The sequence below is a fragment of the Rousettus aegyptiacus genome, unplaced genomic scaffold (assembly GCF_014176215.1).
Source record: "Rousettus aegyptiacus isolate mRouAeg1 unplaced genomic scaffold, mRouAeg1.p scaffold_m13_p_4, whole genome shotgun sequence".
In the NCBI taxonomy this organism is placed as follows: Eukaryota; Metazoa; Chordata; class Mammalia; order Chiroptera; family Pteropodidae; genus Rousettus; species Rousettus aegyptiacus.
The window spans coordinates 71,877,916-71,950,004 of NW_023416307.1; the positions used below are offsets into that span (position 1 = coordinate 71,877,916).

Below are 72,089 nucleotides of genomic sequence, written 5' to 3' on the forward strand. Positions count from 1 at the left end.
ATTTTACAAATATATGAAATTTAAAGAAGAAAATCAACAACAACAACAAAACAGAAACAAACTCACAGATAAGACATTTTGAGGATTACCAGATGGGAGGGGGGTTGGGGAACTGGTGAACAGTGGGGAAGGGATTAAGAAGTACAAATTGGTAGTCACAAAATAGCTATAGAGACATAAAGTGTAGCATAAGGAATACAGTTAATAATATTGTAATAACTGTGTACAGTGTCAGAGGGGTAGTAGATTATTAGGGTGACCACTTTGTGAGTTATATAGGTGTCTAATCAATATGTTGTACATCTGAAACTAATATAATATCATATACTAACTATGATGCAAAAATAAAAAATATTATTTAAAAAAGGATGACTGACTAAAAAATGTTCATTTATATTGTAACATGTAACAATACTTTATTCCTTTATATTGCTGAATAATATTCCATTGTATGACTATACTACATTTTGTTTATCCATTCATCAGTTGATCAATACTTGGGTTATTTATACTTTTTGGCTTTTGTGAATGAATAATACTACTATAAACATTGATGTAGAAGATTTTCTGTTTGGACATATTTTTAAATTTATTTTGATGCTATTATGGTAAGTAGAATTATTTTCTTAATTTTATTTTTTGATTGATAATTGCTAGTGCATAAAAATACAATTGATTTGTATATTGATCTTGTTTTCTGCAACAAACAGTGCTGATTTCTTTTATAAGTACTATTTATTCTTTAGTAGATTTCTTAGGATATCCTGTAAAAGATCATGTCATCTAAAAATGAGTTTTACTTTTTTCAATCTGGACGAATTTTATTTCTTTTATTTGCCTAATCCTAAAATTATAAGGTATATTTTTTAGTTTTCTATTCTCGTGATGTCTTTGTTTCTGTTATCAGAATAATACTGGTTGTCATATTCAGTTCAGGTTGCTATAACATAATGCCATAGACTGGAGTTTTAGTTCTTACATTTAGTTCTTACATTTCTGAGAAGCCCGAGATCAAGGTGCCAGCACGGTTGAGTGCTGGTGAGAGCTCTCTTTTGAGATGCAGACTGCCAGCTTCTAGTTCTAACCTCACATGATGAAGAGCGGAGAGGGGAAGCAAACTCTCTTGTGACTCTTAGAAGGATACTAATATCAGTCATGAGGACTCCATCCTCATGACCTCATCAAATCCCAATTACCTCTTAAATGCCCCATCTCCAAATAGCATCACCTTGGGGGTTAAATTTCAACCTATGAAATTTGGGGGGCAAAATTCAGTCTATAACATTGTCCCTATCGCATGAGTGGAAAAGTTTCCTCCTCTTCTATTTTTGTAAAAATTATTATTAATTTTTCTTTAACTGCATGGTAGAATTCACCAATAAAGTTATCTGAGCCTGGGCTTTTCTTTGTGGAAAGTTTTAAAGTTACCCATTCATTTTCTTATTATAGATTTATTCAGATTTTCTTTTCTTTTTTATGGAGTTAGTTTTGGCAATTTGTGGCTCCCTAGAAATTTGTCCATTTCCTCTAAATTGCCTAATTTATTGGTATAGTGTTGTTCGTATTATTCCTATGTAATTCTTTTCATTTCTGTGTGATCAATTGTGATGTCTCCTCCTCAACTCCTGATTTTATTTATTTAAGTCTCCTTTTTACTCTTGGTCAGTCTAGCTAAAGGAATGTCAATGTTTTTTTTCAAAGAACCAATTTTTGGTTTTGTTGGTTTTCTCTATTGCTTTTCTATACTCTGTTTTATCAATGCTCACTCTCCTCTTTATTACTTCTCTCCTTATGCTTGCTTTGGATTTAGCTTGTCTTTCTTTATCTAGTTTCTCTTTTTTTAAAATTAAGTTTATTGGGGTAACATTGGTTAATACAACTATATAATTTTCAGGTATACATTATAATTTGACATCTGTATATTCTATTGTGTGTTTACCACCCAAAGTCCAGTTTCCTTCAGTTACCATATATTTGATCTCTTTTACCCTCTTCTCCCTCCCCCTATCCACCTATATTTGACAAGTTTATCCCATCTACCACCTCCCTACTCTTCAACCCAATATCCTCTGGTAACCACTAGTCTATAGTCCATGTCCATGAGTCTCTGTTTGTTTGTCTTATTCTTTTGTTGCTTTTAAGTTTATATCCCACATATAAGTAATATCAAAAGTTTTCAACTTTTTCTGTCTGGCTTATTTTGCTTAGCATGATTATCTTGAGGTCTATCCATGTTATCACAAATGGCAATATTTCACCTCTTCTTATGGATGAGTAATCTTTCATTGTATATATGTACCACAGCTTCTTTATTCAATCATCATAGGACACTTCGGTTGCTTCCATGTACTGGCCACTGTGAATATTGCCACTATGAACATTGGTGTGCAAACATCTTTGTGGATATGGGTTTTCAAGTCTTTGGGGTAAATACCCAATAGAGGCATTTCTGGATCATATGGTAGATCAATTAGTTTTTTGAGGAATCTCTGTACTGTTTTCTATAGTGGCTGTACCAATTAGCAGTCCCATCAGCAGTGGTTGAGGATTCCTTTTTCTCCACATCCTCTCTAGCATTTGTTATTACTAGTTCTGTTGATTATAGCTATTCTAACAGAAGTGTGATGGTATCTCATTGTGGTTTTGATTTGCATTTCCCTAATAGCTAGTGATATTGAGCATCTTTTCATATATTTGTTAACCATTTGTATGTCTTCTAGGGAGAAGTGTCTGCTCAAATCCTCTGCCCATTCTTTGATTGGATCTTTTGGGGGTTTTTTGTTGTTGTTATTGAGTTGTATAAGTTCTTTATATACTTCAGACATTAGGCCCTTATAGGAGCTGATGCTTGCAAATATCTTTTCCTATTTGGATGGTTGTCTCTTTACCATGTTGACAATTCCTTTTGCTGAGCAGAAGCTTTTTAGTTTGATGTAGTCCCATTCATTTATTTTTGCTTTTACTTCCTTTGCCTTTGAGGTCAAATTCATAAAATCCTCTTTAAATTCAAGGTCCTTGAGTTTTGTTCCTACATTTTCTTCTATGCATTTTATTGATTCTGGTCTCATATTGAGGTCCTAAATCCATTTTGAGTTAATTTTGGCATGTGGTGATAGACAACAGTCTAGTTTCATTCTTTTGCCGGTGGCCTTCCAGTTTTCCCAGCACCATTTATGGAAGATGCTTTTCTTTCTCCGCTGTATATTTCTAGCTTTTTTGGTGAAAATTATTTGAGCATGTAAACATGGGTTTTCTTCTGAACTCTCAATTCTGTTCCACTGGTTTGTGTGTCTGTTTTGCTGCCAATACAATACTGTTTTGATTACTGTCACTTTATAGTCTAATTTGAAGTCGGGCAGAGTGATGTCTCCAGCCTTGTTCCTTTTTCTCAGAATGGCTTTGTCAATTGAGTCTTTTGTGCTTCCATACAAATCTGAAGATTTTTTTTGTTCTATTCTTTAAAAAAATGCAGATGGGATTTTGATGGGGATTGTATTAAATTTGTATAATGCTTTAGGTAATATGGTCATTTTAACTACATTGATTCTTCCAATCCAAAGACACGAAATATCTTTCAATTTGTTTGTATCTTCTTCAATTTCTTTTAATAGGTTCTTGTAGTTTTTATCATATAGATCTTTCACATGTTTTGTTAGATTTATTCCTAGGTATTTTATTCTTTTTGTTGCAATTAAAAAAGGAATTATTTTTTTCCACTTCTTTTTCTGACACTTCTTTATTAGAGTATAAGAACACTATAAATTTTAGAACATTGATTTTGTATCCAGAAACTACTGTATTTGGTTATTGTTTCTAGTAGTGTCCTTGTGGAGTCCTTAGGATTTTCTATACAGAGAATCATGTCATCCACAAACAGTGACAGTTTGACTTCTTCATTTCCTATATGGATGCCTTTAATATCATTCTTGAGCATGATTGCACTCGTTAAGACCGCCAGTATTACATTGAATAATAGTGGCAATAGTGGATAGCCTTGCCTCATTCCTGATTTTGGAAGGTTTTTAATTTTTCACAATTAAGTATAATGTTGGCTGAGGGTTTGTCATAGATGGCCTTTATCGTGTTAAGTTACTTTCCTTCTATACCGATTTTGTTAAGTGTTTTGATCATAAATGGATGCTGTATCTTGTCAAAGGCTTTTCCTGCTTTGATTGATATGATCATATGATTCTTGTTTTTTAGTTTGTTTGTGTGGTGTATCTCATTATTCGATTTGCATTTGTCGAACCATCCCAGTGCCCCTGGGATGAAGCCCACTTGATCGTGGTGTATAATCTTTTGAATATGTTGCTGCATTTGGTTTGCTAGTATCTTATTTAGGATTTTGGCATCTGTGTTCATGAGATATTGGTCTGTAGTTTTCTTTTCTTATGTTATCTTTACCAGGTTTTGGTATCAGAGTAATATTGACCTCATAAAATGAGTTGGGAAGTATTGCCTCCTCTTTGATTTTTTGAAAGAATTTGAGAAGAATAGGTATTAAACGTTCTTGAATGTTAGGTAGAATTCCCTGGTAAAGCCATCTGGTCCTGGACTTTCACTTTTTGGTAGGTTTTTGATGATTGTTTCCATTTCCATACTGCTGATTGGTCTATTTAGATTTTGCAGATCTTCTTGATTCAGTTTAGGAATTTTGTATTTTTCTAAGCACTGGCCCACTTCTTCTAGATTATTAAATTTTGTGATATATACTTTTTCATAGTATTCTTGTATGATTCTTTGTATTTCTGCAGTGTCAGTCATAATTTCCTCTCTTTCATCCTAAATTTTGTTTATATGTTTCCTTTCTCTTTTTTTTGTGAGTCTAGCCAGGGTTTTGCCAATTTTATTAACTTTCTCAAAGAACCAGTTGCTTGTTACATTTATTTTTTCTTTTTTGTTGTTGTTGTTATTTGTTTATTTTCAATTTCATTTATTTTTGCTCTAATTTTGATTATTTCTTTCCTTCTGCTGACTTTAGGCCTTATTTGTTCTTCCTTTTTTAGTTTTTTAAGATGAAGCATTAGGTCGTTTATTTGGGCTCATTCTTGTTTATGGAGATAGGCCTGTAATGATATGAACTTTCCTCTTATGACTGCTTTTGCCCGTGTCCCAAAAGTTTTGATACGCTGTATTATCATTATCATTTGTTTCTATGTATCTCTTGATCTGTCTTTTTATTTCTTCTCTGACCCAGTCATTCTTCAGTAGCATGTTTTTAATCTTTATATATTTGTTGTTCTTCCTGATTTCTTTTTGCAGCTGATATCTATTTCCCAAGCTTGCTATTTCATTTTTCAACTCTTGCAGTGTATTTTTTTTTATCTCGAGAAGATCTGTTCTTTTTGAAGGTTTCAATCTGTTTGCTCTGCTCATCTAGTTTTTTTTTTCAATTCCTGAAATTGTTACTATGACTTTTTTTAGAAATCACTGAGTTTTTTCAGAAGTACCGTCCTGAATTCTGTCGTTCAAGGTGCATATTGCTATGTCTATAAGCTTATTTTTTTCTCTTTCTTTCTGAGATGCCTTGTCACCTTGGTTGTTCATGGTGTTTAGTGGACTATTTCTCTGCCTGGGCATTAATGGAAGTGTATTCTACTGTTTTTCCAGAAAGAAGATTTATTATATAAAAGTCTCTCTTTAGCCTGTTGCAATAAAGGCACTTTTCTTTTGGTTTCTAGTAGGTGGTGTCTAAGCCTCTTAGATCCTTGCTTTATATAAAGTCTTAATAATGCTTTTTAAATTTTCTTGTGGATATTTAATCACTCTCGCTACCCTTGGTTTCAGTTCATGTCAAGGTCAGTGACCCCCTTGGCAGTGCTTGCTCAGATTCCCCTGAGGCTTCACGGTGATCATTTTTGGAGGGTATGGGGGTAGCTGGAGCCTGCAGCTCAGCCTCAGTTTTGCACCCACAGCTGGCAAAAATCAACTGTTGTTCCTATTTGGTCCCGTCTCATTTCTCTATCTTCTGCCCTGATAACTTGACCCTGCAGTTTTCCCAGGCAGGGTTTATGGAGAATTTGCCGCAGAAACTCTCTGCTCCTTTTCCACTCCCCTCCTCTTTCAGAGAGCTTCAGTGGCTGTGTGAGGCAGCTTCTTTATTACTCCCAGTCCACCGCCCAGTACCCGGGGTTCTGACCTGTAGTAGCTCTTATGCACAGATCTCATACTCAGACATGCTGGTTTGCAGTTTGGGTGTTTTTCATTGATTTTTAGATGTTCAGCTTATTGTTGTTTCAAGGGGAGGGATCTGGGGAGATCTCTCACTCTGCCATATTTCCAAAAATCTGTTTCCTGGTTGTTTTTGTTGTTCTTTTCTATTTTCCTCTTTCTCTCTTTTCTTGTGTATTGATGACTTTTTTTAGTGTTATGTTGGGTTCCTTTTTCTGTATTTTTTGTTTATCATAAGTTTTTGGTTTATGGTTACCATGAGCTTCATATATAACACTTTACATTTCTAGCACTCTATTTTAAATTGATGATTGCTTAAGTTTGAACACATTCTTAAAGCACTAAAAATTTTACCCAGCCTTTCATGTTTTATATTTTTACTCCATATTTTACATCTTTTGTGCATGTGTGCTTATAGATCCCTTAAGTAATTATTTAAGATACACATAATTTTACTACTTTTGTCTTTTAAGCTTCATATTAGCTTTATAATTGATTGATTTACTATTTTTACTGTTTACCTTTACCAGTGAGATTTTTTCTTTCCTATATTTTCTTATTTTTTGTTTTGGCCTTCTCTTTTCCATTTAAAAAGTCACTTTAACATTTCTTGTAATACTGATTAAGTGGTGATGAACTCCTTTAGCTTTTATTTGTTTGGGAAACTATCTCTTCCTCAATTCTGAATAATAACCTTGCCAGGTACAGTATTCTTGGTTGTAGGTTTTTCCTTTTCATCACTTGGAATATATTGTGTTATCACCTGGTCTGCAAAATTTCTACTGAAAAAACATCTGTTGGTTTTAAGGGGGTTCCTTTAAATGTAACTTGCTGTTTTTGTGTTCCTGCTTTTTAAATTCTCTCTTTATCTGTAATGTTCAGCATTTTAATTATGATGTTTCTTTGTGCAGATGTCTTTGATTTTGTCTTGTTTGGGATTCTCTGTGCTTCCTTGACTTGGATGTCTATTTTCTTTACCAGATTATGGAAGTTTTCCATCATTATTTCTTCAAATAAGTTTTTTGTCCTTCTGTTGCTGCTTCTTCTGAGATCCCTATTATGTGAATGTTAGTATATTTGGTGTTTTGCCAGAGAGCCTTTAAACTATCTTCATTTTTTTTATTTTTGCTGTTTTGATTTCCATTATCTCATCTTCCAGATTGCTGATTTGTTCTTCTGAATCTTCCAATTGATGTTGATTCCCTCTAGTGTATTTTTTATTTCAGTTATTGTATTCTTAAGTTTGTATTTTTTAAATATACTTCTATCTCTTTGCTGAAGATCTCACTGAATTCGTCTATTCTTCTGAGTTTGTTGTGAATCTTTATAACCATTGCTTTGAACTCTAGTATTTTTCTAGGTTTTTGTCCTATTATTTCATTTGAAACATTATTTGTCTCTTTATTTTTCTCTGTTTACTTTTATGAGTTAGGTAGATCAGCTATGTCTCCTGGTCTTGAAAGAGTTGGCTTATGTAGTGGCACAACCCACAGTGGTCGTCAGAACCAGGTGCTCTGGGAGTGTCCCCTGTGTGGATTACCTGCACCCTTTTGTGGTAGTTGGGCCACAATTGCTGTGAGCATACCAGTGAACTGGAATGACACCAAGGCTGACAGCTGCAAGAATTGGAAGACTGCTGCATATGACCTAATATGTAGGACTGGCCCCACTGAATGTGAACTACTTTGAAGGAACTCACCTGCCAGGTGTGTTCATTGTGGAGCCATTTGAGAGGGACTCCAGGGTGGGATGAAGCCAGCCATTAAGCGTGTTGGGAATGGAACTGTTTGGTAGGGGTTCCCATGCCATGTGTATAGGGACTGATGCCACTCTTGACACATCACAATGCAAGCCAAGACCTACTGCCACTTGATCCAGCATTGGGGCAACATGTGAGGGGCGTCAGCCAGGGTGGGTAGTTTATGTGGGGTTGGACCTCAGAGAAGTGCCAGTGCAGGGAAAACAGTATTAGCCAGATAATGAAGAGTGTCAAAAATGGCTCCTGTTTTTGTTGAGCTAGCCAAGAGGAAAAAGCACAACAACAACAACAACAACAACAAACAAACAAATAAATAATTATGCCTACTAGTGCTTCCATCTTTAGGGAAAGTTTCTACCGATCCCTGCCATTCCAGCCTTTGCTCTAAAGTTAGTCGATGTAGCTCCTTCATGTATTATCTAGGAACTTTTCCGGTTGCCGCCTCTGTGCTGGGGCTCAAAGTGAGCTTAGCACTGACATTTTGAGAGTGGAAACTTGTTTTCCTTATAGCCCTTTGACTCTCTTGGCTGTAAGCTCCACTGTTTCTCAAATACAGATGTTATGGGGGCTCCTCTTTCTGGTGTTGGTTTCCTTGGCTAAAAGCCTAGTGTGGGGCTTGGACCCCTCACTCCTAGAGGTTTTCATATGTTTTCAATAGCAACATATAAACCCAGACATATTTAATGGAGAAATATTTCTGAAAATTCATGAAATACATTTTTAATGATTTATAATTATAACCTTATTTTTCTCTCTGTCTCCAGTCTTACTTTGCCTTTAGTCTGTTTTTCATGCCATCACCAGAATTGAACTTTTAAAATGTAACTTCCTTGCTCATTATCTTCCATTGATACCCCATTTACTTATAATAAAGTTCAAATCATTAGCATGACATAAAGTTTTCCATTGTCCAATCTCTGCTTATAATTTCAGTCTTATCTGTGATGCTCTCATGCCCCATCACCTTATGTTTCATCTATATTTAAACATACAGGTTCAACTGGGACATTATTTCTATATATTATGCTCCCTCATTCTGCAACGTGTGCTTGTGGACTCCTATTAACTCTCTTATTTCTCTAGTTCTGCATCAGTGCCACCTCTCCTAGGAAGTTATCTTTGATTTTCCTCCACTATCACCATAAAAAAAAGAGTTGAGCAATATCTCTTTTGCACCAGCCCTATACTTTCTCCTTACTTTTTTTATAGCACTTTCATTCTCCATTACATTTAACATTTTACAAATCTTTTTTTTTTTTTACTCTGTGAATTCTTTTAAAAGAATAACCATGGTTAAATTTATCCATTAAATTTTAATAAGTTTTCTTGAATAAATCTGTGAATGATTGCATGAACTAATAAATTGACATGAGCAATAAAAATTAAAGCTCAAAAGGACAACTTATCACTTTTAGGATGGTTGAGCTTCTTAGAATTCTAATAGACAGAAATTTAAAAAAAGTAAAGAAGGCTTTCCACCTGAAGAAGAAAGGAGCAGTAGAATCAAAGTCACAGAAACAAATAAATTGGTTAGTTAGTGCAAGAATGAAGATTTGCTTGATTACTTTATGAATCTTCAAACTATGGTATCGAATGTAGACTCTGTCATGTAGCCAGAAAAGAAGTACTAGGAGATTTTAATCAGAGATGCGGAATGACAAAAGCAGTTTCTTGTACTTCCATTTCCCTCAGTAAAAAAGAAATTGTTATAGAACTTGAAATTCCACTGCAATCAGAAAACTGGACAAAATATATAAAATACATGACATAACTAAATTTCAGAAGCAGACAATAAATAGGAAATGCAGAACTGCTGTAACCCCTGGGAGTATATGAAGTGAGCCCTATAATGTTTGGTTAAGCACTAGCCTAGATGTTTATTGGTTCTGTTCCTCTGAAGAACTCTTACTAATATATATGATCAGTTCCTTTTTTCCCCAAAGAGTACCAGCGCAATTTAAAGGTGAGAAGAAATAGTCCTTCATCTATAGGACTAGAAAAACTGGGTATCTAAAAGAATGAACTTCAACTCTTATTTCACACACAAAAGTAAATTGGAATAATTCTTACAGCTAAATGTTAAAACTAAAATTTCTAGGGGAAAAACACAGGACAAAAATTTCTCTGACTTTACGGTAAGCACAGGATTTTAGATGAAAAAAAAATGCAGAGACCATAATAAAAAAATGGATACATGGGACTGCAACAAAATTGAAATGTCTACTTTTTGAAAGATAGTGTTAAGAATATTAAGTGGAATTAAATGTTATGGCATATTAATAATTGATGTGTGATTTGTTAAGCATTATTTTAATCTCATTTCCACATTGATGCTGAAATAAAAGATTTGTTGGTTCACATATAGAACTAAATTAAAATGAAATTACCTAGACATTAATTTTCTGGATGAAAAATTACTTTGGGAAGTAGTCCCTAAATTCCATAGTTCATGTAATGTCTGTGTATATGGACTGACCAGAGAAAAAAAATAAGTTTAGCTTTGGAAAAATTACATATATAGTTGAATGCGTCTATCCAACATCTACAAAAATTTCAAATAATAATGAATAATAGGGGGAAATGATGATAGGTTCTGGTGTTTCTTACAGTTTCACTGTCTATTTTTATCCATCAAATATTGTAGAAATAGTTTTATTCCAAAGTATAAGAACCACTCATATATGGTCAATTGTTTTATAAAAAAGAAACCAAGAATATATAATGAGGAAAGAACAGTTTCTTCAATAAATGATGTTGGGAAACTGGACAGTCATGTGCAAAAGAATGAAACTGGACCACTGTCTTACACTATACATGAAAATTAACTCAAAGTGGATTAAGGACTTGAAAGTAAGACCTTACCACAAAAATTCTAGAAGAAAACAGGGGTAAGCTCCTTGACATGATCTTGGCAATTGAGAGTACATCAAACTTTTCTGTACAGCAAAGAAAACCATCAGCAAAATTAAAAGAAAACCTATGGAATGGGAGAAAATATTTGAAAATCATATACTGATAAGGGATTGATGTCCAAAATATATAAAGAACTCATACAACTCAGCAAAAAAATGAACCAATTCAATTAAAAAATGGGCAGAGGACCTGAATAAGCATTTTTTTCCAAAGAAGAAGTACAGATGGCCAACAGGTACATGAAAAGGTGCTCGACATTGCTAATCATCAGGGAAATGCAAATCAAACCCACAGTGAGATATCACCTTACACCTGTTGAAATGGCTATTATCAGAAAGACATGAAATAAGAAGTTTTAGAATGTGGAGGAAAAGGAACCTTTGTACCCTGTTGGCAGGAATGTAAATTGGTGCAGCCATTATGGAAAATGGTATAGATATTCCTTGAAATTTCAGAAATAGAACTACCATATGATCCAGCAATTCTAAATCTGAGTATTTATCTGAAAAAAATGAAATTGGTATCTCTAAGAGATAGCTCCAGTCCCTTCAGTGTAGCACTATGTATAATAGCCAAGACTTGGAAACAACCTGAGTGTTCATCAACAGATGAATGGATAAATACAATTACATACACACACAATGGAGCATTATTCATCCGTTAAAAATGAAGAAAATCTTGCCATTTGTGACAACATGGATAGACCTTGAGGGATTATGCTAAGTGAAGTGAGTCAGGCAAAGAAAGACAAATACTGTATGATCTCATTTGTTTGTAAAATCTGAAAGGAAAAAAAAAGGAACTTTATAGGTACAGAGAACAAATTGATGATTCCCAGAAGTAGGGACTGGGGAACGGGCAAAATGAGTGAAGGTGGTTAAAAGCTACTAACTTCTAGTTATGAGATAAATAAGTCCTGGGATTCTAAAGTAAAGCATGGTGACTATAGTTAACAATATTGTACTCTATATTTGAAAATTGCTAAGAAAGTACATCTTAAAAGTTCTCGTCACAAAAAAAATTGTAACTGTGGTGATAGATGGTAACCAAACTTATTGTGGTAATCTTTTCTATAGGCTACACTACACACACACACACATAAACACACATATACATGTATATATCAAATTACTATGTTGTACATCTAAAACTAATACAAAGTTGTGTGCCAATTATATCTCAATAAAAAGAGAAGATAGGCCTCAAATCCATTTTTTAAGTGTAAGAAAATCTCCATTCCCTTATTCCTATATCCGTATGTCAGAAACCTTACAAAAGTGTCCCCACCTTACTAAGCTACTTATTCACATGAAGATATTCATCCAATTAAGCCAGCTAATCCTTTATACTCTTATCATAACCTTTTTTTTTTTATAATCAGGTATTTAATTTGTCCATTCTGGTTCTTAATTAAATCACTGCTTTCTGGGCAGTGAGGGATATGGTAAATTCATCTGATGTTAAGCTTCTTAGCACAAGTTACTGCATTATCTACAGTAAATTGTGCACTTAAATCCAGTAAAGTGTAGCCTGTGGGACAAAATTGAAACACACTGATTGATCTAACACCCTGTGGCCTTAGTCACAAGGTAAATGAAGCCCAAAGTACAGCATATAACGATTACAGTCAGGACTATCTCAGACATGTATTAGAGGCTTTACCAAATTAAAGAAAATTATTGACTTTCTCCTGAAATTAGAATAAAAACATAAATCCTTGCCTAACTCTATAGTAGCGTACCAGTCAATTTTAGTTTGCTGTACTTCTTTAACAGCCTTCAGTATACCTAGCACAGAGAAGGCTATCAGTAGAACTATTTTATTTAGTTCTCAGTAGTCATGGTTAACCTTCATGAATTATCTTTTTTCTTAGTTACCAGACAGGAACTTTATATAATTAGTCAATGGGGATTAACATTCCCATTTCTACTATCTCTTAAAGAAGAAATTTAATGTTGTCCTCAAAAGATATGAGAGTTTGCATAATTCTAAATGTTCGCATTTGTATGTCAGATTAAAAATGGGTGGAGGCAGACTAAACTAATAACTTATTAGAAATTAGCAACCAATGGCAAAACCCTCAATTCTCACAATATATCAAATCTGATAAAACATCCAGATGGAGGTAACATTTCTACAAGATGTCCTTATTTTACATTTTCCAATTTATAATTTAATATCATTGTGGTATCTATTACTACAGAATCACATTGTCTTCAAAGTTTTATCTTTGGCCATGTAACTTTGCTCTCTCTTTTGCCAATATCACTATGTATTGTGCCCCAGTTTCTGGTAATCCCAGAAAATTCTCTGTTCGCCACCCCAAAGTCATTTGCCTTCCACCAATAATACATATTTGAATTTCCCTGCTGAAATTTTGCAAGCAGGTTCCAACCCTCTTTAATTCTACTGTTGCCTTAACAAATGTTGTATCCTCTGCAACTTGCTCACTGACTTTATTTTCCCTATACCCTTTGACATATCCCAACCAAGAGTAAATAGAATAAGTTTCTCAGGATCATTTTAGCAAGGCAAGTATACTTGCCCATACTACCAGAAGTTTTCTACCTCCCAGCCATTAATAATTCTTTATAGAATCTTCACCAATTAATTTCTTTTTTCATCCTAATTTCATTAACCATCAAAATAATGTGGCTACATCATCTTTAGTCATTTCTTTTCTTTTATAAAGCACAGACCTTTCTTCCGTCATTAAGATCTGAGAATAGGAGCTTGTTTGCCATTACTGTCTGAATTGCATTTTTTTCTCCTACAAGGAAGATTATGTAAGGGTACCAACCACACACAATTTAAGGTACTTGCATTTAGAACATTTTTATTATTTCGGCAGATATCTTTCATTTACCATTAAGTGAAAGATTTGAGCTCCTTTTCAGGACAAGCTTTTATATTTTACCTTACCACGATATATCACAATTTGGAATGAGAAATATGTACTGAAGTTCATAGCAGTGAAGCCATGTAATTCCCTTCATTCGGACTCAATGGATTCTCTGCCACTAATATAGTACTCCCTAGATCATGTGGTCCGAATCTCCAGGCTAACAAAAATTCATCAGGTTTCAAGTATTTATTTATTGGTCAGATGTCCCAATTATTTAACAGCATGCTTTTGTTTCTGTGGTTACCTCACCTCATCTTCTCATCTTATGGACAGTGAGTATGTTGACTTTTGATTCACCAGGTCAAAATAATATCTGCCAAGGATCTCACAAAATATCTAATGGCTTATCTTCTATTTTACATATTTGCCTCATTTTCCCTACATTAATCTATTTTTGTGTGTGTGCTTTTGATAAAATTTACATTTTTGTTAATTGTATTAATAATAGACAGGCAATGTTGTCTGTAGCCATTTTTTTTTTCTGGATTGCCTTTTTTTATTAACCCATTTTACTAAATCCTAGAGGGTTGAAGATATACATGTAAATTCCATTGATAAGATTTGTACCCCATAATTTGCCTCAAAAAATGTTTTCTCTCTCAAATCAAGGGTTAGTTTAAGCTGTCCCAGAACCAAAGGTTCAAAAGATCCTTCATACCCATCCTTCTGCATGAAGGCCATTTAGTAAGACCACTCTAGATTTCAAATGCAGAATGACCATCAAATTCACAAGATGCAGTAGGCTCACCCAATGTTTATTTATCCAAGTTTATTACTCAATTTCATTTAGCTTTAAGCAAGAACACCAAACTGGTAAAGCAGCAGCAGCATGCATAGCAGCAGCATGACAGAGGCCTTGAATACCCAGATACAGCTTCCAAAATCTCAGTCACTGAATGCAAACTTAAATAAGTACAGGTCACTCAATGTAGAGAAGTGGCAGGGTCTAGTGTCTTTCAGCTTAAGCAACTTGCTTGTCACCTAGCACCTACAGGGATCTTTGCCTCACATTCATTTTTTGGTGTAGTACATTCCATAAAATATAAACTATACAATAAACAATCTTGATATCCTTGACATACAACACACTTAGGAACATTTCAAATCAGCAGTCAACTTATACAAACTCCAGCAAAAATCTAATTTATCCCAAGTTGCTGCATATGTTGAGTTGAAACTGCAAAACTATCTAAATGTCAATTACTTGGAAAGCCTTCAAACTGGAGGAAAAGGCTGCAGTTCAACTGATAACTCTTTATTTCCAAAGTAATATAATATAATAGCTGAGATTTTACTGAAAATAATCCTAATAAAATCATGTGTCACTTGTGTAATTATAAAGATAGTAAGAGTTAAAAATCAAAACACATAGTTTCTTTGCAGATATTTTTTCATTCTCCAGCAACTTAAACTTAAATCTCATTTTGTTTATTTTTCTAAGTTAATAGGCTAGAAAAAAAAAACATTGTTAAAGGAATATAATTATTTTTGCTAAAAGAAGAGTTGAATAACCTGTCTATATAATAGTTCTAAAATAGATTAGAATATATATGTTTTCAAGTGATCATGTCCCGGAATCAGAAGTAAACCAGTGATAGAAAATCCATGAATACAGGTTTTCAACCATATCTTTATATACTAAACCAAGTTCTTATCTCTGACTTAGACTCTCTGCCATCTGCCCAATTACCTCCTGCTGAAACTGATTGGGTTAGTAATGCAATCACAAGGCTGATCTCTGAAATTGCTTTTTATTATACTCGAATATTTCTAAATTTGTAAATCATTTGAATATCATACTATATGCAATATCCCTGATATAATTAGTATGTAGAATTATAAATATGAGCTATGATAAATTTTGATGCTCTGTTCTTAAACTCATGAAGACTTCTTTTTATCTTTCTAAGATCCACCATTTTTTTTTATAACTTTTCACTTATTCCTCACATTTGAAACAAAACATTTCTTCTAGAATATATTCTGCCAAGGAGCAGAATTTTATTTTTATTAGTCTACTAGAGTTACTGTGTATGGCAGAGAACAACAAAGCCTTATTAACTTGCAGGTCCAGAGAGGTGGGATGAGCTCATTCATAAACTAAATGACTAACCTGATATGCCAGCCTCAATTACAGCTATTTCTCAGTAAAATTGTTAATTACCACCTGGAATTTCATAAATCCCTAGAAAAAAACTAGTTTGTAAAAGCTAAGTGCTCAGGTAAAATGGAGCACAATGTTTCTAAATAAGCTAGTTATGGTAATGTTCCCAAACTTTCACTGGATCCATATTCAAGTAAGTGTAACAAGAGGCTGGTTTCCTTTACACACAGCTCATAGATTACCCTGACCAATAGCCCTCTGGTGAAATAGCAGAGTCATGTCTAATCTATTGGACATTTTTCAGCAGAAGGCAAAGAAAAAACAGTTTGAAAATAATCTGGTGACTCTTTATTTTTTCATTATTCTTCTTATGGCACCTATAACCTCTTTGTTCCTGAGGCTGTAAATAAAAGGATTTAGCAAGGGAATTATGATTGTGTAAAATAAAGAGTACAGTTTGTCATGATCTTCCGTGGGGCCAGACCCAGGGCGCACATACATGAAGAAGAGAGTGCCATAGAACAAGGAGACAGAGACCAAGTGGGCACTGCATGTGGAGAAGACTTTGCTCCTGCTGTTTTCAGACTTCTTTTTCAGGATGGCAAAGAGGACAAGGGTGTAAGAGATGATAATGGTCATAAAAGTGAGGACTTGTATGAAAGTTGAAAAAATTAAAACCAGAAGTATATTTACAGCAGGATCAGTGCAAGAAATTTTGAACAGTTGTAAAATTTCACAGTAGAAATAATGTATTACATTGGACCTGCAGAAAGTTAATCTAAATAACAAACCCACATGAACTGCTGAATGTATAAAACCAAGAAAATATGAAACACCTATAAATTGAGTACAGACGTTGTTGGACATCACCACTGGATAAAGCAAGGGGTTGCATATGGCTACATAGCGGTCATAGGCCATCACTACCAAGAGGAAACATTCTATGGTGGCACTGGAACCAAAAAAATAAAATTGGGTCATACACTCAAAGAGAGATATCACATGATTCTTTGATAAAAAATTTATAAGCATCTTGGGAGTCACAGAGGATGAAGAACAAGCATCTGCAAAGGCTAAACTGCCAAGGAATAAGTACATAGGGGTATGAAGGTGGGGGTCCTTCCAGATGAGAAAAACCAGTCCAAGGTTGCCCATCATGGTTATGAGGTAGATGACCAAGAACACCAGGAACAGGGGGACTCGAAGCCCTGGACGATCTGTAAGTCCTGTGAGAACAAATTCGGTCACCAGCGTTTTGTTTTCTTCTGTCATATCCAACCTAGCCAATCACTAAATTAAAAATATAAGTGGGGGAAATAGTCACAAAAAAATCATAAAAACAATACATTTTTTTTGTGTGACCAACATGTTCCTAGAAGGTACATCTCATTTAATTAATAGTTTAAATTTTTTATCTTTGTCTATTTTTATATACATGTAAAATTTTTCATAACAAAAAGTTTCAAAATGATAAATCATGTAATGTGTAAATTTACTGCAAATCTTCTTCAGTCTCTCAAGAGTTTTTTAGAACTGTATACACTTATCTGGAAATTCATATACAAAATTTTCCATGTTTACCCAAGAAAAATAGTAATTGTCAAGAGTACCTTAATTGATATTAAACTTTAATATGAAGACATAATAATCAAAACATTAAGATAGTGGCATAAGAATAGTTGAGAAACTCAGTGCAATAGAATAGAGAGTTCAGAAATAAAATCCAATATATACAAGAATATAACATAAGACAAATATGATATTTCAATTCAGTAGGGAAAGGTCAATTGATTTGATGTCAATTGTGCTGACACTGTTGGCTGTCAGTCTGGAAGTAAATAAGGTTTGGCTCCTACCTCACAGCTTATATATTTTCTAAGAAATTTCAGAGACAATTATATGACATAGAGATTAGAGAAATCCTTATTCAAGAGAAGAAAGCCAATATAGAAACATAACTACTCTAAAATTTTAATGCATAGCAAAAGAGAACCTAATAATTAAAGAGCATACAATCGGTTAGAAAATATATGTTACCATGTATGTGCAACATACAGATTTGTGTCTACAATATAAAAATAATTTAAAAATAGATAAGAAAAAGGCGAACGACTTAAAAGAAGAATGAGTAAAGGATATGAATAAGCAAGTCTACAGATGAAAAAATCAAAATGACCAATAAGTAAAATGAAAGATGCTCGAATTTCTGTGTCATAGACACACACATGCATGTACAGACACATACACACACATACACACAGGTACCTATTTTCTCATATATCAGATTGGCAAAAATTAAAATGAATAAAAATATTCACTGCTGACTGAGTTGAGAAAAGTTCTACTCCCAAATGATCCTTGTGGAAATATGAACTGCAACAGCCTTTTTGAAAAGCAATTTTCTAGACTCCCATTTAATTTTTAAATATATATATTTAAAAAATATATATATGACTTTTGTTCTACTGTCTTTTTATATTCTCTTTAATATATACCCTAGAAATAAAGCACCACTACACAAAGATAAATATACAAAGAATATCCAATACAATATTTTTCAAAGTGGCAAAGACCAGATGCATCAACTGTAATACAGTTAAATAAATCATAGTACATTACTATTTTGGAATATAATTTAGTAATGAAAAAATAGTTATTCCACTCGAATTGGGAATTTCCACAATGCGTACTCTGAGAAGAGTAAGATACAGAAAAGTATGAATAATACAATCTCATTATTGTAAAATAAGCAATGCATTTTAAAATCTCTTTTACACAGAGAAAAGTGTGGATAATAGGCACTACATTTATTCATTGACAGCACTGGTTTTTCTGGACTAGGAGCAGAGGGTGGAATGATGAAAGCAGAGGAGAGGAGAAGAGAGGTACTCAAAATAAGAGTTCCATGAGAAAGGCAACATAGCTATTATGATCTCGTTCACATAAAATTATGTAATTGCTTACATATACATTTATATACATATACTAAGAGATGTGTAAAAGAATGATCTCTAACATGTTACTAATGGAGAAAAAAACATGCATAATGAAATACTCTTGTTGCCTTTTTAAGGAGATGTTTTGGCACTGAAAATTCTACTGTAAATTAGAATATAATTGTCTGTAAAATTTTGTGCGTAACTATCAGTTAAAGGCAGAAATAGCCATCAGGGAAATTAGTATTTTGTTTTGAATATTATCAATGAGAGCCAACCTTTGATCATTGAAAATAGACGTGATTTTTAAAAACATTCCAAAGTTATTTGTAATTGTATAAGGTAAGGATCGAAAGAGATTTTTTTTTAGTTTTTTTTTTGTAATTTCAGTAATTTTCTTATTAAATTTATTCTTGCATACTTATTATTTTGCCACTGTTATGAATGTAACATTTGGTCTTGGCACGAAGTGATATTGATTTTTTTTCATGATTTATTAATAGTCTCTGAAAGAACTTTTAGATTACCTTAAGAAGATAAATAAATACATTTAGGAATACAGATTATTAAGATATTTACATGTATAAAAATGTTTTCATAATTTTATAGTCATATCTCTTGATACTTATGGACATAAATTTTTTTTACTATGTGAATATATTAGAAAAACAGAATTTGTCTAACTTAAAAATATGAATAAAGGCTCTTTTCTACGGATCAATGATCAGTTAAGGGAGAATCATGAGATATTATTCCATCTTCGCTAAAAAAATTACTGTTTTAGAACATTTACTTTTAAATATATACCTACAGGGAGCTTAATATGTATAACACAAGCAAAAATATTAATCAAAAAGTAAGAACTTTAAGAGATTTTTGCCCTACATATCTGACCCAAATTTCTTTATAACCTCACATAACCAAATTATTGTGATTCCTAGTTTAGTTCCTACAATGTGTACTTTAGCTAAGAGTAAGCTTGTGATTTTTTTCTCAAGAGTTATGTGATAGATAACGCATGGTGTCTTTTGAAGTTAGTTTTTGTGATGTTAGCCCATATTCCCATGATTTTGTGAAATTATTTTTGTTAGGCTCAGCCACAAACCTTAAGCCCAAATTTCCCATTCTGAAAAATTACAAATAAGGTATATTTAAGCTACATAGTTTACGTCTTAATTAAGAAAATTTCACATTTTAAACTCTGAGTTTTTATTACTATTATTTAATATTTACATTTTTATTCTCTATTAATCAAACTTTACTGTTTAAAAACTTCCCGACAAATGTGTTATCTGCACAGAAAAAAATACTAATTGATATTAAGTCTGTCCAAATTTTGGTTGCTGATTTTAAAAAGGAAAAAAAAGCCTGTCTAGTATTTTAATTTTTTACTTAGATGTTTTGTTATCATACAGACAAATTACAATGCAATAATAATAAATATTATGGAAATTTATGCACTCTCACCCAGTTCCTATAAAACATGGAAAACTGGAAATGTTCTGGTTTCTCAAAGCAGCATAATAGGTACAGAAACAGAGCAATATTATTTGTGCATTGATTTTCTTAGGAAACTCCAAATTGGAGGGAGATAGCATTTCTTCCTTCTATTTGCAAACCCATTCTTTAAAAAAGTTTAAAATTCCCTTAATGCTTCTGCAGGATTCCCAGTAGGATGAAGTCAAAGTTGTTCTACAGGGCATTGTGAACTAATCATTAAATCACCCACAGTTAGTTACAACAATTAAAATGGCACGTTGTGTCCTCAGGTTTCACTGTAGGGGCACATTTACAAAATGTCACTGGATGGAGTTTCAAATAAGATTGGGTTTTTTTCTCTCTTATTTCTTTTAATGGTGCCACTACCCAACTACCCACTTGACTTGTCCACTTGGAAATCCCAAAGATACCTTAGAATTCACATGTCCAAATCTGAAGTTAAAATATTCTTCTATTCCACTTCCAAACCTATTATCCTTCCAGTGTTCCCTGTCTCAGGGAATAGGGTTACCAAACATGTATTTACACAAGCCGTAAACCTGGAACACATCCGTGACACTAACTCCTCCCATGGTGCCATTGTTTTGACCATTGCTCTAGATTTTATCTACTAAAGATGTCTTAAATGTCATTCTTTCTATCTGTACAGTTAGTCCTAAAATTCAAGGTATATTCATCTCTTGCCTAGGTTTATTAAATAACCTCCTAACAACACTATCTGTATCTGCTAATATAGTCTCCTGATCCATTTTTTCACATAAACACCAGACTGATTTTTATAAAGTGTACATCATTTCACTACTATCCTAAACACACACACTCTCTCTACTTAACATTTATAAATAACTTCTCATTGCACATGGAATGATGATTAAAATTCTTAAGCTTAAGTATCCATGTGCCTATATCGAGAAATAGACCCAATAATTAACTGTATAAAGTTGAAGAGGGTTTTTTTGCGTTGCATGTGTATATTATTTACAAGAACACTGAATTTAGAGATAATCTCCAATGTTTTAGTGTATTGATGTAATAAAAATTTAGTTCTCTTTTATACAATAAGTATAAAGCACATGTTCCTAACTGAAAGACTATTTCATTCCAGTTGATGATCTAGAGTCTCAGACTCTTTCCAAATTGTCACTCATGCATTTTTTACACATGACTTTCTTCAGATTTTGTGTTTTATTTTGGATCAAGCTATAAGTGGAAAGGTCACAGGGGGGTCCAAATGTGAGGTGCTTATGAGCTAGATATGTAAGTGACATGTATTACTTTAAATCTTAACTCATCATATGACTACAGTCTACAGAAAAGGTAGGCTGTGTATATAGGATGAAAATAAAATGGGGAAGGGAGGAGGGGAGAAGTAGGTAGTCGTAGAAGGAGTCAAATATTTGGTGATGGAAGGAAATCTGACTTTGGGTAGTGAACGCATGATGCAATATATACATATGACATATTGTTGAACTGTGCACTTGAAATTTATTTGATTTTATTAACCAATGTCTTCCCAATAACTTTAATAAAAAGTAATAATAAAAAAAAGAAAAGAAAATGGATTTGCTAATCAGTTTCTTCCACTAAACTTGTTCCGATTATCATTTACTTGTTTTACCCTCCTTCCCATATAGAGAACACTCTGAGTCTCCTCTCAAGGGAGTCAAATCCAATTCCCATCTATTCCTTATCTCAACAAAAAGCTAGGGTCTCCAAGTGATACTCTGTTCTCTCCATCAAATCCAGCTATGGCTGTTCTTTTTCTAGATACCAAGAATTTCTTTTAAAGTGTATTATTTTGCCACATACTACATAATTATGCACTTTCAATATACAATTTTTATAGGATTTATCTGTCATCCTATGGACCACGTGAACTTTACAAAGGTAATCAGATTACTTAGCAGGTCCAGTTAACGTGATATCAGTATACTAAACTAGCCTGCTATTCTACAAAATATCTAGAAAATAAGGATTCCTTCAGACACAAAGTAGAGTATGCATAGCCCTGGAGCAAAACCATCAGTTCATACCTTTACCCATCCCAATAAATATAAAATGTTTTTTCTGATTCTCATTCATAATCAGTATTGAAAAGAATACATTTCCACATTAATAGCCATATTTCTCATACCAGATATTGTATTAAAGGGCTCTGGTAAGGCTAACATATCTGGAAAAACACCAGTAGGTACTACAACTTAGCTAAGCTTGTAGTTTCTACCATTATCAGCCATGACCTAAATGGTTTTTGAAGATACTAGGATGGTTAAATAAGGGTATATGGAGGTCGCCACCATTGCAACCTTTGAGTTTCTGAGAATGGCACTAGTCATATGAAATATGCCTGAAATATCTCTCAGTTATAAACCTCTTCAGTGCATGAAGCTGGCAAACACCTCTGTTCTCGTGGGGGAAACCCCTAAAGGACTAATTGGACAGAGCTGCTTACTGTAAAGAAGGCCACAGCCATTTGCAAGTCTTTTAAACATCAGAAGAAACCATGATGTAACACTACCTTTTCCGAGATGCTTAGACTGTCTGCAGGAATTGGACTACTTAGAATGTGTTGAATCACAGAATCTGTTGGGGGGGGCAGAGGGGTGGGGTGGGGGGAGGAAATGCATGTATTTTCCACAATTGTTCTCCTGAATTGCAAAGATTGCATCTGACAAACATTTGGGATATGAAAATTTGCATGAGAAACTCTCAGTAAAGAGCAAATTTCATTCTCTGTGGACTTTCATGGTTTGTTCATGCCTCCCACACTAAAGGTTGTCCTGCTACTTAACATAAGAGTAACTTGAAAATCATCTTCAATGATATTGCTCAAGAGCATGGAGGGAATTTTATATAGTGCCACTTTTTGTTTTGTAAATAGTGAAACAGAAGAGTAGGTTTTTTCACTTTAAAAAATTCATTTTAAGAGTAGCGGGGTGTTGCATATGAAATAAATACCTCAGTTCAGTGAGGAAACAGAGCCAAACTTCAAGGCCACAATCTCCATATGCGGCAGGCCATGCCCTAGAGTTGTGCAGAGAAGACCAAGAAGTTGTATCCACACTCTTTAAATGACTGAGCAGAGGGCTCTCCTTCTTTAACTTCCATCAAAACTATCTACCGCCTCTCCAAATCCAGATTTGAGCCTGGCAAAGCAAAATTGGGATGCAGTCATCTGTTTTCCTTTCCATTCTGACTCCTTTTTCTTCTTCCCGTCATCACTTGTGTGAGAAAATGCAGGCTTATTGTCACTTTTCTTACTTTATATCCTTCTTGTTCCATAAAGAAGCAAGATTCTGCCTAGTAGGCATGGCTAGCTTTACTCATAGTAGAACTCTGTGATCTAATTCTTTCAAGCTTAATTCTTAACACATTAAAGAGTTAGATAAAAGAATTTGGTAAATATTCTTTCGAGACAAATTTTTTATTTTTCAAGTCAAATATTCTTTCAAGGCAAATTTCTATTTTTCTCTGTGCACTGCTTCTGTAGCAAATCCATATATACCCCCAAGACAAACATATACCAGCTACTATGTAGCCAGCTCTCTATTCAAAGAGGTAACAGAAAAGAAAATGAATACTTTCTGTCCTCTTAATCCCATTACTTCTTAGTATAAGCTTTAGTCAACTCAAAAGACTTTTGCTCTTTTTTTAAGGGTCTACCCACTTCTAAGAATACCTCTGTCCTGAACTAATTTTGTGACTATGTTGCAGTCTGTCAAAGTCAAAGATTAGCTAAGTAAAACTGGATGTTGCATGGAAGTCTTTCCTGCTACTATAAAACTGTTGCCATCCCCAGTACATAACCTGTTCCTGTCTCAGGGATCTCAGCTATGTGGTCATCAAGGCTTCCTGTGTGTAGGCATAAATATAAGAGGGTCTCCACAGGACCAGATATTATTGCATATTTCAACAAAGAGTAAAATGGAAAGAATAATGAACGCTTCCTGAAAATATTTATTTCTTGATCATTTTTCTCAGGGAAGCTAAAACTTCCTTGTTTCTTAGGCTGTAAATAAAGGGATTTAGCAGGGGAATTATGATTGTGTAGAACAGTGAATACATTTTATCCTGATACTGATCTGGGCCAGACCCAGGACGCACGTACATGAAGAAGAGAGTGCCATAGAACAGGGAGACAGAGAGCAGGTGGGCACCGCATGTGGAGAAGGCTTTGTTCTTGCCCCTTTCAGACTTCTTTTTCAGGATGACAAAGAGGACATGGATATAAGAGACCATGATAGTCATAAAGGTAAAAGCTTGTATAAAAGCAGCAAAAATAAAAATCACCAGTGCATTAATAGATGGATCAGTGCAAGAAATTGTATATAGTGACAAAATTTCACAGTAGAAATGCTGTATTATATTGGACTTGCAGAAGGTTAATCTAAATAATAATCCTACATGAACAACAGGATGCAGAAAACCAATTACATATGACATACTTATCAGTCCAGTGCAGCGTCTGTTAGACATTGCCACTGGATAAAGCAGTGGGTTGCATATGGCTACATAGCGGTCATAGGCCATCACTACCAGGAGGAAACATTCTGTGGTAGCACTGGAACCAAAAAAATAAAATTGAGCCATGCACTCAAAGAGGGATATCATTTGACTCTTGTTTAAAATGTTGACAAGCATCCTGGGGGTCACAGAGGATGAAGAAAAGGCATCTGCAAAGGCTAAACTGCTGAGGAATAAGTACATGGGGGTGTGAAGGTGGGAGTCCTTCCAGATGACAAAAATCAGTCCCAAGTTGCCCACGATGGTGGTGAGGTAGATGACCAAAAACACCAGGAACAGGGGAGCCTGTAGCTCTGGGCGATCTGTAAGTCCTGTGAGAACAAACTCAGTCACCAGCGTCTTATTTTCCTCCATTATATCCACTCAGGCTTAATGCTAAAATGGAGAATAATTAGAAAGAAAATAATTAAGAATCATGAAAACTGGTACTGGATGACAATGTCATATTCCTCTATTTAGATGCTCCTTACTCAAGAAACATGAAGATGCAATGTTTCTGTTTTTTAAAAGACACCTAAAAATATTAGTTATATTGTAAATAGTTTTGAGAATCAAGGAATTTTTTCAAAGTGGTTTTATGTTAAAATATGTAATCACTTGAAGATGGTAGACACCAGTTGACTTCGTTCAATAATTTGTTACCCATAAATACCTTAGAATTGAACGCATTAACAGTGAAATTTAATACAGAATTAAGAATAAAAATACATGATATATTTTGCACTAAAATCTCTTAAAGCTAGACACTGGTTCAGGTTCAAAAGGATTTTCACATCCTCTCAGGAATTCTTTTATATCTTTTGTAACAAACAACAAATAGGCTCTATTTTTGTACTAATAATACATCATTATTTCCTCCTAAGACATTCGTGGGTAGGGTAATAAAATAGTAAGTTAAATTCCCATTTCTGCTCTTTCTGTCTGTTGCCATTATTTTGCTTGATTATATATTCATTAAAAGCACCCTAAATTCCTAATAAACTCTTGAGATTATACTTTTCTCAAAATCACTCCAAATTTGAATAGACTCTATTTAATTTTCCCAGTATGGGATCACAATCATTCATTCAGCCACCAAGTATTTATTTGGTGCCTCCTAAGTTAGAGCACTGTCATTCTTAGTTCATTCACACATTAAACCTCTAATACTTGTGTTATTTCCATGATGCTGGATTGAATTTATAATAAAAATTATGAATTTTGTTTAAATAGAAAACCAAATGAAGAGGAAACATACACCACAGGTAATGACTAACATAAAGATAGGCAAGGCAGAAAAGAGCCACAAACTAAATATGTATCTGTGAGTTTTACAAGCCTGAGAAACAAGTAAGAAGTCTAGTTTTCAGAGGAACTAAACATAATGTTTATTTAGCTATTCAGTTCAGGATTGCTTTCTGTTCCATTTGGTGGATAAATCATCTGAAAAAAAATTTTTACAGATATTTTGACAGCTCATAAGAAACTTTTGGTACTAAAATGATATCTTCTATTTTCATAGAAAGAATAATGACAATAAAATAAAGAACTGCAGTCTCACCCAATTCCTAAAAGAAGATTCAGAGATGCCATAATATACAAATGTTCAAGAAGAGGTCGAGGTACAACAACAAAAATGTCAAAGACAATTATTCATCTCCTATTAATTTTCTTTGTGAAATGCGGCTTGGAGAGGACGATGTTTATATCTTCTCAACTTCAAACCTGTTCGTGAAGATAATATTGAAACTCCCTCAATACCAGCAAAAAATTCCCTATAGAATGAAGACAACCTACTATAGACTAATTAACAAACGACTTCCAACACATGCTTTAACTATGATTATTTAAATTAAAAATTTTTTTTTCAATTATGGTAGCCATTTGTTTATTTTGTTTATTAGATTCCACATCAAAGTGAAATTAAAAGGTATTTGTCTTTCTCTGTCTGTCCTATTTCACCTAATACCCTTCAGTCCAAACATGCTGTCGAAAATGGTAAGTTTGCATTTCTTTTACAGCTGAGTAATTTTCCACTGTATACATGTGCCACTTTCTTATCCATTTGTCATTTGATTGAAACGTTTAATCCATTTTCATTTAAAGTAATTACTGTTAGGTATGTAGTGATTGCCATTTTATTAATTGTTTCCTGATCGTTTCTATAGTTCTCTGTTACTTAGTCTTTTGCTCTCTTCTCTTGTATAGTGCTGTTGTATTCCTTTATTTCATTTAAGTTTATTGGAGTAACATTGGTTAATACAATTATATAATTTTCAGGTGTACATTATAATTTGACATCTATATATTGTATTCTGTTTACCACTCAAAGTCCAGTTTCCTTCAGCTACCATATATTTGGTCCCCTTTACCCACTTAACTCTCCCCCTATATTTGACCCCGTTTAAAGGTCTACCTACATCCACCTCCTCCATCCCCTACCCTCTGGTAACCACTAGTCTATAATTCATGTCCATGAATATCTGTCTGTCCTGTTCATTGGTTGTTTTTAGGTTTATGTCCCCCATATAAGTGATATCATGTGATTTTCAACTCCTTCTATCTGGCTTATTTTGCTTAGCATGTTTATCTCAAGGTCCATCCATGTTGTCGCAAATGGCAGTATTTCATCTCTTTTTATGGCTGAATAATATTCCATTGTATATATGTACCGCCACTTCTTTAGCCAATTGTTTATTATTGGACAGTTTGGTTGCTTCCATATCCTGGCTACTATGAATAATGCTGCTATGAACATTGGTGTGCAAATATCTTTATGGATATGAGTTTTCAAGTCTTTGAGGTAAATACCCAGTAAAGGGATTGCTGGATCATATGGTAAATCAATTATTAGTTTTTTGAGGAACTTCCATACTATTTTCCATAATGGCTGCACCAATTTGCAGTGCCCCAGCAGTGTATGAGGGTTCTTTTTTCTCTGCATCATCTATAACACTTGTTATTACCTATTGTTGATTATCTATTCTAACAGGTGTGAGATGGTATCTCACTGTGGTTTTGATTTGCATTTCCCTAAAAGACAGCAATGTTGAGCATCTTTTCATATATTTATTGGCCATTTGTATGTCCTCTAGGGAGAAGTGTCTGTTCAGGTCCTCTGCCCATTTTTTGATTGAATCAGTTGTTTTATTGTTATTATTGAGTTGCATGAGTTCTTTGTATATTTTGAATATTAGGCCCTTGTTGGAGGCATTGATGCAAATATATTTTCCCATTAAGATGGTTGTCTCTTTACCATGTCGATGATTTCTTTTGCTGAGCAGAAGCTTTTTAGTTTGATGTAGTCCCATTCATTTATTTTTGCTTTTACTACCCTTGCCTTTGGGATCAAATTCATAAAACCTTTAAATCCAAGGTCTTTGAGTTTAGATCTTATGTTTTCTTCTGTGCATTTTTTTGTTTCAGGTTTTATGTTGAGGTCCTTAATCCATTTAGAGTTAATTTTGGTGTGTGGTGATAGATAACAGTCTAGTTTCATTCTTTTGCAAGTGGCTTTCCAGTTCTCCCAGCACCATTTATTGAAGAGGCTTTTCTTTCTCCACTGCATGTTTTTGGCTCTTTTGTTGAAAATTATTTGCCCATATAAATGTGGGTTGACTTCTGGACTCTTGATTCTTTTCTACTGGTCCGTGTATCTGTTTTGCTGCCAATACCATGCTGTTATGATTACTGTCGCTTTGAGGTATAATTTGAAGTTGAGCAGAGTGATGCCTCAAGCCTCAGTCCTTTTTCTGAGGATGGTTTGGCAATTCAGAGTCTTTTGGTCTTCCATATGAATCTGATGATTTTTTGTTCTATTTCCATAGAAACTGCTGATGGGATTTTGATGGGGATTCCATGAAATCTGTAAAATGCTTTAGGTAATATGGTCATTTTAACTATCCAATCCAAGAACATGGAATATCTTTCCATTTCTTTGTATCTTTTTCAATTTCTTTTAATAGAGTCTTGTAGTTTTCATCATATAGGTCCTTCACGTTTTGTTAGATTTATTCCTAGGTATTTTATTCTTTTTGTTGCAATTGCACAAGGAATTATTTTCCCCACTTCTTTTTCTGACATTTCATTACTGGAGTATAGGAATGCTATGGATTTCGAACATTGATTTTGTATCCAGAAATTTTACTGTATTTGTTTATTGTTTCCAGTAGTGTTCTTGTAGAGTCTGTAGAGTTTTCTATATAGAGAATCATGTTATCTACAAATAGTGACAGTTTGAATTCTTCGTTTCCTATTTAGATGCCTTTTATATCTTTTTCTTGTCTGATTGCACTCACTAGGACCTCCAATGTTACATTGAATAACAGTGGTGATAGTGGACATTCTTACCTTTTTCCTAATCTTAGAGAGAAAGTTTTTAGTTTTTCACCATTAAGTATAACGTTGCCTGAGAGTTTGTCATAGATGGCCTTTATTATGTTAAGGTACTTTACTTTTGTACCAATTTTGTTGAGTGTTTTGATCATAAATGGGTGCTGTGTCTTGTTGAAGGCTTTTTCTGCATCTATTGATATGATTATTTGATTCTTGTTTTTTCTTCTTAAAGATGTTCCTCCAACATTTTCTGTTATAGTGGCTTGGTGTTGGTGAATTCCATTAGCTTGTTTTTGTCTTGAAAGCTCTTTATCTGTCCTTCAACTCTAAATGAGAGTTTTGTTAAATAAAGTATCCAGCAAAGAGTATTTTGTGCCAAGTCCTTCTATCCTGCATAGTTTCTTTTGAGAAACCAGCTGCCAGTCTTATGGGTGCTTCCTTGTAGGTAGCCACCTGCTTTTCTCTTGCTGCTTTTAAGATTCTCTCTTTGAATTGAATCTTTTGGATTTTAATTATGATATATCTTGATGTGTGTCTCTTTGGGTTTCTCTTCCTTGAGACTCTTTGATCTTCCTGGGGTTGCATGTCTATTTCCTTCACCAGGTTAGGGAAGTTTTCCATCATTATTTCTTCAAATAGCTTTTCCACTTCTTGTTACCCCTCTCCTCCTTCTGGTACCCCTATATCATGTGTGTTTTTACACTTAATTTTTTCCCAAAGACTTTTTAAATTATTATATTCTTGGCTTCTTTTTTCTTGCCATTCTGATGGTCTTTGGCTTCTTTGTGCTCTGTATTGGCAGTTTGATGCTCTTCTTCATCTACTGTGTTAATTCCTTCTAATATACTCTTCATCTCAGATAATGTGTTCTTCATTTCTAACTGGTTCCCTTTTATAATTTCTATCTCCATTTTTATGTTTTTTTATTTATTTGTTAAAGTTCTCACTGAGTTCATCTATACTTCCCCTAAGTTCATTATAACTGGTATTTTGAACTCTGCATCTGTTAGACAGCTTGACTTCATATTCCTGGATCTCTGTTCTGTTCTCTCATGTGGTTTCTACTTCTTTGACTTCCCATTTTGGCTGCCTTTCTGTGTCTGTTTCTATGTACTAAGCAAAGCTCTTAAATCTCCCTCTTTTATTAGTGCAGCTTTGTGTAGTAGGTGTCCAAAGGCACAGTCTTAAGAGGGGTTCAGCTGCAGGCCAAATTCGGCCCCAGCCTATGCCTCTCCAGGACTACCTGTTAAAATTCAGCAAGCAATCCACAGATGCCTCAAGGGAGTATGTGAGAAACCGAGGCAAGCTGCCACCAGTGTGGCTTTTAGAGCTGCTCAGCAAGGGACATAGAACTGACTGAGAACAGAACTGGATGTGGCATGGGGGAGATAGAATTTCAGGAAATCCTCTGGGTGAAGCAACCTCTGTCACCCAGTTCAATGACTTCTCTCAGCTATGGCAGTGCTGAGTCTGTACACTGGGATGAGAAGTGCTCAACAGAGGAACAATGGATACTGCCAGTATTTCTGCTCTGGAAGAGTCTTGCTTCTGGCCCTTAGTTTCGAAAACTCAGGATAACCCTGCTCCCCAGCAGCCGACCTGGAGCTGATGCTCAGAGCGAGCAGATACATCACTACAAAAGTCTAGTTGTGGACATGGCCCATTTAAGATGCATCTGGAGCTGCCAGCTGCTGCTGCCGGCTGCTGACGCCACAGCCTCCGTTCCACTCAGCTGATCAGGACAGGGCCAGGGCAGCCTCGTGTTTCACCCCCTTCTACTTCCTATTGTTGCAGGGTGATTTTTTTTTCTAGTGAAATTTTATTTTATTTATTTTAATCAATTAATTAATTATTTAATTGAAGAATAATTTAAAAATTTTCCCCCCGTCTACCACCCTCCCACCACCACCACAAGACCAGTGTTCATGTCCATGTCCATTAGTCTCTGTGATTTTTTATTTTTCTCTCTAGTTGTAGTGCTTGTTCATATAGACCCAGGCAACTCTGCTTGCTGTTTGCTCTGTGTTTCTGTTACCACTTTGATGTGGTCATAAGAGCAAATGCGCAAAGCTTCTATCGTCTATGCCATTTTGACTTCTCATCTCTAAAGTCCACACTATGATATTAATTCATTTGAGTTAATGAATTTATCTTTCTTAGAAATCTGAATATAATGTCCTAAGTAGGAAGCAAAAATTCCCACTTTATTGGTCAGCAAAGGCTTTATAGAAGTAGGAAATGAGCTGGGATTTGTTACCTCAGAGCAAAGAAGATATGATGTGGGCAGAGGTCATAAAGTAGCGCCCTCCTCACTTCTTTTAAAAGTCATTATACAATTTCTAGAATCTTCCTTTGAAATTACATTATTAATGCCTTAATCTTATGTGCTCTAGTTAGTGAATAATCTAAATTTTTCTTGATTCTCAAGATTCCTTTCCTCAAAATACTTCCTTATTTAAGATTTTTCCATCACTTATAGTGTTATGAATCCATTTTGCCCATCAATCTGAAGTTTCAATTTGTTTGGTTAATTAGCTTTATTTTTCTAACTCTACATCATTTGAGTTTACTTCTTTAAGTTTTGCACTACCATGTACCATCCTTAAGCCAAGCCCTTCTCCTATGATTCTCTAAATAAATCACTTTCTTTCTTCATTTGGTGCATTTTACCCTATCTGTATTACCTTTGCCATGTCCCTTTATTTATCCAAATCCTATTTCTTCTGACCAAGGTCTATTTAAGTTCTTTAAGACAAGCCCATCTGTCATCTTCCCACCTTCCCAAGCTCTTGTTGCCCATATAATACCTCCCAACTCTCAATATATGCTTTGTACTATCCTCTGGCATTTCATGGGTGTAAGTCTCATTCTTCTCATGTAGCTCATTTTCTGTTGTTTTAATTTTCCCATAAATTTATGAAAATTTTTATGCTTGCTTAAAATTTTTTAAAATCCTTATGTTCGGTACTACAAAATGGCTCCCATTTATTACACCACTTATTCATAAATTTATACAATAAATACTTTATAGTGCCTACTATTGTTGTAGAAGGTCATCAGAGGAACATCACTCTGGGTTGACCTGTGAGCTGGACCCAGTACTCATCCCCTCCCCTGCCCTTGGAATGTACATTCTTCTCACTGTTCCAACAGTGGAGGCTCTTCTCAAAGATAAAAGCTTGATAGAATAATGTGTTGTTGAGACCATCTGAACTTAATACATGACTGAACTCAGTGAAGGCTTCTATATAAACTTTTAAGATTCTGGAAGGCAGGTCTATTTGTTTTGTGGTCACCACAGACAGACCTGGTAAGTTCCTGTGCTTACCAAAACTACCACCTACCAATCTGGAGTGGTCTGCTTTTTCTTTGGTTTCTTCTTGCCATCTGTGTACAGGATACTGTGAACCAACAACTATGTATCATCACGATTATAGATTCTGTTCTCATGGAACTTATATTTTTATAGAGGAGATTGGGGAAGCAAATATAAAAAATACATAAGTAAGAAAAATAGCAAAAACTAGTAAATGCTATGCCGAAAGTAAAATAGACCAATGTGGCAAAGAATGACTGGGAATTACTTTAGATTAGATGGTTGAAAAAGGTCTGTAGGAAAAGGGAAACAGTCAGGCTGAGACATGAGTAACAAGAAGCTAGTCATGGACTTTTGGGAAAGAGTATGTTAGGTACAGAGGAGAGTTAGTGAAAATTCCTTAAGGCAGAAATAAGTTTTGCATGTTTGAGAAACTCATAAAAGGCATGCATAAGTGGTTGGTGATGAGACCGAAGCATTCATCTTGTAGAGTTTGTAACATAGAGTATAGAGTTTGCATTTTGTTTTAAATGCTATCCTAAACCTTGAGAGAGTGTATTAGTTTTCTATTGCTACTATAACAAATTGCCACAAATCAGTAGTTTAAACCCAGATAAATTTATTCTTTCACAGTTCTTGAGGTGAGAAATCTAAAATGAGTCTCTGTGGACTATAATTAAGGTGTCAATGCCTTTCTGGAGGCTTGATGGGAGAATCCATTTCTTTGCCTTTTCCAGCTTCTACAGTCTGTCTATATTTCTTAGCTCATGGCCCACTTCCACCTTCAAAGACTAAAGTGGCCAGGTAAATCTTTTTCACATTGTACCATTTTGATTCTGCTTCTTCTGCTTCTTTTTTTCAGCATTTAAATATTACATTGGACTTACTGAATAATCCAGGATTATTTAATTCCCCTTTGCCATGTAACATTAACATATTTACAACTTCTGAGGATTAGGATGAGGATATCTTGGTGGGACCACTGTTCTGAATACTAAACCAGAGTTTGTTGTTGTTGTTGTTAAGCAGAAAAATGGCATTACTTTAGTTACATTTTAAAAAGGAACACTACCAATGTTTTAGAAAATGGATCATGAAAGGTAAGGGTGGAAGTAGGGAGACCTCTAGTTAGGAGTATATTGCAGTAGTTCAGAATTCGGATAGTAGTAGAGATGGAAAAAAATTTAGATGGTTTGGGTTATGTTTTGGATGATGAGCCAACAGGATATTCTGATAATTTACATTTGAGGGGTAGGTATGAGGGGGGGAAAAGCTAGCAGGAAAAATGCCTAGATTTTTTTGCCTTGAGCATCTGGGGGAAGGTAGTAGTATTTATTGAGTTAAAGGAAACTGAAGGAGGAAAACTTTCTTGGGGTGGGGGAAGTCTGAATTTAGAAATACAAGTTTGATTTTATCCATGTTTTGTTTGAGATGTTTATTAGTTATCTAAGTGGAGATGTCTAACAGGAATTGAATATAAAAGACATAGAGATTAGAAGTCATGGCGTATATATATGTACATATATATGTGTGTATGTGTGTATATGTATATACATATATATATGTGTGTGTGTGTATATATACGTGTGTGTGTGTGTGTGTGTATTTAAAACCTTGAAACTGAGTAAAATAATCTAGGAAAAGTAGGAAGCTAAAAAAGGAAAGGTGACTGGAAGATAGGCCTCTAGAATTCTGGTTTATATTAGGCCATATTTTCTGGCTTACAAAATGCCTGGTGGGAGTAGAAGCATCCTAAAAAGATGAGGTCAGAATGCCAAATCAGGGAGCTTGAATTTTATTTTCTAGGCCTTGAATAAACTTTTCAAGGGATGTTTCCATCAAATTTGAGTTTCAGAAAAACAACTCAGTGTATGACTCATTGCTTCATTCTCTATGTTACATTTTGTATGTTAGTAAGGCATAGATGATAAATTAATTAACAAATGTTTGAGTGTCCCTTATATACCATGTAAAATTAAAGCTGTGGAATGAAAAAATAATGTCTTAAACTAAGATTGTTATTTAAAAAAAACAAGACAACAAAAAAGACCCCATATGTAATGTGATGAATGTTTGTTTGCTTTGTTGGTCATGTTCGACAAAAAGTTGATAGTGCTTATTTCAAGCATAGTGCTAATAAGCAATTCTAATCCAAGGCGCTGTAAGCTCCAGTCCCTGTTTGCTGTGACTTCTCAATGTACTGGGAGGTGGTCCTGTAAACAAATAATTAGGATACAAAGTGATAAAATATAGTATAGTCATGCATTGAGAACTATAGGAGAACGCTTGAGAATGACTTAATTTACCTGGAGGTATGAAACATGCGTTCTGTAAGAGAAGTGCCTTTTCCATAATGAAAACACTAATTTGGCAGCAAAGAGCAAATCTTCTTGTAGGAGGAGGAAATCTCCACAAGACACAAACCTGTTCCCAGATACTTGTGTTTCCCCTGGGGAAGTAGTCACCACTGCTGCCCAAACCATGCTGACTATAAGAATGCATTGTTCTCCCATTCATTCTGGCCCAAATGTTTCCTTGAAGCACGTAGAAGGTTAGAGGGATCATTCTTTGACTGGAGTTGGAGATAACACTGGAAAACAAAATATAGTAATATACAACCAGAGAAATAGTTCTCAACCCTTTCTTCCCACTGAGAAAGCAAGTTGGCAGCCAATGTTGACTGTGTGACACCTTCCCGCGTGTTTCCTCATGTAATGAATGAGCAATTACCCACTGGCTTACCTATGATTCCTCTTCATTTTCTTCTATTCAAGACAGTGTATCACAATGTAAAGGAGTAAAGAAGGTATTAATATTAAGATAATCTGGAATCCATTCTCGTTATATAAAAAGTAAATCATATTAAACTATCGTACTTTATTATTAGGAATGTGTTCATTACAAGGCATCTCATAACTGATTGTGACAGATCAGGGTGTTGAAATAGTCTGAAGGCTGTTGATCTTGATAATCTGGTTTATATGAGTGAGTTACTCATCTTGCACTTATGGTTTCCTATAATGAGGCCTCCTTACCTATCTCCAAGCCTACCTCTGAGAATCATATGCTGTCTTTTCTCCCAGTGACTGGGAAGCTTATGCATGGCTCAGCCCCAGGGGATCTATTTCCAAGAGTGAGAGACAGAAGAGTGGGCCAGAGCTCCACTCTTGGTCCCTCGTCTGAAGGTTTAGCTCTTCCCCATGTGATTGACATTAGGAATGCCCACCCCTTCAGGGAACTTCCGATTTTAACTATAATGACATAGCCATATCCTCAACAGAGCAATCATAGTAAAATATGCTGTAGTTAGTCCCCGCACTTATGTAAGAAACACAAACACACACGCAAACAAACAAACAAAAAACAATAGAGATGCTTTATTACAGGTTACCCAGGAGAAGACATTTGACCCTAGCCTTGAAAAACATGTAGACATTTTCTCAGAAGAGAAGAGTTGGAAAGGGAATGCTAAGCAAAGTATAAGAGGCATGAAGACTCATGAAGCATTGAGAAATTGAAAGTAGTCCTTAGTCTGGCTGGAATGTAGGGTGTATTAGCAAACTTGGTACTAATAATTATGTTATAGGTTTGTTACGCAATGGTCGATCCAGTTTTCACACCCTCTGCCTAAAATAAGTATTGAATGAATCAGCTCTTCATAATCAAATAATTGTTCAGGAGAAGTCCTAAAATCATTTGGTACATACCAGACAGGATCTCTGAGTTTGTTGTTGTTAGTGTAAAAGTCAAATTCCTAAGACAGAGGTAGGAATTAGGAGATAGAAAATGGTACACTAAGCTGTGCTCAATAAAGAAATAAAAACTGGAAATATGGAACCTACTTCCTTCCTTCCTTTCTTCTTCATATATGTACATTTATTTTGTATAATTTTATTCGAATATATTGTGTGTCTACTTTATGTCAGCCACAGTACTAGGTTCTATGGTTAGACAATAAACAAAAGCAGATATGGTTATATATGCCTCCTCTCCTCTTAAAAACTTGGGAGGAACTTATGGGAGATAGACAGTAACCAAATAACCACACAAATGAATTTAAAATTACAACTTCATTATTATGAAGGCAAGGTTATTAGAGATATGAGACATAACTGAGAGGTTCAGCTTAGTCTTAAAAGGTAATATAAAGTAGTAGTTAACCTGTGGGCTCTGGAACAAGACTATCTGATTTTGAATCTTGACTATACTAATTTCTAGTAGATCATAGGAAAATTATTTCACCTGTCTATGTATCAATATCCTCATTAAGAAATGGATATTATAATGGAGTACACTCTGAAAAATGGAGACCAAAGGTAGTTTTAAAACTTAATGAATTGTGTGTAAGATACTAGAAGAGAGACCAGTATATAATAAGTCCTCAATATATACTAAATGCTATCATCACTACCATTGATACTCGACTGTTATTACTTGTGGTAGTGGGGGAGTGATTTCCTTGAAGAAGTTATGACTGAGCTGAAATCTGGAGGCTGAAGAGGATTTACCAGGGAAAGGAGAAGTGGGTGACTTGTGAAAAGAACATATACGAAGGCCCTATTTCTGGAGGGAACAGGACAATTTCAAGGTACTGAAAGAGAGTCAGTGATGCAAGGTGAGTTAGGGGAAAATGGTACAAGGGAGGGTGGAGAATTGGGCAGGGGACAGGGAATGTAGGGGTATTGAAAATGATATTATAAATTTGGTTCTTTATTCTAACAGCAGTAAGAATAAATGGAAAGTTTTTAAAAAGAAGGCTGATATGAGCAGGTTCACATTTTATAATTTAATTCTTGCCAAAGTGTGAAGAACAGATTGGAAGCTGGCAAAACTGGATGTGGACAAACTACTGAAACTGACCAGGAAAGAGATTATGGTGGAATGGACTGGGTGGTGGAGATGAGTAGAATGAACAAACTGGAGAAATATTTAGGATATACAATGAGTATGACTTGATGATAGATTCGATGTAGGATTCAAAGAAGAAGGATCTAAAATTCTAGCTTATGTAAGAGGGTGATGATGGCACTCACTGAGACTGGAAATACTGGAAAAGGGTCAGGTTTGGGGAAAGAGGAGAGCAGGAGATAAATCTGATTTCACACATGAGGTGAAACTCTATTTCAAGACTTTTAAAAGATGTCTAATTGGCATTTGAATATAACGGTTTGGGGCTCAGAAGAGAGGTCTAACCATATATTAATGTGAAGATGTATGTTTATGTGTCAATTGTCTAGAGGTGGTTTCTGAATTCTATAGGAACAATATAGGTAATAAAGTCTAGAGCAGTGCTGCCAGTAGCAATATAATGTGAACTATATATGTAATAAAAATTTTCCCAAGCAACCACATTTAAAGTAGTAAAAAATACATATGAAGTTAATTTTAATAACATTTTATTTAACTTACACCTAAAATATCATTTTAACATATAGTCAATATAAAAATTATTAATAAAATATTTACATTACTTTTCATAAAATTACACATATAGTACATGTAATTCATGCTATATACAGTTTAAGTACTCAACAGCCATGTGTTTTGTCACTACCTATTGAACAGCACAAGTCTAGGGGTAGGGAACGAAGGGAAGAACAAAGAAAGAGAAGGAAGAGATCGCAAGGGAGAGGAAGAGAGTAAAATCCAAGGAGACAGGATTCCTAAAAAAAAAAAAAAAAAAAAGGTAGCCAAAAGTCTTAACTGAATTCAGATTTTGCCAATGTAAAAGGCGTTTTTCCCAAAAGCTGCATAGTTCTGTTCTATTTTGTAAAAATTTAATTGACCTCTTTCTCATCTCTATAGTTCCTATCTTATTTCTCTCCATTTTTAACATCGAACTTCTTTAAAAACATTTTATACTGGCTATTTTCATTAATTTTCTTTAATTGCCAGCAACCTAGATCTCATTCCCATCATTTTGTAGAAGCTGCACTCCCCAGTGACCACCAAGTCCAATTATTTTTCTGGAACCTACGTTCTCCTTGACCCCTTTAAAGTATTTGAAAGTTTAAACACTATTTTTTTTTTTTAAACTTTCTAGCTCAACATAGGCACTTTTTGAAGTTCCATCTCTAATTGTTTTTTTCTCTTAGAAATGGTAACTCACAACTGGATACACTGGCTCCCAAGTCTTCATTTGCAGCCCTAATCGCTCCACATAACTGATGTCTGTGGGGTATTACCATAATATCTAAGCATACCTCCAAAACTAGCCACACTTGAGAGGGAAATTACTTTGTACTCTGAAGGAGCTTTTCCTCCTCACTCCCCTAGGCTGTCACAGTATGTGACAGAGATCCGTTAGGGAAGGCATCCCTGAGAAAACAATACATCAACTGAGGCCTGGAGGCACATAAGAGTTAACCAGATAACAGGTGAACAAGAGAGGGGAACAGTATTCCAGTTGATAGATAATATTTATTCACTCAAATATCCTTCCATGCTTTATGAACAGAGTGTCAACTGCTTACTTAATGCCACACTCTGTGCTAGTATCTTAGGGTGGGCAATGAGTAGGTCGAACATGGTCCTTAATCTTATGGAGCTTATCTTCAATTGGTGGGGAGAGAGACATATTAAACAAATCATTACAACTGTATTAAGTGATATGAAGAAGAGTATAGAAAGCTATGGGTGCCTATAACAGGGGTCTTACCCTAGTCTTGGGGTGGGAGGAGAGAAAACACCACATAAGCTGAAGCCTGGAGAGTATATGAATTATTCAGATAATAGGGGAAGAAGCATGTATGCCATAGATAGCATTTGGAACTCTGAGTTGAGAAGTAGCCTAGTGGGTTCTGAGAATTGAAAAGCCTGCACCTGTAGCCAATAAATTAGGGAGATAGTGGTGATAAGTGAGGGTAGAATGGGAGTCAGAGGTCAGATATCACAGGGACTTTTATTCCAGGGTTGAGATCCCAAGTGTATCCCAAGAGCAATGGGGAGACATTCAATATCCCCAGTTTCAAACCTTCAAAGTCATCTGTGGCACCTGCCATTATCCTCACTCCCCATTTCCATCTTGTCACCAAGTTTCCATCAAGTTCCTTTATAATGCCTCTTATGTCAGTCTCTTCTGCTATTACTCAAGACCGTACTGTGATTCTCAGCTCATATGTTACAGGCTCTGCACAAGGGGGCCAAACTTGAAACCAATAAGATAAATTGTGATCAAATCATTTTTTCTTATTTTGATTAATATGTAAAATTCACTTTCTCTACAATTGACCATACATTCTGAGATGGCACTTTCCATCACATGGAATATTAATTGAGCAGGTCCTGTGGCACTGTAGAGCCAGGTATCCCTTGTAGTAAATAGGTGGTCAGAAGTACACCATAACCCTGAACTGGTAGCACAGAAAACTATAAAAATGAAAAAAAAAAGTGTAAAAATGTGTCATGAATTGTATAAGAACTTGGACAAATCAGTGAACAGTTTTTTTTCCCCAAAAATAAAAACACTGTATGAAGGGCAACCAAGAAAAGTTTTCATTAATAGTTGATGCTTTTATAGATATTATAAAATTTTGTCATACTAGAGTAGTAATTTTGTTATAATTATTGCTATCTTGTTTACTGTTTGTGTCTTTTCATTTTATAGAGCTTAAATTATTAATGTCTGTGTGTGACTTGGTTAATTTTAACTAACTGGTTAGCTCAGGAGATTAGCACAAATTAATAATATCCAGTGAAATTTTTAGTAAAGATTTAGTGTCCTCACTGGAGATATTATTAAAAGTTTGGCCCTTAGAGACTGGGACTTGAATAAATTCCATAACTGCAAATGAATTTTGTTTAATTTACAAACAATGCACAATGGACATTATTAGGGGATAGATAGGGATTTCTGGCAAAAGTACATTAGTGTGACAGAATAAGGAGTTTGTAGTGAGGAAGCCCTTTGGGCCAGAGACATAGTAAACAAGAAGGGCTGGGTTTATCCTTCAAGGATCACACTTACATTACATGAAACAAAGAACTGCAGAAAATCTCTCTGGAAGGCTGATAAGTAACCCTTTCATTAAAGAAAATGACAGCAATCCGATGTCCAGCAAATCACCCTAGTGTTTAGTCCCCAGATAGCCCATACCAAAAGCTAATTTCTAAAGGACTGCTACAGTACTCAGCTTTAAAACAATGTGGCTTCTCCAGAGAAGGACCTTGAAGTGCTATTGCCTTGAATTCCTCATAGCATCATCAAATCACAATTATTTAGGCAATAAATATTTCTTGCCCTCCCTTCCCTTGTAAAATGTGAGGGCTTCCAACTGTAGAAGCATGCAATAACAAAAATAACAACAGCTTTTATTGAGAACTCATGCTTTTTGAAAATATAACTCAATACCAACACCAGAGCCCCAAAGACAAAGTTTCACCTTCAAGGAGACATTAATGATTTTTTAATGTAATTTGTTTATCCAAGAGATGCTTCAGTATTTTTTAGTCTGGGGCTTAAAAAAAAAAAAAAAAAAAAGTCAAAAAAGTCATCTTTATATTGTGTTGTTTGAAGTATTTTGGTGCTCTAAATCAGAATCTTTTGTTTATATTCACATTGATATAACTATCAAGATATTTATATCCTGATGATTAAGATAGTAGCCAAGCCTGAGATGAAAAAAAGAAAAGCAATTATTATTTAGTATTTCTTTTGGGGGATGCCATGGGTTTTTCTTCTGCTTTTTGCTTCTTTTTACTTTGCTCCCTATTCATGTGTATGGATTCTCTTTGACTCCCCTTCCTAATTACCAGGGACCTTTCAGCCCTCAGAATCTGAGCTCCTACCTGGAGCTTGATGTATTTTTAAAAATTAAGATATAACACACATGTAATACAGTATACAGACCATATGGGTGTGGTTCAATGAATTTTAACCTATGTTTACGTACTTGTAATCATCACCGAGCTCAACCTTAGTGTTATTTCATTTCTTCTGAGGGACATGACCTCTGAACTATCCTCTACAGCACTTTTCCTCATTTTGTACCTCCTTCTCTTCTTTTTCACCTTTCCATTTTCCCTGCCCCCATCTCTATGTCTATCCCTATTGCTGTTCATTTTCCCATCTTCCCTAAATCCCTCTCTACTTAGAGCAGATCTCTAGATCCCTTTGTTCTCCTACCTACTCTCACTCCACTTGTAAGTGTATGTGAACATTCCTGGCCTCATTACAGCTGGTTTCTCAACCTCATCACTCACTACTCTAGCTGGAGCTCTTAACGGGCCCAGAGTCAAAGCACTTCCAGAGAGGGTGAAGTGGGATGACCATAACTGACCACTTCAAGCCCTCAGTGTATAGGTGAAAAAGGCTGGCTCTTTTAGCAAATGAGCAACATACTGATTCCATCACATTGATTCAAGCTGGATTTCAAATCCAAGGATTAGGTGCTGATTCAAGCTATCTAGACTCTGGATATGTCCACCTGACACTGGCATAACAACTAAGTGAAGGTAGCTTTATAGACATAAAATAATGCCAATATTCTTTAGTTCTTTGTGAATTTATGAATCAAATTAAAGTTTTTATTATAAAATTATTACTTTTATACATACTCAGAAAAAAATGAAGTAAAGAAGACATAAAAATCAGAAATGTATAAGAGGATATTAAGATTTTTAAAAATATACACATTTGGTGGCTACTTAAAATAAGTAGTATCATTTAAATGTGTATCCTTCCAGAATTATTTTTCATATTCCTTCAGGAAAATGGAATCATATTAGGAAGAGCTCTTTAACTTAATAATATTAAAAAGAAATCTGTCTATACCTATAAGAAAAAATCTACATCATAATTAAAGGCCTGGTATGAGAAACACCTGGTTGCCCCAGGTGTTGGAGGCCCCTCCTCCCAGACTCTGTAAGGAGTCTCGCCCTCACCACTTATCAAGCAAAACCCAGTACTCATTGAAGCTTCCCTGAAAGTCCCAGTTATTGTCACAGTGCAGAGGGAAATCATTGCAGGGGGCCTGCAAAGTGTGGGGAACCATGCTCCAGCCCAAAAGCTGTGCAAGGGAGGGATGGCAGAGGCTGAGGTGGGGGTGGGGTGGGGGTGGGGTGGGGGTGGGATGGGGGTGGGGTGGGAGGGGAACTGCGCATGGGAAATTGCCCTATTTCCCTCATCCTTCAGCTGTTGACAACCACCATTCTACTTTCTGTTTTTGTGAGTTTGCCCTTTTTAGATTCCGCATATCGGTAAGATCATACAGTATTTGTCTCTGATTTATCTCACTTAACATAATGCTCTCAAGGTCCATTCATATACTTTCCAATGGCAGGATTTATTTCTTTTTTATAGATGAATAATGTTCCATTGTGTGTGTATTGTATCGACAACAGGTTATTGAATAATGTCATTTTATTTAATGTCATTTCATTATAACATTAATAAGACAAAAAAAATCCTGACAGGGGCCACTGTTTGTGTAGAGTTGCATGTCTTCCCCACATCTGCATGAGTTTTCTCTGGTTACGAATGTTTTTCCCATATTCCAAAGATGAGCATGTGAGGCGAATGGTGTGTCTACAATGCCTCAGTCTGAGTCTGGGTCTGTGTGAGTGTGCTCTGTGTTAGAAGGACACCCTCTCCAGGGTGGCATTCTGCCTTGCTCCCTGAGCTATGAGGATAAGCTCTGGCCACTCAAAACCCTGAACTGGAATAAACCAGTTGGAAAATATATATATTACAATTTTATTAACATTTTCTGTCATGTCAGGCAAGCAACTAATTGCAAACTTGCCTTTCCTTTTTTTTTTTTAAGGATTATTGAGGTAACATTGGTCAGTACAATTACGTAATTTTCAGGTGTACAATATAATTTGACATCTATATATAAATACCGCTCAGAGTCCAGTTTCTTTCAGCTACCATATATTTGATCCCCTTTACCCACTTCACCCTTCCCCAACCCTCCTATATTTGATTCCCTTTACCCTGTCTACCTCCCCACTCCTCCTCCATCCCCTACCCTCTGGTAACCACTAATCCATTGTCCATGTCCCTGAGCCTCTGTCCTGTTCATTTGTAGCTTTAGGTTTATATCCCACATATAAGTGATATCATGTGATTTTCAACTTTTTCAGTCTGGTTTATTTCACTTAGCATGATTATCTCAATGTCTATCCATGTTGTCACAAATGGCAGTATTTCATCTTCTTATGGCTGAGTAATATTCCATTTTATAGATGTACCACTGCTTCTTGAGCCAATTATTTATTGTAGGACACTTTGGTTGATTCCATGTCCTGGCTACCATGAATAATGCTGCTTTGAACATCGATGTGCAAATATCTTTATGGATATGAGTTTTCAAGTCTTTGGGGTAAATACTCAGTAGAAGGAATGCTGGATCACTCAGTTAATCAATTCTTAGTTTTTTGAGGAAACTCCATACTGTTTTCTATAGTGGCTGAACCAATTTGCACTCCCACCAGCAGTATATGAGGGTTCCTTTTTCTCCACATCCTCTCCAACATTTTTATTACTTGTTCTGTTGATTATGACTATTCTAACAGGTGTGAGATAATATCTCATTGTGATTTTGATTTTTCATTTCCCTAATAGCTAGTGATGTTGAGCATCTTTTCATATATTTGTTGGCTATTTGTATGTCCTCTGCCCACTTTTTGATTGAATTGTTAGTTTTTTTGTTGTTATTGAGTCATATGAGTTCTTTGTATATTTTGGATATTAGATACTTATCGGAGATGTTGCTTGCAAATATATTTTCCCATTCAATGGTACTCTCTTTACCTTGTTGATGATTTCTTTTGCTGAGCAGACACTTTTTAGTTTGATGTGGTCTCATTCATTTATTTTAGCTTTTACTTCCTTTGCCACTGAGGTTAAATACATGAAATCATCTTTAAGTCCAAGGTCTTTGAATTTAGATCCTTTGCTTTCTATTATGCATTTTATTGATTCTAGTCTTATATTCAGGTCCTAATCCATTTGGAGTTAATTTTGGTGTGTAGTGAAAGAACGATCTAGTTTCATTCTTTCGCAGGTGGCCTTCCAATTTTCCCAGTGCCATTGATTGAAGAGACTTTCCTTTCTCAACTGTATATTTTCAGCTTTTTTGTCAAAAATTATTTGCGTATATAAATATGAGTTTTCTTCTGAACTCTCAATTCTGTTCCACTGGTCTGTGTGTCTGTTTTACTGCCAATACCATGCCATTTTGAGTACTGTCACTTTGTAGTCTAATTTGAAGTCAGGCAGAGTGATGTCTCCAGCCTCGGTCTTTTTTCTCAGGATGGCTTTGGCAATTCGGGGTCTTTTGTGTTTCCATACAAATATGATGATTTTTTGTTCTATTTTTTAAAAAACTGCTGATGGAATTTTGATTCCGATTACATTAAATCTGTATGATACTTTAGGTAATATGGTCATTTTAACTATGTTGATTCTTCCAATCCAAGAACACAGAATATCTTTCTATTTGTTTGTATCTTCTTCAATTTCTTTTAATAGGGTCTTATAGTTTTTATCATATAGGTCCTTCACATGTTTCATTAGATTTATTCGCAGGTATTTTAATCTTTGTGTTGTAATTGCAAAAGAAATCATTTTTTCCACTTCTTTTTTCTGGCACTTCATGATTAGCATATGGAAATGCTATGGATTTTTGAACATTGATTTAGTATCCAGAAACTTTACTGTATTTGATTATTGTTTTTAGTAGTGTCCTTGTGGAGTCTTTAGGGTTTTCTATATAGGGAATCATGTCATCCGCAAATAGTGACAGTTCGACTTCTTTTTTTCCTATTTGGATGCCTTTTATATCTTTCTCTTGTCTGACTGCACTCACTCGGACCTCCAATGTTACATTGAAGAACAGTGGTGATAGTGGACAGTTTTGCCTTGTTCCTGATCTTAAAGGGAAAGTTTTTAGCTTTTCACCATTAAGTATAATATTAGCTGAGGGTTTGTCATAGATGGCCTTTATTATGTTACGGTACTTTCTTTCTATACTGATTTTGTTGAGTTTTTGATCATAAATGGATGAATTATCTTGTCAAAGGCTATTTCTGCATCTATTTATATGATCATATGATTCTTATTTTTTAATTTGTTTATGTGGTATATCACATTATATATGTTGAGCCATACCTGTGCGCCTGACATGAAGCCCACTTGACAGTGGTGCATAATTTTTTGAAATGTTCCTGTATTCGGTTCACTAGCATCTTATTTAGGATTTTTGTATCTGTGTTCATGAGAGATAGTGGTCTGCAGTTTTCTTTTTTTCTGTTATCTTTACCAGGTTTATTTTTTTATATTCTCAGAATAATATTGGTCTCATAAAATGGGCTGGGAAGTATTGCCTCCTCTTCGATTTTTGGAAGAGTTTGAGGAGAGTAGGTATTAAATCTTCTTTGAATGTTTAGAATTCACTGGTAAAGCCATCTCGTCTTAGACTTTTACTTGTTGGTAGGTTTTTGATGATTGTTTCAATTTCCATAGTGCTGGTTGGTGTATTTAGATTTTGTAGATCTTCTTGATTCAGTCTAAGAAGACTGTATTTTTCTAAGTACTGGTTCATTTCTTCTAGGTTAGTAAATTTGATTTTTTATATTTTTCATAGTATTTTCACGTGATCCTTTTTTTCCTGTGATGTAAGTTGTAATTTCTCCTGTTTCATCCCTGATTTTGTTTATTTGTATCCTTTTCTGTGTTCTTTAGTGAATCTAGCCATTGGTTTGCCAATTTTATTAACCTTTTCAAAGAACCAGCTCTTTGTTGCATTTATTTTTTTTCTATTTTTTGTTAGTTTCCAATATCATTTATTTCTGCTCTAATTTTGACAATTTCTTTCCTACTGCTGACTAAGGCCTCATTTGCTGTTCATTTTCTAGTTTTTTAAGATGAAGCATTAGGTTGTCTATTGGGCTCATTTTGTTTTGGGAAATAGGCCTGTAATGATATGAACTTTCCTCTTATGACCACTTTTGCCATGTCTTAAAAGTTTTGATATGTCGTACTATTGTTATCATTCATGTCTTTGTATCTCTTGATCTCTTTTTTTTTCTTTTTCTGACCCAGTTATTCTTCAGTGGCATACAGTTGAATCTCCATGTATTGATTTTTCCTGTTTGCTTTTTGCAGTTGATCTCTAGTTTCAAAGCAATATGATCAAGGAATATGGTTGGTATGATTTTAACCTTCTTATATTTGTTGAGGCTGTGTCTGTGTTCCAGTATGTGGTCAATTCTTGAGAACGTTCCATATGCACTAAAGAATGTATAAGCAGCTGTTTGGGGATGGAAGGCTCTGTAAATGTCAATTCAGTCCAGTTGGTCTAATGTGTCATTTAAGGATTTTATTTCCTTATTGATTTTTCTGTTTGGATGATCTGTCTCTATCCAACAGTGGGGTATTTAGGTCCCCTACTAAGATATTGTTTTGGTCTGTTTCTCCCATTAGTTCTGTTAGTAATTGCTTTACATATATCGAGGCTTTCTGACTGGGAGCATAGATATTAATAATTGTTCTTGGTGCATGCTTCCCTTTATCATTATGAAGTGTCCCTCAGTATCTTTCTTTACCTTTTTTATTTTGAAATCTATTTCATCTGATATCAGTACTGCTACTCCTGCTTTTCTCTGAATAACATTTGCTTGAAATACCATTTTCCACCCTTTCACTTTGAGTCTATATTTGTCTATGGAACTGAGATGTGTCTCCTGGAGGCAGCATATGGTTGGGTTTTGTGTTTTTGATCCATTCTGCAACTCTGTGCCTCTTTATTGGTAAGTTCAGCCCATTTACATTTTGGGTGATTATTGAAATATGAGTTCTTCTTATAGCCATTTTACATTTTGCTTTCTGGTAGCTCAGTTTTTCCTTTGCTTCCTTGTCTTTGTGTTTCTGTTTTCTTTATTTTGGTTGCATTTTTTGGGTTTTCCTTCTGATTCTTCTTGCTTTATATTATATACTTCAGTACTAAATCTTTGGCTTGTGGTTACCATTACAAGTATGTAAAGGATAGTTATATATATACAGTTTTCCATTTTCTTCTGCATGTGCCTTATCTCCTTTCCACTTTGGGAATTTGGATCTTCAAATCCTCCCCTTTTCAGTCATTGTTGTCTCAATTTGTTCATATGTATGCTGAACGTTCATTACTATCTTGCCTTAGCAATTCTCTTCTTATTATTTAGGCTTATAATGCCCTGTTCTTAGTAAGGGTTGCACTCCTCTGCTTCTATTTGCCTGATAGTCACTTTACTCCTAATTATGTGTTTTTATTGTTGTTTTGTTATTTTGTTTGAGGTAAACTGACCCCTTTCAGTATTTCCTGTAGTGCAGGCCTCATAGTGGAGAATTCCCTCAATTTTTGTATGTGTGGAAAGGTCCTAATTTCTCCTTCATATCTAAAGGAGAGTTTAGCTGGATACATTATTCTAGGCTGGTAGTTCCTTTCATTTAATAGTTTTAATATTTGATTCCATTCTTTTCTGGCTTGTAAAGTCTGTGCTGAGAAGTCCAATGATAATCTAAGAGGTTTTCCTTTATAAGTTACTGCCTTTTTTTCCCCTGGGTGCCCTGTCTTTGTCATTGATTTCTGATAACTTTAATACAATATGTCTCAGTGAAGGCCCTTTTGGGTTGAGATAATTGGATGTTCTGTTGACTTCTTGAATTCCAAGTTCCAGTTCATTCCTTAGATTTAGGAAATTTTCATCAACTATTTGTCTGAAAATGTTTTCTAGTCCCTGCTTCTTTTCCTCCCCTTCGAGAATGCCTATTATTCTTATGTTTATTCTCCTGATGGTATCAGCTAGTTCTTGTATTTTCTTTCATTATTTTTCATTCTTCAATTTCCCTCTTCTTCCTTCTGATTTATTTCTAGATTTCTGTCTTCGATATCACTGATTCTTTCCTCCATTTGATCAACTCCATTTCCCAAGCTACTATTTCATTTTTTAATTCTTGCAATATGTTCTTCATCTCTAGAATTTTAACTGGTTCCTTTTGAGGGTTTCAATCTCTTTGCTCTGCTCATATAGTTTTTTCCCCCCAATTCCTGTGGTTGTCGATTTGAGTTGTTTTGGATCTTACTGAGGTTTTTCAGAAGTACCTCCTGAATTCTCTGTCATTTAAGTCACATATTTCTATGTCTGTAAGCTTATTTTTTGAAGACTTTTCTCTTTATTTCTGAGTTGCCTTGTCACTTTGGCTGTTCATCATGTTTAATGAACTATTTCTCTGCCTTGGCATTAAAGGAAGTGTATTCTACTGTTTTTCCAGAAATATTTATTATATAAAGCATGCTGCAAAGAAGGCACTTTTCTTTTAGTGTCCAGTAGTGGCGTCTAAGCCTCTTGGATCCCTGCTTTATATAATGCCTAAATGTATTTTTTTATTTTCTTGTAGACATTTAATCACACTTGCTACTCTCAGTTTCAGTCCCTGTCAGCGTTCGCGACAGTTTCTGTAGTGTTAGCCACAGCTTCTGTAGAGTTGCTCAGATTCCCCTGGGGCTCTGTGGTGATTGGTCTCAGAGGATATGCAGGAAGCGGCCCTCTGGTTTGGGAGCTTGGGGCTGCAGTTCAGCCTCAGTTTTGCAACCGGGGCCGGTAAAAATCAACTGTTGTTTCTCTTCCTCCCACTTCTCTGCTTTCTGCCCTGATAACTAGTCCCTGTTGCCAGCTGCTAGAAGTTCTGTTACTTCCAGGAAGACTGATCAAAGAAGTCACCACACCTTCACCCCTCCCCTTCCTCCTGCAGGGAGCCCCAGATGCTGGGAGAGGTAGCTTCAGTCTTGTCAGCCTTTGCTCATATTTCCCTAGGGCTCTGTGGTGTTCAGCCTTGTAGGGTTTGGGAGAAGGGAGTCTCTGGATTGGAGGTTGGGGACTGCAGCTCAGCCTCCGTTTTGGAGCCAGGCCTGGTGAAAAATAACTGTTGTTTCTCAGCTGTTCCGTCCTGCTTCTTTGCTTTCTGCCCTGATGACTTGGCCCTACTAGAAGTTCCAGTACGTCCAGGTAGGGCTGATCATGGACATTGCCACACCTTCACCCCTCCCTCTTCTCCTGCAAGGAGCTCTGGTGGCTGTGAGAGGCAGCTTCTTTGTTTTCCCAGTTCCTCTCCAAATACCCAGGATTCTGACCTGTTGATGGCTTTTATGCACAGAACCCACGCTCAGACATGCTGGTGTGCAGTTTGGGTATTTTTTGCCAAGTTTTAGATGTTCAGCTTATTGTTGTTTCAAGGGGAGAGATCTGAGAACCTCTCTCACTCCACCATGTTTCTTGAGAATCCTCTATTTTATTCATTTTTTAAATGTATGTATAGCTCACATTTATTTCAATATTTACTATTAGAAGTGTTAGAGGGCTTTATTTTTAGGTGGCTTTATTTAGAAGTTTGATGTTTTCGTGAGCAGAAATGCACTGTAGTAACTTAACTCATTTATATTAGCCTATGGAAAAATTGGCTTTGTTTTATGTTCTTTTGCTTAAAGTCACAGTATCCAAGAACCTATCCATGATGTTAAGTGAGGACATTGTGTGTGTATGTGTGTGCATGTATGTGTGTGGTGTATGGTGTGTGTGTGTGTATATAATATAGGAGATATATATTTATACTTATATACCACATTGTCTTTATCCCTTCACGCCATGATGGACACTGAGGTTGTTTCCATATCTTGGCTATTGTGAATAATGTTGCAGTGAACATGGGACTGCAGATCTATTTAAGACAGTAATTTCATTGTCTTTGGATAGATACCCAAAAGTGGGATTGCTGGATTATATGGTAGTTCTATTTTTAATTTTTTTGAAAAACTTTCATACTGTTTTTCTTAGAGCTATACCAATTTACATTCCTATCAACAGTGCACCAGTGTTCCCTTTTCTCCCTATTTTTGCCAATAATTTTTTTTAAGTATAATTTCTGCTTTATTTTTTTCCAGAGCATAGTTCTTCAGAGTTAGCTCCTTACATAGGCTTTGGTGGAGGTCATGAGGCAGCTCCTGCAGGTCTAAATTGGGGTGGAGGTGTTTGCTCCTTCCAGGCCTCGCAAGAACGATTCCTGACTACCTTGCTGTGAGTGGCACAACTCACACAATAATGCAGTTTCACATATAGCTTTGGAAGTACACATGCATTGAAGACACTCGCTTCAGAAATGTCTCTCATGGCTGAGGCCTCTACTATGTTTCAGATGATGAACTCCATAATGGCCCTGTCCTTGGGCATGCATCGGGCGCAGCTGGTGCAGCAAATAGGCTGTACATGCCCCAGCCCTTTTTGACATGACCATTGTTCCTTTCTTTTTTGGTCATCTTGGAAGCGAAGAGCCAAAAGAGCCCCAACATTTTTCATCTCTTGTCTCATTAATGACAACCAGCCTATTGGTACATAAAATTTTTCAGCCTATATACAGGCTGAAATTCTTATTTATTTGTTCATTTAAAAATATTAAATGCCACCTAGGAATATAAGATGCTGTAGGTGTTAAAAAATTAAATAAAAGCCACTTAATTAGTTAGCTAATTTAGAAATAACTTTCAATATATATGCCTGAATTACTTAACAGAATTTGTCTGTGTTCACATTTGCATACAGTATTTTGAAATTCTACCTTATAAATAGAAAAGGTCAGAGTGAATTGCAGTGTGATTCTCATCTTAGTTCCCATGATCTTCAGTTTTGAGAAGAGCTGGAAAGATAAGTAAGAAGTTGAAATCTAAGAAGAAAAATTTTAGGATTGCTAAATAATTCAGATAAATAAACATTTATGGATGCTAATACTTAAAGGAAAAACAAATTAGCATACTTCCCTTACCTAGATTTCACTGAGGAGAGTTTTGTAATACCTCATTGTTTTCTTCACGATGTTTAGTTCTCATAGAATTTCAGAATATACATTTTGTTTTCTTCATGATGTTTAGTTCTCATAGAATTTCAGAATATAAATTTTGATCTTTAAAACATTCAAGATTAAATCAATGAAAATCTGTGCGACTGTTGATCAGTGTCAATAATTATGTTCCCTGTAATGCAAAGTTAACATTTTCCATCAAGTGCTAAAGAGATTTTCCTGCAATGACATCCTTCTATTTCTATGGGGAGATTCAGTCCCCAAAGGATATAAATGACCTGACATTGATTAAAGATGTCCGACCCATGAGACAATGTGGTTAAAGAAAATGACCTTTACTAAAGTTACTAAGGTCATTTAATGATCATCTAGCTGATTCTTATGTAAATGACCTCACTTTTACAGTTCTGCTCATTATTCTGTGAATGAAATGTAAAACCAACAAGAAAGAGTCTCAGGTTGATCTGACCTATTACTAGAGGAATTAATATGGTTTATGAAAACTGAATAAGATTTGGAGAGGAGACTAAAAGGAGTAGTAGATTCAGCCAGAGTCATCAATTTCTTCACTCCCCGAGTTGAATTTATCACCACATCTTGCAAAACCCTCATTGAACAATTTGATATCATTTAGTTCCACATATGAATTACTGAATTTGCTCTTCTTCCTTTTTAGTTTAGCTGACTTTATCTTTCTTACCCTCTTTTCCCCTCCTTCTTTTCACTAATCATTCTTCAATTTGCTATATTTTTATTTGTTAGTACATCTATAATCAGTCACTTCCTCCTGACCCCCATCATTAGCTATAGACATAAGAGGGAAGAGATTTCTTTGTTATGTTCATTACATCATTTTCAACACCTTAAACAATGTCTAACACTTTGTAGTGTTCGAAAATATTTGTTGAATTAATGAAAAAAACTGTCACTCCCTCAAAATGGAACCAAATCCATTTTCTTTATTTTTGGTATTCCAGGTACTCCACAGTCTACTTGTATCTTATCTATCACCTTGTTTTTCTCCACTCACCTCCGGGCACTTGGCAACATGTATCCCTTCACTGTTTCTCTGTGCACTTGCTTTAATTAATTTGCTCATGTTTCCCTCATCTAAAACACCTTTCTCTCTTTCAATCCTAATTATACTCATCCTTGAGCTCATATCTGATGTCCTCCAGGAGCAATTTTCTAAGTTCTTTAAATTGAATTGATTTTTCCTTTTCCCGATCAACATGATACTTACCTGATTTTACTATACATTTTCATCTTTATCAAGTGTGACTTGTATGTCTTTTGATTGTAAAAGTCTTTACTTATGTCACTGATGATGTTATACATCTTTTGGGGTCCTGACAACAAATAAAACCAGATCCTCAGTATATGCTCTACTGATTCCTAGATTTTCAATTTTGTTTACCCTCAAACAAGTATTTACATGATACAGGGAATTGGGAAAGACAGTATGTAGAGTCAGCCTAGGATGTGAACATGGTGGAGATAAAAAGTTCTCAGGTTTTACTGTGGTTCCTGACAAGAAGCTCCATAATCTAGTGGGGAGAAAGAACTTTACATCATCCTTTACATCACCCGGAGCCTAATGGCTTAATAAATGATGAAATGGCCTTTCAAAGGTATAGTTGAGGTGTCAGGACTATATCTTCCATAGTGCAGCAACTACCAGAAATCAATGACTATATCCTCAGGAGGTTGAGTACTTGGGTCCAAGAGTTCTCCAAGTGACCCTCTTGGAAAATTTACACTCCACATTCCCACATCCCTGAACCGTATGGATTCAGAGATCCTTGTTCTCAGAGAGTAAATGCTCTTATCAGGGGACACAGCAAGAATCCTATCATATGTAAAGCTATAGCTACCCCTTGTTACTTTGGATTTCTTGTTCCAAAAAAATCACCAGGCTAGAAAAGAAGTCACAAGGCTTACAGGGATATTCGGTCCTGTTATCAGAAAGAGATCTGGCTGTTACCCCGTGGGGGCAGAAAAAATATGTTTGGCATTTAGGTGATCCACTGTCATCTGTTGGTACTCTTTTGCTCAGTTTTGACAGTAAATCAACAAATACAACAATTGTGACCTGAAAAGGGAATGGTAATTAAAAACTCAGATTCCCCAGGGATGTAAATCTGGATTATCTCACCATGTTATTTACTTGGACCTGCAGAGATATTGAGTGAAGGTGAAGGGAATTAAGAGGAGGGAGAAGATAAATATGGTATAGTCCTGTGTCTTACCACAGAAGTAATTGCAGGCCTAGCTATTAAACACCTTTAAAGACTTTTTAGGTAAAGAAAATGACCCAAGTTAGGGGGTTGGGGGATGCTTTCTCCAGAACTTATTATAAGAAATAAGTAGCTCTGAACAATGTAAAGGTGGCCTATAATGGATCTGTTTTGTACCCCAGATTTCGTTTTTATTTCCCCAGTTGTAAGAGTGCTAGTAATAGCTGATAGCTTTCAACTGATTCCATCTCTATGAAATATCCTTAGCTGAAGAGAATTTTCTTTACAAGGTCATATCCCTCCTTGAGGGCAGCCTCCATCCAATGACAGTTCCATGGTACAAATTCTAGGCCCCTCCCTTGTGCATAGGAATACTGAAGGGAAATACCAAGTCCTTACTTCTCCATGGGATTGGTTAAGGTCTTTCTTGTTTCTACATTCAAAGTATCCCTCTGCCCAATCTTACTTTCTTAACTCCCTCAATAAGTATTAGGTCTGAGGGCATTTCTCAACAAACTTATTACATGTGCATCTCCATTTCAGAGTGTTTCTTGGGACCTCAATTTGAACAAATTGCTACAGAAACAAAAGAAAATCACAAAGTCAGAATGTCGAGAGCCATTAAGAGACACTGAAGAAGTCACATAGCTGATAGCCAAGAAGCAGCTGCTGCTGCTGAGACTGCTTGGAGCCATAAAGCAACTTCTGAGACTGTGTTATCAATGGTTAAAGGAAGTAAATGGTTAAGTTAAATATCACTGACCCTGGAGGGGAGATTTGCCTCCTAAAGAAATCCTTTTAAGATAAGGGGATGTTTTACAACCCAGATAACAAGGATGTTATATGATCTTGCATGAATGTCAGCATTTGAATGATATACCTTGTGCTTTGCTATTGTATCCAAAAACTTATATAAAGGCTGTGCTAAATAAAGACGGGGCTGCAGCAGTGACTGTATGCCCTCCCGAAGCGCTTTCCTATCTTCTTTTTTCTTAGGCTTCAGCCCCCTCTTTCAGGTACTGATTGACTTTAGCCGACTGGCTCCGGCATCAGAAGACATCCTTAACCATACCCCTCAGAGGCAAGTCATCTATTAAGTAGCAAATCGCTACACCAGCACAGAGTGCTCTCCCTAATAACTTAGTAAACTATAGTATCCGCTCCCTTCTGGTTAAATAAAATCATCTATTGTTGCTGATTTAGAAAAAAAAAAACTGGGTGTTCCCCCCCAAATAAAAAATGATAGACCACCTCCACGCAAAATCAAAAAAAAAAAAAAACAAACTAAAAATATGAATAGAAATATTTTATACGATGAAAATTCTTTCAAGACAAACAACCATAGAAAGAGAATAATTCCAACAGAACACCTCAACTAAACTTATTTTCTTTAAACAGTTATTTGTAACTATGAAAGAAACTTTTATTAATAATGAAAACTGAGATGGACAAAAAGAACTACATAAGATGAAAACTGACTAAAAGTAGAATAAATTGGATTAAAAAAATCATTTTAGTAATTAAGATGAAATTATAAGATTCTCGAGGGGTAGGAGATTCTATTATCTATATTAGGATCATTGAAGAGAAGAAATGATTAAGGGAATGAAAGTAAAACAAAGAATGAGTAAAAAAGAATTAGATTGTGATGGTATGGAAAATTAGCAAGGATGATATGCCACACGTAAAATTGGAGTCCCTGAAAAAGAAAAGAAATAATGAAATAAAAATAATATTTAAAGTTATAATCTAAGAACAATTTGAGGAATAACAGAAGACTTTAATATACAGTTTGAAACATACTTATAATAATTAATGCAGAAAAGGGAAATCCAAGATACATCCTATTAAAAGTATTAGACTTCAAGTTTAAAAAAAAACAATTATCTGTACCTTCAGATAGAAAGACAATCTTACTTCCAAAGAAAGGAAGTCATCTCAAAAACAACATACAAAGTAAGATAACTGTGGATCAATATTTTCAATAAATGTAAGGAAAAATTGTGAGCCAAGAATTTTATATCTAGGTAAACTTTACATTCTAATTAATACATGTAGAAAGAATCAAGGAAATAGAAAATTGCCCTTAGAACACTGTGGTAATAATTTCTGTGAGCAAGACCAACTAGTGAGCAGGGAATATTTTGATAGTCTCAATCTATCTCCCCGAAATATTTGTTAGTTACTGGGGTGGTGTTAACATATTTCAACAGATTCTTTGACACCTCCCCCTCAAGGAGATATGCATAATTCCCCTCCCCTTGAGTACACTCTGGACCTAGTGATTTGTTTCTAATAAACAGTATAAAAAAAGAAAAATAGTTAACTTTAAAGGGGAGAAACCTAGCAGACCCCACCTTAATCAAGTGATGAACGTTAGCATTATCAGTGCTGTGGTAAGTTATGCTGACACTTTGTACCCCCAATATAATACAATGAGAAGAACTCCAGTGATATTCTTTCTCTCACAAATATAATCATGAGCAAATATCAGACAAACAGAAATTTAGGGAAATTCTACAACATATTTGATCAGTACTCTTCAATATTGTCATGATCATAAAAGACAAAGAGATACTGACAAACTGTCACAGATTAGAGGGAAGTTAGGAGGCGTGAAACTAAGCTGAATGAAACTAGTATCCTGGATTGGATCCTGAAACAGAAAAATGACATTAATGGATATAGTATAAAATTCAAAATAAAGCCTGTAGTTAGCATCTTAGTTTTGATACTCATACTATGATTATTAAAATGTTAACATTAGAGTATCTAATTGTATTAACCAATGTTACCCCAATAAACTTAATAAAAAATTTTTAAAAGAATTTTTTAAATGTTAACATTAGGAGAACTTGGGTAGAATATACATGGGAACTCTCTGAAAATCTAAAATCATTTCAAAATAAAAATAAAAAATTTAAAAGCAGAGGAGAAGAGCTAATGTAGAATGAGTTCATTAACTGCCACATAAATACTAGTCACAGTCAAAAAACATAATTAAAGGTGACGAATAAAATGTAACATCATAAACAGAACAGAGGAATTGGATAAGTAATTAATTAACATAAAACAATAACTAAATGATTCAAACCATCTAAAATACAAAAAAGAAATATAAAAAGTAAAACAAACCTTATAAACAGTAAATATAACATAATGCCGTTGGTAAATATTAATTAATATGACAGCATTTAGACCAAGCATTTCAGTCATAGAAATTAATGTAAGTGGAATTATTTCACCTATTGCAATAAAAAACGATTTTCAGTGTTACTCAAAAAGGAAACAGCTCTATAGTTTTTGTACAAGAGATATAACTGAAACAAAGTGATTTAAAAAGGCTCCAGGTAAGGGTATGACTAGAGATGTATCAGATAAAGTATGAGAAACAATCTAAAAACCATTCATAAAATACCAGTTGAATAAATACTCAGTGGAGTACTCCATGATTATTAAAAAAAGAGAAATATCAGTATATACTGATATGGAATAATTTGCACATCATGTTGTAAAGTAAAAATTTTTTTAAAAGCCACTGTGTGTGTGTGTGTGTGTGTGTGTGTGTGTGTGTGTGTTTCTACCATCTGAATAAGAAAGAAGAGGAAATAAGATTGTGTTGAGTGGCAGAATCAGGATTTGAACTTAATGTGATTCCAGAACATGTGTTTAGAATAACTAAATGTTTCTTGAATGAGCGAATTTAATGCTAAGGCCATTAGAAACATTTTTATTGGCTTGCAAGTTGATAAACTGGTAGTATGGCTGAAAAAAAAAAAAGATTGTGTAGATATGCATGCATGTCTGTGTTTTTTATTTAAAAAAGAAACAGAGGAAATATAGATCAGAATCATGAACATTATTGCTTATAGTGCCTATTCAGAAAATAATCTAGTCCCCCTTCTGAGGTAGGAAATGCACAAATTTAACTTATATATCTTGTACCAGAGAACACGAAATGTCAGAAACCACTGCAGTCATATCAGAAGGACTCAATATTCATGTCGAAGTTTTTGAGTTAAGTTTCAATATGCCAAATTTGAGATAATTTTGGTATCGAAGGAATAATAATTATAATGAATTTGATAATTATATTGAAATCTAGAGGTTCATAATAGTAATATTTAAAATGTTACTGATTTCATAGGATAATAGAAAAACAACTTAGTCTGAATGCTGCTAATTAGGTTTGTTAATTCTGCTTTTTTTAAAATGGGAATTGTATCTATTTTGTACTCCAGTTTGTCTTGATTGAAAAAGTAAAGATTTGATTCTGTATAGGAAAGAAAAAGAGAGAGCTAGAGGGAGGAAGGCAGGAAAGTGAGTAGGGAAAGAAGAGTAAAAGATAAAGGAATGGATAGGAGGAAGGAGAAGAGAGGGAAGTATGCGAAAGGGAAAGGAAGAGATGAAAGGGGAAGGAAAGAAATGGAAAAGGGAAAGGATGGAAAATAGAAAACAGAGCCAAGAAGGCAAGGATAAGAGAAAGAAAGATTCCATCACTATGTAGAAAAATGAAGGAACAAAAATGCCAAATATGTTTATTCTGAAATTTTAAAAAGCCAGTGATAAATTTCTAAAAGTTTCCAGAGAGATAACAAAAGAATGGGAATCAGAATGACAATTTCTCAAAAGTAGCACAGCTTGCTAGAATGTGAAGGAAGAACGCCTTCAACATTAGAAAGAATATTATTTCAAATCTAGAATTTTATAGAAACCAAATTATTAATCATGAGAGAAGAAAGAACAAAGATTATTTGTAGCATGTCCAGAGCCAAATCTTGACCGACAAAGAGGCAACCAAGATTTCCAGCAAAACAACAGAATGAAACTTGAATAAGAATATATCTTGGAAACAAAATCTGACAATGAAATCAGCAAAGAGAAGTCTCAGCAGGACAGCTGATCATTGGGCCCAGACTGGAACAGGAGATTAGAGAGCACCAGGAAAAGTGTCTAAATAAAAAAGAAAAGATTATTTAATATAGCTGAGTTTTTAAGAAAGATATTTGATAGACACATGATAGATCTAATTGAACAAATGGGAAGATAAAATTTTATTTACTTTTTTAAAAATCCCATGAAAATCATACGAAGAAACTATAAGCGTGATGCACTAGTTATTTCAGTTCTGGAAAGTGTTTTCATGTCCCTAATAAAAACTATGCATCAAATTATTGAAAACTGTGATATGCCATTAAGGTAAAGAGACGTAGGGAGGTGTAAATAAATAAATATTTATTTACAATTACAGGAAATTGACTAACATGTCTATAACCGATACTAAGAAATATAAAGGTAAATTTTCAGAGAAATAGCTTAAAAAATTAAAATGTGGCTGTAACTAAAATGCATAGGTCTTGGTGGGCAGAAGACTAGCCATTTTAGAATGCACCTTTAGTACTATTTTTTAAGTTAGTTTCTGAATAAAAATTAAAAAGTTATAAAAGGAGTAACAGAGATACTAGTCTGAAGTATTTGATAACGTGTAGGTGAGAGATGATAGCATGGAACTGTGTAAATGTAGTGTAAGTGAAGAGATTTGGGCACATTTCATATATATTTTAGAAGCAGAGTTGACAGATTTTGTGTAAGTTTGGTTGTGATAGCAGAGTGATGGAGGATTACTCCTAATTTCTCCCTTGCTCAACTGGTTAAAGGATGCTACTACCATCAAGACAGAGAAGATCAGGATGAACCATGTTTATGGGAAAATTTGTGAGTCGTTTTGATTATGTTATATTTGAGACATCTTTGAGGCAGTCAAATAATTATGTTCTGCTTGGCATTTGAATACATGAGTCTGGAGATTAGAGGACACGTCAGAACTGGAAATACACATTCTGGGTCATTTTCATGTTAATAATATTAAAAGCCATAAAAATATGTGGTGTCGCATAAAAAGAAAGACTAGAATAGGGAATCTTATATCTGAACGTTATAGAAACCTAGCATTCGAATTACAGTTAGAGACAGAAGAAACTTCCCCAATTACAAAACATTTTTGCTTAGTTTAATTACTTCTTTTTTTTCTTAGTTTAATTACTTCTTTAAATGTCTCTTCCTTACTATAAGTGTAGAAATTGGAACTGTCTGTTTTTGGTTTTGTTGAGCATATTAGACAGAATAGAAACACACTCTGTGCATGTGCTATTGCCTGTGAGTTTATGAACTAAAGGAAGTATGAACTAAAGGAGGTTGTGTATGAACTAAAGGAGGTATAAGAAATCAATGAAGGGGAAGAGTTAGTAAATAAATGCTTTTGAATAACTGGTTAGCTATAATAAAACAAATTTTAATTCTCGCTTCACAACATTCTAAAATGAATCCCAGTTGAATAAAAGTGCTATATGTAAAAATTTTAGCTTTGAGAAAAGAAAAAATACAGATTATGTTTATAAAATATCTCTGAATGAAACGAAACATAAATGTTAACACAAAAGACATAAACAGCTAACCAGTTTACCTCAGACTATTCACTAATCAATTCTTTCTGTATTGATTTGCGATGCTCTTATTATTTTATATAGAAGTAATGAAATATAGACAATCTGATAGTCTAATCTTCCTCTGTCATCATAAATTTGACCACTTTTGCTCTTTCCCCACCCCCTATCCCTCTGGTAACCGCCGTTCTGTTGTCTGTGTCTATGAGTTTGTTTTATTTGTTCATTTGTTGCTTTCTGCAAAACCAAATTGTTTTAATTATTGGAACTTCATCATACATTTTAATATAATACATCAAGTTTATTTGTTCTCTTGGTAATTAAATTTTTAGAAAAATTTTAGAGTTAATTTCCAGATTTCCAATGAATTCCTGCCTGAATGTTTATTTGCATTAAATTAATCTGTGGATGATTTTTGGAGAATCAAGCTAAATAAAGTTACATCTTCAATTCATGCCATATGCCACCAAATTCTAGGCAGAATCAAAAATGAAGTGCAGAAATTTAAACTTTAAAAAAAAAAAGAAAGGAAAAGGAAGTGGAAAGCAGGAGGAGGAGGAGACAGAAGAAAAAAAGAACTATTGATAAATAGTAGACCTAAGATTAAGAAATCCTCTTAAAAAAGCATAAAATATCACATTATACAAAATTGATATATATGAGAATATCAAATTTAGATGTTTATCAATTATAAATAACAGAAACAAATATTAAAATACTGTTAATACAGAGAAATTATTTGCCAGAAATAGTGGGGAAACTTTAATATCTTAGGATGCAAATATAAGAGATTACCACAGTAACAATTGTGAAGATTTGAATTCACTTCGAAAAAAATGTCATTACTTCATGATGTAAGGATCTGTATGAGAGTTTATGCAGTGGAAGAATATCACAAAAAAATGTGGTCAGTTTGAGTAGACCTGCAAAATGTCAACCTTAATAGAAGCTCTCCATGAATATGGAATGCAGATTAGTAGCTACGAAGGTCCCTATAATCATCTGAAATGCACAATTTGTTTTTCATATCATTCTGTTCTCAGAAAATAAGTTCTCTAGTATCTTGAGGGTAATGGCACAGAAATAACAGGAATCCATAAGAGCCAGATTACCCAGATAGACGTACGTTGGCTTATGAAGATAATGCTCTATAAAAATCAATGCCAAAAGGCCAAGATTCCCCACCATGGTGGTCAGATAGATGCCAAGGAATACCAAAACCAGAGGATCTTCAGTGCTGTGTATCTGTAAATCCTATGAGGATAAACTCCGTTGTCAAGGAATGATTATCCTGAGACATTCCTGACTTCTTGGCTAAGATAGAAATCATAGGGAAATGAGATTCTAAATTAGAGTGTGTCTAATTCTTCCTTCTAATTTTCTTATTTACAAAAAGGAAAAAATTTTTTCTATAATCATCCTATGCTGTCTTTCAAAAACTAGCACAGGAACAGTAAGTCAAGTCTGTGAGAAGAAAAATATCACAAATTGTGTACACAGGATAGTCTAGAAATGCTTGTGTGAATTCCCAAGGCAGAAAAACTTGATGCAAAAATGACCAACAGGTACACAGAAAGGTGCTCAAAATCACTAACCATCTGGGATATGCAAATCAAAACCATAACGAAATATCTCACACCTGTTAGAATAGCTAGTATTGAAGAGACAATATGTGTTGGTGAGAATATGGAGAATAGGGAAAGCTTGTGCGTTGTTCGTAGAAATGTAAATTGGTATAGCCACTGTAGAAAACAGTATGAGGGTTCATCAAAAAACAATCCCATTTCTGGGTATATAGCCAAAGGAAATGGAATCACTATCTCAAAGAGATATCTGCACACCAATGTTCATTGTGGTATTATTTATAATAGCTAAGACATGAAAAAACCTAAATGTTTATCAGTGAATGAATGGTTAAAGAAAATGATACACATACAGACACACAATGTAATATTATTCAGTCTAAAAAAAAAAAAAGGAAATCCTGCCATTTGCAATAACATGTATGGACCTCGAGGATGTTATGCTAAGTGAATTAAGTCAGACAGAGAAGGACAAATACTGTATTATCTCACTTAAATGTGTAATCTTATAAAACCAGACTCAGAAACAGAGTAGATCGGTGATTGCTGAGGATAGGAGTGGAGGTAGAGGAAATAGGTGAAGGTGGCCAAAAGGTATACTTCCCTTTGTAAGATGAATAAGTCTGGGGACCTAATATACAGGATGGTGACTCAAGTTAACAATACTATTAAAAGTTCTCACCCCCCCCCAAAAAAAAATGGTAACCATGTGAGATTATGGATGTGTTATCTAACCTCATTGTGATAATCATTTTGCAATATATATGTATATCAAATCATCATAATCAGGCCAATGTCCCACTTATTGTACATAATTATTCAGGGAGATTTTGGGGGCCATTGGAGGCATTCATGAACTCCTGAAGCAATTTTCTATTACTATAATCTTCGAAGTCAGATTAGAAAATAGAGATGATTCCTTTGGAATACCTAGGATTGTGGTAGAGTATAGAATTAGATATTTGAGGGAAAAGAATAAGTGCTAATGAATCAATGAACAAAGAGCAAGGTTAGAGAAATTTTGGAGATTAACCATTACCACTCGTACCTTGCTCTAATGAGTCAGCCTCAGCTTGATGGTGTCTAAGCAATGGAAGAATATCCAGTCAGTTTGGCATAGAGCCAGAGCAGAGACAAAGGTCTTCTGCCCTTCATGCAAGGTTGACTTTGGGTTTTACCCATATTATGTAAACACAATTCTTGTTTGAGGACAGCAATGTTACCTTTCCTAAGAAATCCCTATTGATTCCCTAATAATGTCCACTGAGCATTGCACGTAAATACAGATACATATTTACAATTACAGAAGTTTTCCTATTCCAATTCTCTAAGCATTAAACTTGTAATAGGGCCTCTAGAGGATACTCTCAGTTTGACAATTACATTTCAACAGAGTGTTAATTGTCTATATCCCCTGTTAACAAATGAAAGAGTATTAGCTAGAATACTGTCTTCAATGATTCTCAGGCGATGGATTGTTTTTCAAAGACTATTGATAGTCTCAAAAAGGGAAATATTTTGGTTATTTCTTTTCTGAGGAATTATTGAATAAACCCCTCCCCTTGGTTTCATAATAAAATGAGAGAGGTCTCTGGGTCTTATGTATGAGTTTTGTTGAAGCTATGGATGAAAAAAGGAGCCATGTACTAAATCTAACAAGCTCAGGGGAGGCCAGCATGGCAGGCCCCTACAAACTCAGAAACCAAAATTAACCATATAGGATGGTCTGAAATAAAAATTCCCAAAAACAGGTCACAGAGAGTAGTTACATCCTAGGCCTATAGCTTCTTTGACATAGGTCATTCTTTACCTTTTAAGTCAGCCTACTTTCTTTTTGCATCAAAGATAACATACCCTTGGAATATCAGAGTAATCTCCCTTTTCTGGACCCCTCAGAGTACACCCAATGCATCAGAACACAAGACCACAGAATCCCTCATTGTTATCTTATTTCCCAAATGCCATCTCTATGTGCAATAAATGTTAATTATTAACTATACTATACCCACTAACATAAATGTATGTGTCTCTCATTTTACTTTTTGTCCAGTCCCAGAGATTTCCCCACTTTGCTTTTTTCCGCCCCTTAATATACTACCAGTGGATTTCATGTAACCCTCCTGTGTATCCTCCTTTGATTCTAATGTATAACCCCTATCCCTCCCCGCCACCCTCTGGTAACCACTGGTCTATTGTACATGTCCATAAGTCTCTGTTTATCCTGTTCATTTATTGCTTTTAGGTTTATATCTCATATAGAAGTATATTACATGGTTTTCAATGTTTTCCGCCTGGCTTATTTCACTTAGTATGATTGAGATTCTTTCTTGAGAAAGAATTGACATAAATGAAAATGTCTTTGCATGCTTTAAAATCTCTCTCTAATTTCTGTTATTACTCAAGGAGAGTAGAGTGCAATAAAATATTTTTTAAAAAAGGATATGTAAGTAACATGTCCAACTCAATAACTTATCATATATTCATAGATGTTTCCTGTGTGCTTTCAAATACTATATATTCTGCTGCTTTTGGGTGGAATGTTCAATAATTTCAATAATGTAAAATTGGTGGATATCAATATACTCACTTCAGTATTTTTCTTAGTATTTGCACGATACATTTCCCTCATCTTTTACCTTTCCCTTATTTGGGTCTTTATATTGAAAGTGGATTTCTTACAAGCAATATATAGTTGAATCTTGCTCTTTGGTACACTCCTACAATCTCAAATATTTTAAAGGCCGTTTAACACTCACTGTAAATTTAGTGAATTTCTTCCTTTTTAAAAAATACAGGAAACATAAGATTGTCAATTATTGCTGTAAAATAAGTTTCACTTAGAGGGTACCTCTTCAGAAAGGATTAATATCACACTATTATAGCAAGTGGAACATCTTGTATATGAATTTTTTTACAATAATGGTACTTTGAGAAAGTTGATCCGCCTTGACAATTTTTTTCTAAAGGACAGATTTCCTTCCAAGTAACTTTATTGAAATGAGGCAATGAAGTTCTGATTGGCTATCTTGCTATTAATCATTGTTCCCAAGAAAAAGTTATAACAAAGTTCGCAATTCTTTATTCTTTGAAACAGATGCCCTGTTGAAACCTGTATCCACCTGCCCAAAACAGAGAAGAACGTGGTATATGGAGGGTGGAAACTTTTCAATATTTGTATAGTGCTGTTTAAGTAGAGAGTGGGGAATATATTTGTTTTTACCATTTTGGCTGGTCTCTAAATATCTTCATATTATAACAATTTTGCTTTACTGATATATAAAACAGTGGTTGTCTTAGTCTGCTTGGCTGTTATGACAAAATATATGCTGGATGGTTTAACCAATGGACATTTATTGGGAAGTTCAAGATCAAGATGCCAGTAATGCAATACATGGTGAGAGCCCACTTGTTGGCTTATAGACAGCTGCTTCTCAAGGTGCTCACATGGCCTTTCTTGGATGAGTACTGCTGTCTCTTATAAAGGCACTAATACAATCAAGAAGGCTCTACCCTTATGATGACATTATCTAAACCTAATTACCTTCCATAAAGGCCTCACTCCAAATACCACCACATTAGGGATATGGCTTCATCACATGAATTTGGAAGTACCTAAAGTTCAGTTTAAAACAGTGATTCAATAAATATTGTTCCAAACAAACAGCATTAACATTACCGAATCGGAAACTATATAGGTAGAACCTATTGATCTTATTTTAACAAGCTTTCTAGGGAATTCTAAGCCCACTAAAGTTTGAGAACCTCTTTTTCAAATGAACTAAAAAAAGATAGAACAAAGAGATTTTGAAACATACCTAATGTACACTCTATAAGACTCTGCCATAGTCACTCAACAAACCAGACTTTAGAAATACTGTTCTAGTTTTCATTGATGTTTCTTCGTTCTTATTTAAGTTTGAACACTTATTTAAGTTTGTTCCTTCGAACACAATGTTAGATGATTTTGTCAGCAACTTTAGAAATAGTAGAAGGTATTATAAAATGATTAGGAAAAATATGCATACACACACCCTTGAAAAGAGATGAACTGTGAATTCTTTTAAATCTCCAGGTTAAGAAAATGAATACACCTTCATAATAAAGAGTATTTCATGTAAATTATTAGTATTTCCATGGGATGCTTTAATCAAATATCACTGGTATTCTAGACAGCTGTGTGAACTTAGCAATATATCATTATCTACGCTTAAATAACCCTTAAATAATACATATGTAATTTCATAGTTTCTTTTTAAAGGAATCAGCAGAATATTGTGTCCAAAATTTGGTTTCTGCACAGGGTTTATTTTACTTCTTTCCCAACAAGAAGTAAAGGTGACAAAAATCAACTAAAAAAATGAAAAATATCTATAACAGAAGTGAGAATGATGTTACATCAATGGACTGGGGATTTGAGTGGATTTTTGGATGGCATAAAGTAGTTTATATTGTACTGAAGAACAAGCCAGAGAAGGGATATCTATAGACTAGATATCTATAGACTAGAAAGCTATACAGAAATTATGAGTTTCTGAGAGGCTCATCTGTTTCGAAGTCACCCAACTAAAGTAAGACTTGAGACGTGACAGGTAACAAACTTTGCTCTGATATTCACAGTTTGATGTCAGCCTTCTGATTCAAGGAAAAGATCAATTAGGGAACCAGATTGTTATGATGACAGAGATGTTTCTATTATTGATCTAATTTTAGTCTTGTAATAATGAATAAACAATAATCAAGATGATTGACAGAAAACCATCAATACACTGAGACTATTATATGGCAACAAAAATATTGAAAAATATATATGCATAAGAGCAGCTAGACTATGATCTATTATTCCTTTTCCCAGGGCTTTGGAGTATACCTCAGGGAGAGAAAAAGAGGGCAGATGACCTGGTCTAATCTGCAAAGTGGACCTCCAGATTATATAATAATTATACGGACATATTTTTTAAATTTTATTTTATGAGTTTCAGGTATACAGTACATTGGTTAGGAATGTATATAGTTTATAAAATGATCCCCATAATTGTTCTTTCTCTTCTTTGCCTCTTCACCTAGCCAATACATTACTGCTAACTGCATTCCCTATGCTGTGCTCCTCATCCCTGTGACCACCTATTAACTACTAATTTGTACTTCTTTAACCCTTCTCATAGCCCCCCAAACTTCCTCTCCTCTGTCCATCACAGGATTGTCTTCTATATTTGTGAGTCTGTTTTAGATTAGTTTGTTCCTTTTGTTCCTTAGATTCCACATATAAGTGAAATCATATGGTATTTGTCTTTCTCTGTCTGACTTATTTCACTCAGCATAATAACCTCTAGGTCCATCCATGTCATTGCAAATGGTAGTATTTCATTTTTTTAACGTCTGAGTAATATTCCATTGTATATATGAACCATAACGTTTTTATCCAGTTATCTGTTGATGGGCATTTAGGTGGCTTTGATATCTTGGCTATTGTAAATTTTGCTGCAATGAATATAGGGGTGCATAGATCTTTATGAATTATTGTTTAGATTTTCTTTGCATAAATACCCAGAAGTGCAATTGCAGTGTCAAAAGGTATATCCATTTTTAATTTTTGAGAAACCTCTAGACTACTTTCCATAGTAGTTGTACCAATTTGCAACCCCACCAACCATGTACCCTTTTCTCCACCTTTTTCTCCACATTCTCACCAACACTTGTTTTTGATTTATTGATGCTAGCCATTATGACAAGTGTGAGGAGATATCTCATTGTGGTTTTAATTTGCATTTCTCTGATTAGTGACCTCGAATATGTTTTCATATGTCTATTGGCCATCTCTATTTCATCTTTGGAGAAGTATCTATCTGTTAAGGTCTTCTGCCAATATTTTAATTGGATTGTTTGTTGTTTTTGTTGTTGAGATGTATGAGTTCTTATATATTTTGGATATTAACCTCTTATTAAATGTATCGTTAGTGCATATCTTCTCCCAATCAGCCGGTTGTCTTTCTGTTTTTTCGATGGTTTCCTTTGCTGTACGAAAACTTTTTAGTTTGTTGTTAATATTTTTAAATACTTATCTATTTTTTAAAAATATTTTAAAACAGTGTTTAAACCCAACATCTAATGATTAACTAATTTTTTAAATTAAATTTATTGGGGTGACATTGGTTAATAAAATTATATAGGTTTCAAGTGTACAAATCAGTAATACATCACATGTATATTGCATTCTGTGCTCACCAGCAGAAGTTAAATTTCCTTTGTCACCGCACATTTGACCCCCCTTTACCATTACCTACCTCCCTACTACTCCCTTCCTTCTGGTAGCTACTGAACTGTTGGTCATGTCCATGAGTCTCTGTTTGTCTTATTTGTTGCTTTCAGTTTTATATCTCACATATGAGTGAAATCACATGGTTCTCAACCTTTCTGTCTAACTTATTTCACTTAGCATCATTATCTCGAGGTCTATCTATGTTGTCACAAGTGGCAGTATTTCATTTTTTCTTATGGTTCAGTAATATTCCACTGAATATACATACCACTTCTTTATACAGTCATCTATCGAAGGGCATTTTGTATGTTTCTATGTCTTAGCCACCATGACTAATGCTACAATAATCATTAGTGTGCATACATCTTTTTTTTTTCTGTTTTCTAATTAAAAATTTTTGAGGTGGCATTGATTGATAAAATAAATTTCAAGTGTACAGTTCAATAGTATGTCACATATATTGCATTGTGTGTTCCCTATCTAAATTTAGATTTCTTTCTGTCACCAAAAATTTGACCCCTTTTATCCCCATCTACCCTCCTACTCCATTCCTTCCCTCTGGTAACCACTAATCCACAATTCGTGTCCATGAGTCTGTTTGTCTTGTTCACTTGTTGCTTTCTGTTTTATATCCCACATTTCAGTTAAACTATATTGTTCTCAACTTTTTCTATTGGGCTTATTCCACTTAGTGTGATAATCCTAAGATTCATGTTGTGGCAAAGGCAATATTTCATCTTTTCTTTCGTATTGTATATATGTACCACTTCTTCTTTATTCATTATTATAGTCATCTTTTGTAGGTCATTTCAGTTGCTTCCATGTCTGGCCACTGTGAATAATGATGCTATGAACATCGGGGTGCATATATTTTGTGGATAAATGTTTTCAGGTTTTTTGGGTAAATACCCAAAAGAGGACTTGCTGGGTCATATGGTAATTCAAATCTTAGTTTTTTGAGGAACCTCCATACTGGTTTTCCATAGTAGTTGTACCAATTTATATTTCCACCAGCAGTGTGTGAAGGTTCCTTTCCCCCCAGAACCTCTCCAACATTTCTTATTATTTGTCCCATTGATGATAGACATTCTAATAGGTGTGAAATAGTATCCCATTGTGGTTTTGATTTCCATTTCCCTAATAGCTAGTGAACGTGAGCATCTTTTCATATGTCTATTGGCCATTTGTGTGCTTTCTTGGGAGAAGTGTCTGTTCACACACTCTGCACATTTTTTAATTGGATTGCTTGTTTTTTATTATTGAGTTGTATGAGTTCTTTGTATGTTTTGGATATTTGCCTCTTATTGGAGGCATTGTTTGCAAATACCTTCTCCCATTTGAATCATTGACTCTTTGTCTTATTGATATATTTTTTTTTTTGCTGTGCAAAAGCTTTTTAGTTTGATATAGACCTATTCATTCATTTTTGTTTTCACTTCTCTTACCTTTGAGGCTGAATTCATAAAATCATCTCAAAACTGAGGTCCAGGAATTTAGTATATATGTTTTGCTCTATGAAATTTATTGTTTCAAGTCTTCTGTTTAGGTCTTTGATCGATTTGAGTTAATTTTGGTGTATGGTGGCAGATAACAATCTAGTTTCATTCTTTTTCATGTGGTTTTCCAATTTTCCAAGTACCATTTATTGAAGAGGATGTTCTTTCTCCATTGTATGTTTTTGGCTCTTTTGCTGAAAATTAATTTCCCATATATGTGGGGCTTTATTTCTGCACTTTTAATTCTCTTCCATTAGTCTGTTTGTCTGTTTTTCTGCCAATACCATACCATTTTGATTACTGTGGATTTTTGTATATTGATTTTGTATCCTGAACCTCTATTGTATTTATTTATTGTTTCTAATAGCTTCTTGGTGGAATCTTTGGGGTTTTCTATATAGAGAATCATGTCATCTGCAAAGTGTGACAGTTTGACTTCCTTAGTCCCAACTTGAATGCATTTTATTTCTTACTCTTGCCTAATTGCTGTAGCTAGAACTTCTAATACTATATTGAATAATTGTAGTGGTAGCAGACAGCCTTGTCTTATACCTGATCTTAGAAGCAAAGCTTTCAATTTCTCATCGTTACATATGATATTAGCTGAGGGTTTGTCATATATTGCCTTTATTATTTTGAGGTACTTTCCTTCTATACACATTTTATTAAGTGTTTGAGTTATAAATGGATGCTATATCTTGTCAAATGCTGTTTTTGCATCTATGGACATGGTCATATAATTTTTATCCATTTTTTTGTTTATGTGGTATATCATATTGATTGATTGGCATATGTTGAAACATCCATGAGCCCCTGAATGGAGCCCATTTGATTATGATGTATATAACCTTTTTAATGTATTGTATTCAATTTGCCAGTATTTTGATTAAGGTTTTTGCATCTATATTCATCAGAGATATTGGTCTATAGTTTTCTTTTTTTTGCATTATCCTTACCATGTTTTGGTATCAGGATAATACCAAGGATAATACACGGAGAAGCAATACTTCCTAAAATGAGTTAGGAAGTATTGCCTCTTCTTCAAGTTTTGGAAGAGTTTGAGAAGAACAGGTATTAAATTTTTGATTGTTTAGTAGAATTCACTAGTGAAGCTCTCTAGTACTGACCTTTTATTTTTGGGGAGGTTTTTGTTGATTGTTTCAATTTCATTACTGTTGATTGGTCTATTTAGATTTTCTAGTTCATGATTCAGTCCAGGAAGGGTGTATATTTCTCAGAATTTGTCCATTTCTTCTAGGTTATTGAATTTGGTGGCATATAATCTTTCATAGTGTTCTTGTATGATCCTTTGTGTTTCGATTGTATCTGTCATAACTTCTCTTTCACTTCTGATTTTGTGTACTTGTGTCTTTTCTCTTTTTTCCTTAGTGAGTCTAGCCATGAGGTTGTTAATTTTGTTGATCCTTTCAAAGAACCAGCTCTTTGTTTTATTTTTTTCTATTGTCATTTTGTACTCAATTTCATTTAACTCTGCTTTAACTTTTATTTCCTTCCTTCTACAGACTTTAGGCTTTATTTCTTCTTCTTTTTAATAGATTTTTAGAGATGTAATGTTTGTTAGGTTGTATATTTTGGATTTAGATTGGCCTCTAATGATATAAATTTTCTTCTTATTACTGCTTTTGCTATACCCCAAAAGTTATGACATGTTGTATTTTCATTCTCTTTTGTTTCTATGTATCTCTTGGTCTCTCCTATTATTTATTCTTTGACTCAGTGTTCTTTAGTAATGTGTTGTTTAATTTCCATGTATTTGTGGTTTTTCTTGCTTTCTTTTTGCAGTTGAGCTCCAATTTTAAAACATTGTGGTCAGAGAATATGCTTGGTATGATTTAAATCTTCTAAAATTCTCTGAGGCTAGTTTTATATCCCAACATATGGTCTGTCCTTGAGAATGTTCCATATGCACTGAAGAAGAATGGATAATTTGGTGTTTTGGGATGAAAGGCTCTAGAAATGTTGATTTTGTCCAGCTGGTCTAATGTGCCATCTAAAGCTAATATTTCCTTGTTGATTTTCTGTTTGGATGATCTATCCATAGATGACAATGGGGTATTTAGGTCCCCAACTATAATTGTGTTTTTGGAAGTTTCTCCCTTCAGTTCTGTTAGTAGTTGCTTTACATTTTTTGGTGTTCCCTAATTAGTAGCATATATATTGATAAGTGATATGTCTTCTCAATGTCATATTCATTATGTCTTCACATTATGCAATATTCATTTTGACATTACCTTTTTTATCTTGAAGTCTATTTTATCAAATCTAAGTATAGCTACATCTGCTTTTCTCTGGTTGCCATTTACTTGAAGTATCATTTTACATCCTTTCATTTTAAGTCTGTATTTGTCATTGCAGCTGAAATGTGTTTCTTTAAGGCAGCATATAGTTCGGTTTAGTTCTTTGATACACTCTGCTACTCTGTGCCTTTTTATTGGTGAAATCAGTATGTTTACATGTAGGGTGATTATCGATATATGAAGCATTCCAATCGCCATTTTCTCTTTTGTTTTCTGGTAACTCAGTGTCTCCATTGTTTATTTGCCTTCATGTTCCTGTCTGTTATTATAGTTTGGTGGTATTCTATGATTTTTCCCTCTTTTCCTTTTTTTTCCCCCACCAAATCTAATTAGCTTCTTCCTCATATTTTGTTGTACTCTACCACAGAGGTTGATCCTTGCAATGAGAAAAAGCAAGAATAATTCGCTTTAAATGTATAATACTTGTGATTGTCATGATGAAAACTTAAGAATGTGAGCTGGCATGCAGCAGCCATCCCAGG

General features: G+C 34.6%; 2 protein-coding genes and 1 pseudogene across 3 annotated transcripts; all 3 read right to left on the reverse strand.

Annotated features, from left to right (window-relative positions):
• Window positions 1-6,758: 6,758 nt before the first annotated feature.
• On the reverse strand, window positions 6,759-17,133 carry LOC107506353 (olfactory receptor 5AC1-like). Of its 2 annotated transcripts, XM_036219518.1 has the most exons (3): window positions 16,230-17,124; window positions 8,409-8,424; window positions 6,759-6,789 (listed from the first exon to the last, which is right to left on the reverse strand). In XM_036219518.1, the coding sequence occupies exons 1-3, from the start codon at window positions 17,122-17,124 to the stop codon at window positions 6,759-6,761; spliced, it is 942 nt and encodes a 313-aa protein (XP_036075411.1). The 2 variants fall into 2 exon arrangements, with proteins under 2 accessions (XP_036075411.1, XP_015992522.2); XM_016137036.2 differs by lacking the exons at window positions 6,759-6,789; window positions 8,409-8,424 and having other exon boundaries at window positions 16,201-17,133.
• Window positions 17,134-24,245: 7,112 nt separating this feature from the next.
• Window positions 24,246-25,169, reverse strand: LOC107506354 (olfactory receptor 5AC1-like). Its single transcript, XM_016137037.2, has one exon. It carries the CDS (start codon window positions 25,164-25,166, stop codon window positions 24,246-24,248), a length of 921 nt encoding a protein of 306 aa, XP_015992523.2. The 5' UTR covers window positions 25,167-25,169.
• A 25,219-nt stretch (window positions 25,170-50,388) lies between these two features.
• Window positions 50,389-50,735, reverse strand: LOC107516605 (annotated as a pseudogene).
• Between the last annotated feature and the right edge of the window lie 21,354 nt (window positions 50,736-72,089).

Excerpts from the sequence above, each read along its gene's own strand:
- LOC107506353 (XM_036219518.1), bottom strand. The coding sequence starts at position 17,124 with ATGACAGAAGAAAACAAAACGCTGGTGACCGAATTTGTTCTCACAGGA.
- LOC107506354 (XM_016137037.2), bottom strand. The coding sequence starts at position 25,166 with ATGGAGGAAAATAAGACGCTGGTGACTGAGTTTGTTCTCACAGGACTT.